The sequence below is a fragment of the Salmo salar genome, chromosome 28, assembly GCF_965601325.2.
Source record: "Salmo salar chromosome 28, fSalSal1, whole genome shotgun sequence".
NCBI classification, from domain to species: domain Eukaryota; kingdom Metazoa; phylum Chordata; class Actinopteri; order Salmoniformes; family Salmonidae; genus Salmo; species Salmo salar.
The window spans coordinates 39995992-40068080 of record NC_138318.1 but is presented as its reverse complement, the minus strand read 5'-3'; the positions used below and the strand labels follow the sequence as shown (position 1 = coordinate 40068080).

General features: G+C 42.5%; 2 protein-coding genes across 2 annotated transcripts in view; one reads left to right on the top strand and one right to left on the bottom strand.

Moving 5' to 3' along the window:
* The window catches only part of LOC106589952 (prosaposin), a 17636-nt gene extending 9227 nt beyond the window's left edge, over positions 1-8409 (bottom strand). Inside the window, exons 1-7 of the mRNA XM_014180412.3 lie at positions 8232-8409; positions 4061-4194; positions 3605-3679; positions 3042-3167; positions 1912-2136; positions 1276-1419; positions 802-858 (exon numbers count right to left, since the gene is read on the bottom strand). Coding sequence (XP_014035887.1) covers positions 802-858; positions 1276-1419; positions 1912-2136; positions 3042-3167; positions 3605-3679; positions 4061-4194; positions 8232-8265 — 795 coding nt within the window. The 5' untranslated portion in view covers positions 8266-8409. The remainder of the gene's footprint in view (positions 1-801; positions 859-1275; positions 1420-1911; positions 2137-3041; positions 3168-3604; positions 3680-4060; positions 4195-8231) is intronic.
* A 10048-nt stretch (positions 8410-18457) lies between these two features.
* On the top strand, positions 18458-58256 carry LOC106589953 (uncharacterized). The gene is given in 16 exon segments (XM_014180413.3): positions 18458-18612; positions 20988-21046; positions 21290-21444; positions 26312-26370; positions 26571-26727; positions 32541-32662; positions 34586-34724; positions 39196-39315; positions 39934-40023; positions 47888-47942; positions 47944-48281; positions 49061-49798; positions 50984-51370; positions 53884-54017; positions 55015-55095; positions 56735-58256. Coding segments are annotated over 16 exon segments (2904 nt in total). The 5' UTR covers positions 18458-18501; the 3' UTR covers positions 56894-58256.
* The last annotated feature ends 13833 nt before the right edge of the window (positions 58257-72089 follow it).

Sequence of the window (72089 nt, the reverse complement as noted above, 5' to 3'; positions counted from 1 at the left end):
CACATGATCCACCCCCCCCCCCCCCCCCGTTTCCCTTTCCTGTAACTACATCTCGGCCCGGTAGCGGGGAAAAGTTTGCTCTTGCTCCATTTCACCCACGTGATCTACAGTGTTTATTATGCGTCATGTGATATTCAGTGGTGGAGAAAACACCCAATTGTCATACATGAGTCATTTTCTACTATTAAAAGGTATCTTTAATTTAACTCACGTTAAAAGTCACCCAGTAAAAATACTACGAGTAAAAGTATTTGGTTTTAAATTTACTGAAGTATCAAAAGTCAACTTAATTGCTAAAATATACTTAAGTATTTATAATTTCAAATTCCTTATATTAAAACAATCCAGACGGCACAAATTAGTTTGTTAATTTACAGATAGCCAGGGGGGAGACACTCCAACACCGTTTACAAACTAAGCATTTGAGTTTAGCGAGTCCGCCAGATCAGAGGCGTTAGGGATGTTCCCTTGATAAGCGTGTGAATCAGACCATTTTACTGTCCTGCTAAGCATTCAAAATGAAACGAGTACTTTTGGGTGTCAGGGAAAATGTAAGGAGTAAAAACTACATTTACTTCTCTACATTCCTGAAGAAAATAAAGTCGTCAAATATGTAAATAGTAAAGTAAAATACAGATAACCCGCCCCCAAAAAACTACTTAAGCAGTACTTTAAAGTATTTTTTTTTACATAAGTACTTTACACCACTAGTAATAGTATGCATATCTCCGGGCTAAATGAGCAGAGCCCTAATTAAAAAAGTTTTTACTCTGGAACTTGGAAGATCTCCGAGTTACTCACCATGGACATCAGCTGCTGGACGATGAGAGGAGCGTACTGGCTGACGTACTGCTTGCACTGAAACGGGAGAGGACAGGAAGTGTTACAACAAACGTGCTCTGCTAGCATCATAGATTAAAAGCAATGATGGGTGCATAAAACCAGCTAGTCTTTAGGCCATAAGGCTCTCCAATCCTGTTCCTTCTGGAGAGTTGCCCCTTCTTTAGGGTTTTCGCTCCAACCCCAGTAGTAACGGACCTGGTTCAGTTTATCAAGCAGTTAATTAGTAGCGAGACTCGATTTGGAGTGAAAACCGACAGGACCGTCCAGGAACAGGGTTGGAGAGCCCTGATCTTGGGCAAGAAACCCCCCAACTTATTTCACTCTAGTGAAGAGTTCTATTTTGCTGTGCCCCTTGTTATAAAACCTAGTCCTCTAACCAGGTCAGAGACCACACTGGTCCTGGATCTGTAACTAGATAACCAGTCCTCTCACCAGGTCAGAGATGCCAGGCCCCAGCATGTCACACTGGTCCTGGATCTGCTCGATCAGAGAGTTGACGAAGGTAGAGTTGCTCTTCGCTTCCTCCTGAGTGTCTGTGATGAACTTCACACAGTCCTCACAAACGTCTCCAGCCTCCTACAAGGAGACAGAAGACATTCACTAGTGAATTAAGGAGTAACGGTTACGTCAACACATATCCCAATATGAATCAGTAGTAGTTTAAAGTTGGTACTGGGTCATGTTCAGTAGGGGAAATAATGTTTTAGCAAACAGGGCTGAACAGACAGAATTTGTCCAATGACAAACAGATTTCAGTTTCCCGTTGCGAAACGATTTGGTACTTTGTGACCTACTGAACACAACCCAGATGCATCCCATGTGGCTCAGTTGGTAGAGCATGGTGTTTGCAACGCCAGGGTTGTGGGTTCGATTCCCACGGGGGACCAGTACGGAGAAAAAAATAAAATGTATGAAATGTATGCATTCACTACTGTAAGTCGCTCTGGATAAGAGCATCTGCTAAATGACAAAAATGTAGATAGGTATATTAGGAGGTCAACGGCAGAATAATTTCTCCCCCGCCTCATGAAGCCCTTTTAGTCGTCACAAAGACGCATGACCATGTACCTGTGCTGCAGCAGGTCCCTGCTTGGTGTTATCTTGCGCCTGAGGGTAGAGGAGCCCAGGGACGTTGAGGAGGAAGGGGGCGACCCTCTGGGCTAGGTCTACCTGGGGGATCTCGTTGGATGTGAGCTGGGGGCTCTGGTTGGACTTGAGTTTAGCCAGCCTGGCCAGAGCTGCCTGCTGGGTACCACACAACCCCATGGCACCACACACCACCTGGGGATCCTCCTGGGAAACCACAATCACCATGTGCTTTAGGTCACGACAACCTGCATCTCACTACACAGCATAAAAATAAATCCTGGATCCTCAACACTGCTACAGACGGGATGACAGCTTATAATAAATGATATCAAAAACGTAGAAACCATGCATTTGATGCCATTAAATTGATTCATTTCCAGCCATTACCATGAGCACATCCTCTACAATTAAGGTTTAACCAACAATTTAACTCTGGGGTCAGTTTTCAACTTCATACCCAGATTAGGCCAACTCGTAGACTAAATACAATCTCCACTGAAAGTGTGTTTGTCCAGGAACTGATATGTATATAGTTGTCCATCTGGTGCTGTAGCCATGGCAGGTTGAACTGAGAAGATGAGGCCTTTTAGCCTGTCAGTCACAGGAAGCAGTAGAGGCCCACAAAGAATCATCTGTGTGACCAGAGATCCAGCTAGCATCCTAAATGCCTCTCATTCACTAGTCCCTAGCCCACACAGACACTCTACTGTGTGCCCCTTTCAGTTACAAACAAGAGTCTGATAAGGAGAGAGTAATACATTTACTTTTTCTACAGAGAGAACTGAATTCAAATCTAATGCCTAAGATGACACTATGAAAGTCTCAAAGCCATTAAGTGCATAGGAATGCATAGTGGGGTAAATGCTCAAGTGGTCCACACGGTTTGCTCTACGTCACCGTCAAATGTGAAACTTCATCCCACTCTAATATCACCCTTCAGTAACAGATTTCTGTCTACGGACCAGACTGTATTAAAGTAATTTCATAAGACTACTAAGTCCACTTTTACACATCAGTTCAGCTGTCTACCATCTAACACTAAGCATTCAAAATCACCACTTAATTTCTCATAGTAGTTCTAATGTTATTATACAGTGTTTGGTACGTACCAGTTCTCCAGTGATGATACCCATAAGGATAGGGTAGTAGCTGTCTACCAGCTCCTTACACTCTGCAGACAGATTCTTGTCAGGGACCAAGGTACAGGCCTTCTCCAGGTAACCCAGGATCTCACCCTGGAAACAGATCTCACAGCCTCAGGACATTTTGTTGTATACACCTGTGGTCGTCTGTCCGACATCTCTGGGAGAACGACTACGATACCTTACTCAGAGGACTGTTGTGAACAATGCTAGCTATGGTCGGGGGTATCTTACGAATTCAATTAGGGACTGGGAAACTGTCGCCATATATGTACCAATTGTGTACGCTGGTTGGAAGATGGGGTAAAATAAAACAGGCAAATCAGTTTAGAACTAATTCTTATTTACAATGACAGCCTAAGAACAGTGGGTTAACTACCTTGTTCAGGGGCAGAAAGACAGATTTTTAACTTGTCAGCTCAGGGATTTCGATCAAGCAACCTTTCGGTTACTGCCAGTAACTTTTTTTGCTTTGTTTTCAGCAACAAACTTGTGGAACAATCCCCACACATTCATCCTCCATGACTCACCTCAGTAGCATTGTCTTTCAGCAGCTGGTCCACCACAACCAACACCTCTTTACACAGGTCACATGGCACAGATTTCTGAAACAGAAGGAGAGAGATGATTAGAGTAACAAACCCATGGCCAGGATAAACAATCCCCACTGTTGATCCATTTACACAGTGTAAAGACAAGGGCTTAGAGCAGCATTTCCCCCAAAACTCTGTCCTGCCAACCCCCCCCCCCCCCCCGGGTGCACGTTTTGGTTTATGCCCTAGCACAACACAGCTGATACAAATAACCAAATCATCAAGCTTTGTATATTTGAATCAGCTGTGTTGTACTAGGGTAAAAACCAAGATGTACACCGGGGGGGGGGGGGGGGGGCAGGACAGAGTTTGGGGGGGGTAACGTTGGTTAAGACCTTCTCTGCTCCTTCAAATAGACATTGACTTGCTAGATACAGCAGGCTAGAATCTCACCATCTGGGGTTGGTTCCATACATTCTGTTGGCAGTGGACTACAGCTCCACAGATAGAGGCAGTCTTCACATTGTGGCACCAGTAAGGAGGACCACGGGCACACTGTTCAGTACCCAACAGAGGGGTGGCGACGGCTATGAGGGGAGAAAAAAAAAATCTCAAACGTTTATTTCAATGCATACCCATTTAACCAAACTGTTGGTCAGTTTACCAGAGTAGTATTACAAAAGTCAATGCCCCCATTCTTTAATAAGCAGTGTTACATTTTACACATTGCTAAATGACAGACGCTCTTATCCAGAGCTACTTACAGTAGGCAATGAGTGCATAGATTTCTGTACTGGTCCCCTGTGGGAATCGAACCCACAGCCCTGGTGTTGCAAGCACCATGCTCTACAAACTGAGCGAGTCATTTGTTTAGAAGTAAGCCTACAGTAAAACGGCAATTAACCTCGGCCTTCACTGCTATAGAAACAAACATCAAGACAGGATTTATTAAGACTAAGGAATAAGGTTTTGAAGTGTCCTATAGCTAGGAGACAAAGCTCAAATATATTTACAACTTTTTTTTGGGGGGGGGGGTGTCACCTTAAGAAAACGTCCATAAATGGTTTAAACCAGTACCGGGTGACCTTCAGACAAGTCCTGTGACACATGGGGGTTGTAGAACAAAAAGTCTCGTATTTGCATAGAGTGGTCATATTAGTTTGCACAAGGGCCTCCCGAGCGGTCCAAGGCACTGCATCGAAGTCACAACAGCCCCGGGTTCAATTCCAGGCTGTGGCACAGCCGGCCGTGACCGGGAGACCCATGATGCAGCGCACAATTGGCCCAGCGTCGTACAGGTTAGGGGAGGGCTTGGCCGGCATTTCCTTGTCAAATAAACCAATGTGATAGACGGTTAATCATGTGACAAAAGTTTCAGTAGACATGGCATAGATCACTTAGTGCTGCTGGAGCAATAGTCTACATACTGAGGCTGGACCCATATCGAGTGGGTCATTGTGATAAGAGCCTGAAGATAGATAGGACACAGCATGTGTTTAGTAAGCACAATACAGTCAGAAAAGGGGGGAGGCACCATCTGTACTTGTCCAATGAGAAACGCACATTTTCCGTTGCAAAATCATATCTACAGTACCCCCAACTGAACACGCCCTAGGAATCGAAGGCATTATGAAACCCAACTGAAACGCTCCGTCATGTTCACATGCTGATAACACCCACCACCCCCCCTCCATTTTCTCCTCAGCAGTCAAGTCACATGACTAGGGAGATAAAAAAACAAGCTATTGCTCAATATGATGTAATGGGCCTAGGCATCACAAGGACATGTTTCAGCATTGTCGGACTCTCCAACGAGCAAAGTCTTTAAGCTACAGTTTCAGTGAGTCAGCATAGATTTTAAAGTATAATTAAACAATAAGGCCCAAGGGGTGTGGTGTATATAAACCCCTATTCTCCCCCCCCCCCCCCACAGCAGGCCTAATGAATAGCCTATGATGAACATTGTTTACAGAGCAAGCATGACTCCTATTGACGTAGGAGTGTCAAATTCACTATGAGAATAGTGAATGGAAATGTTGTGCTTTTAGCTTTGCAAACCGGTTGCTCTAAAAAAAAAATGTCCCCAAGAGCAAACGTATTGCAGAAATGGCAAATATGAGTAAGCATGTGACAAACTATGATGTTTTGTCACATGCTTAGTAAACAGGTGTAGACCAACACTGAAATGCTTACTTATGGGCCCATCCCAACAATGCAGAGAGAAAACATAACTACTAATAAATACACAATGAGTAATAACTTGGCTATATGGGCTCCCCGAGTAGCGCAGTGGTCTAAGGCACTGCATCTCAGTGTTTGAGACATCACTACAGCCCCTGGTTCGAATCCAGGCTATATCACAACTGGACATAATTGGGAGTCCCATAGGGCGGCGCAAAACCGGCCCAGGGTCAGCCGGGTTTGGACGGTGTAGGCAGTGATTGTACTAAAGAATGTTCTTACCCAGTTAAATTGAGGTACATACACGGGGTACCAGGACCAAGTCAATGTGCAGGGGTACATGGTAATTGAGGTAGATGTGTACATATAGGTAGGGATAAAGTTACTAGGCAACAGGATAGATAATTAACAGTAGCAGCAGTGCATGTGATAAGTCATAAGAGTTCCTACAAAAAAAAAAAAAAAGTCAACGCAGATAGCCTCTGAGTAATCATATAACTGGCAGTGTCATAAGATAAGTGGATAGTCTACTAGACCGTCTTCATGTCAGTGTGTTCCAATTCCAAAATACAACACAAGTCAAGGAGGAAGAAGCTAGATATAAAAAAAAAAAATTAAAAGCCATTGTCACACACAGCAGCAATAAGCAACTCGATCTCCTGACCAAACGAGGACACTAAAGTGTAACTAGCTTGTGCATGTTTATTACAACAAAGCCCTTAACAATACTTGCCAATAAGGAAGTGAGTTTCACGTCTTTAGAATCCAGTTTGTATTTAGGGGACATGACAGACTACATGATTGATTTTTTGAATGTGTTAGGTAGTAGTAATCAGCAAAAAGACTGAATCAAAGCGCTGGGTGATTAGTGCTTTTGGTTAGATTTTTTTTTTTTTTTAAAGCTTTTTTTTTCCCACTTCCAATTTCTTTGAACTTTAAATGCATTATGTAATAATGACAAATTGGAGATTTCTCATGGAAATTATTAAACCAAAGATAGTGAACATTCAATTGCCAAAACATAGAAAAATATTCCATTGTCTATCCAGTCCACATTGGGTAGACATCAATAGAACAGTAAATTAAAGAGAGCATCCTGGCCGGTTGCATCAACGCCTGGTATGGCAACTGCTCGGCATTTGACCGTTACCCCGTTTCTACACTGCTGCTACTCGCTGTCTATTGTCTATGCATTGTCACTCTACAAATTACCTCAACTAACCTGTACCCCCGTACTTTGACTCAGTACCAGTATCCCCTTTATACAGCCTTGTTAGTTACTTTAATTGATTTAAGAAAATATTTACTTAACTCCCATTTCTTGAACTGCATTGTTGGTTAAGGGCTTGTAAGTAAGCAATTCACTGTAAGGTTGTATTCAGCACATGTGACAAATAAAATTTGATAGAAGTGCATTTGTTTAGATGGAAAAGGTGGGTTTATCAGGCAACTGTCCAAAACTGTCTCCGTAGAGTAGACCAAGTACTGTAAATGATTCAATGTTCTCTGCATTGTTGGGAACAACCCTTAAGTAATTATTGTACTGTTAGAATAAGATATAATAAATAAAAGACGGTGAATATGAGGGGAAGTTAGAGGTGAGTGTGAATGTGTAAAACAGAACCACTGTTTTTGCATAAAGAACATCTGCATAAGAAAAGTACAGACTCACTGTACACTTATGTTTTTAGTTTGTTTACATAAAATGGTGATATAAACGGCAGTGACGGCACAACTGTTATGTGCGCAAAAGGGTGTTAATTATTTTTAACAGGTCAGGCGTAAGAAAAACATTGGCAGAGCTAGCTACTCTGTTTAGATAGCTAATGCGTCACACCAATGTCTAAGCTAAAATTAGCTATCATGAGTTGCTTTGATATTATATATAGTGGCTTTTTATTTACTGTAACAGTGTTGGCTAAAAGGTTGGCTAAAAGGTCAACCGGACCACAGCTAACATTGCCAAAGTACCTTGTTGGCTAACTAACGTCACCTGGCCAAATACCTATCGTTAGCTTGTTAGCAATAGTAACTAGCTAACGAGCTAGCAGGACGTTACCTAACAGTACAGTGAAGTTAATTCCGTTCATAACGTAGAAAATAAATTAGACAACGTTATCTAGCACAAAGTCAGTCATCCTAACTACACATCTTGAATAATGTTCAGAAAGTGAAGCTTAACGTTGCAAAACTCTCATTGACGATAATGTATTTAACCGTTGGTTGCTACAGTAACGTTACTGCTAGCCGCTAATGTTAGCTAGCTAGCAAGCAATGGCTGCCGTGTTGACTTTGGTTTTAGAAAAACAGCGTCGCTGTGAACGAATGTAACTAACTAAGCTAACCTCGATACGTATAATTCTCAATACTACATATTTATCGTCGATACAAAAGACAACATTACACGAATCAAATCGTTCCAATGTAACGTGTATCATATTACCTGCGGAGACGAAAAACAAAGCGAGGTACAGCATGACTGTGCTGTTTATTGTCCTGTTGAAGCTCTTCTTGTTGTTGTTCTAGCCACTGTGTTCAGTTGAATGGCGGCTGTTTGTTTCTGAGCACTGCAATGCAGAGAGGATGCCTGCACTGGGTTTATATGGTGCCTCATAGTCAGGTGACTTCTGAGTCCGGACATGTCATGGTCTTGTCTGAGCTCAACAAATAAAAATGTACTGTCTTTTTTTTGGTTTTTGCCTTTAATAAAATAGTTAGTAGATCATTATGTAAGGTATTCATTATTGTAGTTATATGTAGATAAATATAGCCTATTCATTATTCACCCCCCCCCCCCCCCCCCCCCCACACACACACACACACACACACACACACACACACACACACACACACACATATGACCAAAAAAAAAGGTCGCAGTTGTAAAATGAGAACTTGTTCTCTCAACTGTCCTACCCGGTTAAATTAAGTTGAAATAAATAAAAAGTCTATAAGGTCTTTATTTCTCATCACATTGTCTGGATTGATACAAATTAGTAGGCTATGAAAATTAAGAGTGCAATTAAAGCACATGATAAGATCACTGAGTCCTGTGTCTGGCTGATCACTGTATTCAAATATTTAACTGATCTAATGAAAATTGATTTGATTTCTACTGAGTGTTGGTACTCAATTTAGTGAATTTATATGCAAAAAAAAATATCTAATTTAAACATACCGAGGAGTTTAGTTTAGTGTTAACCCAGTGTGTCCTGGGTTATCAGCCAGCCCTGGCTTCGTGACCAATATATTGTATCAGTGTATGAATACCATAGACCGTATAAATGTCAACTTCATTTACTGCCGTATTTCTATGACATGTTTAGAAGGCATATTTACAGGAGCATGAGCAGTGCTATAACTTTGCATGTGTGTGCATCCCCCATGTATTACATTGATTATTTTATTTAACCTTTTATTTTATTATTAACTAGGACTTATTTTTATGTATTACCAAGCATCATAGGCTACACACCATCACAATTAAAATTAGATGCAGCGCATTCGGAAAGTATTCAGACCTCTTGACTTTTTCCACATTTTGTTATGTTACAACCATATTCTATAATTGATTAAATAGATTCCCCCCCCCCCCCCCCCCCCCCATCAATCTACACACAATACTACATAATGACAAAGCAAAAACAGGTTTTTATTAAAAAAAAAAAAAAAAAATGAAATATCACATTTACATAAGTATTCAGACACTTCACTCAGTATTTTGTTGAAGCACCTTTGGCAGCCATTACAGTCTTGATCCTTTTTAGGTATGTTGCTACAAGCTTGGCACACCGGTATTTGGGGAGTTTCTCCCATTCTTCTTTGCAGATCCTCTCAAGCTTGATGAGGTTGGATGGGGAGTGTGACTGTATTCATACCCCTGAGTCTATACATGTTAGAATCACCTTTGGCAGTGATTACAGCTGTGAGTCTTTCTGGGTAAGTCTCTAACAGCGATTACAGCTGTGAGTCTTTCTTGGGTAAGTCTCTAAGAGCTTTCCACACCTGGATTGTACAATATTTGCACATTATTGTTTTTTTAAATTCTTCAAGCTCTGTCAAGTTGGTTGTTGATCATTGCTAGACAGCCTTAGATTTAAGCTGATTTAAGTCAAACCTGTAACTAGGCCACTCAAGAACATTGATACAGTAGTTTCATTTTTTAATTATGACGGTATGATAAGCACTAAGCAGATTTCAAAAAGTCTACTTTACAGTAGCAGGAGATGAGTCTACTTTACAGTAGAGGATGAGTCTACTTTACAGTAGCAGGAGATGAGTCTACTTTACAGTAGCAGGAGATTCGTCTACTTTACAGTAGCAGGAGATTAGTCTACTTTACAGTAGAGGATGAGTCTACTTTACAGTAGCAGGAGACTATCCTACTTTACAGTAGAAGGAGATGATCCTACTTTACAGTAGAAGGAGATGATCCTACTTTACAGTAGAAGGAGATGATCCTACTTTACAGTAGCAGGAGATGAGTCTACTTTACAGTAGAAGGAGATGATCCTACTTTACAGTAGAAGGAGATGAGTCTACTTTACAGTAGAGGATGAGTCTACTTTACAGTAGCAGGAGATGAGTCTACTCTACAGTAGCAGGAGATGACCCTACTTTACAGTAGCAGGAGATGAGTCTACTTAACAGTAGAGGATGAGTCTACTTTACAGTAGCAGGAGATGAGTCTACTTTACAGTAGCAGGAGATGAGCCTACTTTACAGTAGCAGGAGATGAGCCTACTTTACAGTAGCAGGAGATGAGTCTACTTTACTGTAGAGGATGAGTCTACTTTACAGTAGCAGGAGATGAGTCTACTTTACAGTAGCAGGAGATGAGTCTATTTTACAGTAGCAGGAGATGAGTCTACTTTACAGTAGCAGGAGATTAGTCTACTTTACAGTAGAAGATGAGTCTACTTTACAGTAGCAGGAGATGATCCTACTTTACAGTAGAAGGAGATGAGTAAAAAATGATATACCTAGCTGGGTATCGTTATGAAACTAACTACTAGCCTGCTAATATTGTTGCACTTGCTAAGTCTCGGGGTCTTAGTTAACTGGTCTGTAACTGTCACGTCCTGACCAGTAAAAGGGGTTATTTGTTATTGTAGTTTGGTCAGGATGTGGCAGGGGTGTGTTTGTTTTGTGTTGTCGGGGTTTTTGGGTAGTGTTCTATGTTTTGTATTTCAATGTTCTATTTTCTATTTTTTCTATTTCTATGTCTAGTTTATTGTTTTGACATTCAATTGGAGGCAGCTGTTCCTCGTTGCCTCTAATTGAAAGTCCTATTTAGTAGGGGTGTTTTTCTATGGGTTTTTGTGGGTAGTTGTTCCTTGTTTAGCTGTGTGCCTCACAGGACTGGTTTTTCATCGGTCTTTTTGTTCAGTGTTCATTTATTTTAATAAAGAAGATAATGAGCATTCACGTAGACGCTGCATTTTGGTCCAATTCATACGACGCCCGTGACAGTAACCTGATTTGATGTGTGCAGTCCCAGCAGATTATTCTTTGTTCAAAGTGGTGTCCCCCCCCCCCCCCCCATATCATAACAGTATGTTACTGTGTATAGTAAAAATAAGACTACACTACCTGTTCCATTTTTGTATAGCTTGATAACTCACAAAATGCCCTCACCATCATAACCAATTCAAGCATGACGTCTTTGTTCATTGCCAGTATGGGGGACAAAAACACTAACGAACACTCTGACCTTTGCCCTTTCGTGCACTTTTTTGTTTTCTTACTAGCCCTGACTTTGCTCATAGCTGCTTTATTTAGGAAAAGTTGTACTTTTAATACTATGACTGTGATATGTGGTTGCTCTGGATAAGTCATGGTTTCCCAAACTTGGTCCCAAGGTACATGTTTAGTTTTTGTTGTTATTGCCTTATCACTACACAGCTGATTCAATAATCAAAGCTTATTGGTTAGTTGAATCAGCTGTGTAGTGATAGGGCGAGAACCAAAAGGTGGGGCCCCACGGGGGGGCCCCAGGACCATGTTTAGGGAGCCCTGTTGTAAATGACTAAAACATTTAAATGAGGTGTGGAGGAAAAGGGAAAGTAGCATTACTTAATAAATGCATCACTGACTAGGTGAAAATGGAATCTAAGAACCGTGCCAAAATAACATCGAATTGATCAAAAATACAGTGTAGACATTGTTAATGTTGTAAATGGCTGTTGTAGCTGGAAACGGCAGATTTTTTTTTTATGGGATATCTACATAGGCGTTGTACGAGATCTTCAGTTTCTTGGCAATTTCTCGCATGGAATAGCCTTCATTTCTTCATAGTCGCCCATTATCAGCAACCATCACTCCTGTGCTCCAATGGCACGTTGTGTTAACTAATTGTTGAGACTGGTGTTTTGTGGGTACTATTTAATGAAGCTGCCAGTTGAGGACTTGTGAGGCGTCTGTTTCTCAAAGTAGACACTAAAGTACATGTCCTCTTGCTCAGTTGTGCACCAGGGCCTCCCATTCCTCTTTCTATTCTGGTTAGAGCCAGTTTGCGTTGTTCTGTGAAGGGAGTAGTACACAGCGTTGTAAGAGATCTTCAGTTTCTTGGCAATTTCTCACATGGAATAGCCTTCATTTCTCAGAACAAGAATAGACTGAGTTTCAGAAGAAAGTTATTTGTTTCTAGCCATTTTGAGCCTGTAATCAAATCCACAAATGCTGATGCTCCAGATACTCAACTAGTCTAAAGAAGGCCAGTTTGATTGCTTCTTTAATTAGCACAACAGTTTTCAGCTGTGCTAACATAATTGCAAAAGGGTTTTCTAATGATCAATTAGCCTTTTTAAATTGACAAACTTGGATTAGCTAACACAACATGCCATTGGAACACAGGAGTGATGGTTGCTGATAATGGGCCTCTGTACGGCTATGTAGATATTCCATTCAAAATAAGCCATTTCCAGCTACAATAGTCATTTACAACATTAACAATGTCTACACTGTATTTCTGATCAATTTCATGTTATTTTAATGGACAAAAATGTGCTTTTCTTTAAAAAACAAGGACATTTCTAAGTGACCGCAAGCTTCTGAACGGTAGTGTATGTTGTAATTTTTCTGAGGGGTTAAGCGTTCGGGTAGTGCCTCACTGTTTCAGTCCATTTTCTTATGTTTGGTGCCTAATGAACATGCCCATGATGACGTGAGTCTTCAGGATGTGAAAAGCCTCTGACTCTGGCAAGAGTGCAGAAACAGTCTTGTACCCAGGCTAAAGCCTGGCTATCAAATGCAATCCACTTCCCATTGTGTCACAGAAGCTGGGCAACTAGAAAGAGCTATGGACATCATATGACCTTTCTTCATTAATTTCTGCACTGTGTCCTGGAGGTTTGAAGCCCCCCCAAGGGGCCCGCGGCAGGGTCCATTGAAAGGCTCCGGATCCTTCTTCAAGGCTGTGGGCCTCACCACGTCAGTGTCCCGTTCCAGATGAACCAGCAAGCCCGTGATGATACCAGGAGCGATATCTTGTACGTAGTAGTTTCTCTCCAAGGTTCTTCAAGCCTCTAACTACAGCACCCCGTTCCATCAACATCTCCACTGTGTGTCACAGAGCTTCCGCGGTCTTCCTTTGTCTTTGCGTGGCTTTCAAGATAAGGGAAAGCTCATACCGAGGCATGTAAAGTACAGACAATAATACAGTTTAAACGTCCAGACATTAACGACATTCTCTGAGTGTCAAGATGCTATGTTGAGAAATGAGGGGGTTCAGAACATTATAGATAACGTAAAATACATACGCCGGACTTTACCAAAAATGGAGGGTGAGGTAGGGGGCTTAAACCGTTTTGCATAAGAATACTGTGACTAGGGCTTTCACAGACTAAAAAAAATATTGGTCAAACCAAGAGTTGTTTGTTCTTTCGACCAATCAACTGGTCTAAAATTTAAAACGTGTATTTTTCCATACATAAGCAATAATAAAATCAACTACATGTAGGTGCTGAGCTTGTCTGATGCTTTAAGCACACTGTGATTAAATCGTTAAGACACACAAATGACTTAAGAGGGAGCCAGAGATCAAGATGTTCAAACCAGAAGAGAAAAAACCTATTCTCCAACCACCTCTTGCCGCTGCCTGCTGGCCTTTGCAGATTCTGCCATTACGCTCCTGAAGTTGTGGTAACCAGGTGTCGGAAACCTTTTCAATTGAAGTACCAATTTATCTTACCATTTTGACCGATCTGCATGCCAGTTATGATTTTCATATGCACATTTTCGTGGAACAGTTTAAATTATTTTATAATAAATTCTTTGTATCTCAAAATCATTGTCATGTGGTTAATCAAAATGTATATCTAAATGAAAATTAGACAAATCTAAAAGTAACTTCTATTGCGATTGCCAATGATGTAAAAATAGCCTACATAAAGCCAACAAATAAAAACATTGCAGCATGCAGGTGGAAGATATCCTGATAACAATAAATCACATTGACTACACATGGCTTGTCTGCAAGGAACTTGAAAACATTGTATCAACTGTCAACTTGGTTTATCCTGAAGCTTGCACTGACAAACTAATATCCTGGGCCCTCAGAGTTTCCGGGGCCAGTGAGCTTCGGGCTGTTGGCTATTTATGGATAAGGGATAAGAAGTAATCAGGTAGGCCTATTTGTTGACGTTTCGACCGGTTCAGAGCATGATATTCCCCCCCCGCCCCTTTCACACCTGCATGGTTATGGAAAGATTTTTCTAATAGGCTACGTTGGAGGAACTATTGTCATTCTCAATGGATGTAAAAACAGACTTTGTTTACTTGCTGTTTGAGGTGAAGAAAAATGTTACTTTGAGAAGCTCCACAGCTCATTATTGGTGATGAGTTAAGACAATCAGAAATACAATCAGATCCCCAAATGGGCACATTTATAAGCCTACATTTGCATACAGGCCAGGTAGTGTAAGCCTACTTCTATGCATAATCAGGTGCACATCCTTACTCAACATTGACAGGAGCGCTCCAAACAAAACACAATTAATAAATTGACAACTAGTAAATAGACATGAAATTAACCAAAAACTTGTTTCTCACAAGTGTAGCATAGGTTGTGTGTGCTCTCTGCAAACAACGTGTCCACTCCGACAATGAAAACGGTAAATGACTGTAATAATTGTATATTGAATGTATTAACAGAAGTTACCGTAAGCAAACAAACATCGTAGATAAGAAATGATGGTAAATGTACTTGTCACGCTCACTGTCCTCAAACTCCCTGTCATAAATCAGCCAAGGCGCAGCGTGCCTGTAATTCCACATCCTTTATTGAAGTGAAACTGAACAAAACAATAAACAGGTCAACAGAAATGACCGTGGCGCACACAAAACACACACAGAAATAATAATTACCCACAAACACAGGTGGGGGAAAAGGCTGCCTAAGTATGATTCCCAATCAGAGACAACGATAGACAGCTGCCTCTGATTGGGAACCATACCCGGCCAAAACAAAGAAATACGAAAACTAGATTGCCCACTCCACATCACACCCTGACATAACCAAATAAAGACGGCTCTCTAAGGTCAGGGCGTGACAGTACTGCTGTCGATCAATGTTCCCCCTGGGGGGGGGGGGGGGGCACTCAGCAAATTTCAGGTCTACTGAACACAAACTTGAATGTTGTGAAAATTCTATGCAACTTCTTGAGCGCGTTTACTGTGAACACTGAGGCTGTACCTGCTTTAAGTCACAGTTATAACAGTGGCCAAGTAGGCTACTATAGGCTATTTTGATCATAACGTAGGCCTATCAGAGTGGACTACTATCAAAAACAATGGAGAAAATGCATCCCATAATATTTTTAACATGGAAATAGCTGTTCTATCATTCAGCCAACAGTAGCAGCCAATGTGTGGTGTTCAATGTAGGCCTACATTCCATGAGACTTTTGGAGAAAAAAAATACATGTAGGGATTGTGTTTATTTGATCACAATTCGCACAGTAGAGGGGAAACGTTGACAGTGTTAACTAAAGGGGAAAAATAGACAGTTGAGCGAAGGTCAATCTTGTGCTTCTCTGCACCGGCGGATGTTTCTTCTTCTTCTTCTTGGGAACTGCACGCCAGCGCAGCTTAGAGGGAATGTTTCTGGTGATACTGGTGTGCCAGCCAATGGATTAGTCAGCTGAGACAGGGGCATCAATCAAGATGTGCCATAACATTATACACTGCTCAAAAAAATAAAAGGAACACTTAAACAACACAATGTAACTCCAAGTCAATCACACTTCTGTGAAATCAAACTGTCCACTTAGGAAGCAACACTGATTGACAATACATTTCACATGCTGTTGTGCAAATGGAATAGACAACAGGTGGAAATTATAGGCAATTAGCAAGACACCCCCAATAAAGGAGTGGTTCAGCAGGTGGTGACCACAGACCACTTCTCAGTTCCTATGCTTCCTGGCTGATGTTTTGGTCACTTTTGAATGCTGGTGGTGCTTTCACTCTAGTGGTAGCATGAGACGGAGTCTACAACCCACACAAGTGGCTCAGGCAGTGCAGCTCATCCAGGATGGCACATCAATGCGAGCTGGTGCAAGAAGGTTTGCTATGTCTGTCAGCGTAGTGTCCAGAGCATGGAGGCGCTACCAGGAGACAGGCCAGTACATCAGGAGACGTGGAGGAGGCCGTAGGAGGGCAACAACCCAGCAGCAGGACCGCTACCTCCGCCTTTGTGCAAGGAGGAGCAGGAGGAGCACTGCCAGAGCCCTGCAAAATGACCTCCAGCAGGCCACAAATGTGCATGTGTCTGCTCAAATGGTCAGAAACAGACTCCATGAGGGTGGTATGAGGGCCTGACGTCCACAGGTGGGGGTTGTGCTTACAGCCCAACACCGTGCAGGACGTTTGGCATTTGCCAGAGAACACCAAGATTGGCAAATTCGCCACTGGCGCCCTGTGCTCTTCACATATGAAAGCAGGTTCACACTGAGCACGTGACAGACGTGACAGAGTCTGGAGACGCCGTGGAGAACGTTCTGCTGCCTGCAACATCCTCCAGCATGACCGGTTTGGCGGTGGGTCAGTCATGGTGTGGGGTGGCATTTCTTTGGGGGGCCGCACAGCCCTCCATGAGCTCGCCAGAGGTAGCCTGACTGCCATTAGGTACCGAGATGAGATCCTCAGACCCCTTGTGAGACCATATGCTGGTGCGGTTGGCCCTGGGTTCCTCCTAATGCAAGACAATGCTAGACCTCATGTGGCTGGAGTGTGTCAGCAGTTCCTGCAAGAGGAAGGCATTGATGCTATGGACTGGCCCGCCCGTTCCCCAGACCTGAATCCAATTGAGCACATCTGGGACATCATGTCTCGCTCCATCCACCAACGCCACGTTGCACCACAGACTGTCCAAGAGTTGGCGGATGCTTTAGTCCAGGTCTGGGAGGAGATCCCTCAGGAGACCATCCGCCACCTCATCAGGAGCATGCCCAGGCGTTGTAGGGAGGTCATACAGGCACGTGGAGCCCACACACTACTGAGCCTCATTTTGACTTGCAAATTTCAGGTCTACTGAATGGAAACTTGAATGTTGTGAAAATTCTATGCAACTTCTTGAGCGTGTTTACTGTGAACACTGAGGCTGTACCTGCTTTAAGTCACAGTTATAACAGTGGCCAAGTAGGCTACTATAGGCTATTTTGATCATAACGTAGGCCTATCAGAGTGGACTACCATCAAAAACAATGGAGAAAATGCATCCCATAATATTTTTAACATGGAAATAGCTGTTCTATCATTCAGCCAACAGTAGCAGCCAATGGGTGGTGTTCAATGTAGGCCTACATTCCATGAGACTTTTGAGGGAAAAAAATACATGCAGGGATTGACATTACCCTGTTCATCCTCTGATGTGTTGTTTGACGCAAGAAACCACTTTACAAAATAAATGTCATGATTATTCCCATACTATTATTACAGAGAATCAGACAAATTATGCTACCCTCTGCCTATTGGCTACTTAGCTTATTTAAGCATGTCTCAAAGTACAACACTGCCCTTTACAAAAGAAAATATTTGTACCTGCTGCTACATGCAGCTCTTGCTTTGACATCCAAACAAGCACATCTACTCAAGACCACTCATGCTGTAAACACAGTCCAGTTCGAAGTGAATGGCACAGATCCATATATGGCAATGGTTTATTTGCATACAGGCCTACTGCAGCTCTGATTGGTTAGGGCGCACCGGTCTGTGTAGAGTATGGGCCTGAGTATCTTCTGTCAATGCAATAGAATCCTTCCTGCTAGAGAAGACAGCCTGTAGTTAATGTTTGCTGCCGGGCAAAAGAGACCCTGTGGTGTTAAAAAGGTGGATTTTGTCGTGTTTATTTCCACAGTTATAAACTGTACGACACAAGTCTTAAGGAAATCGAAGAAACTGGACATTATTGTGGCTGCGGCAGAAAAGTTTTTGGGACTGGTGCCGGAAGACCCGCCCTCCCAGGTTCCCCTTGAGCTTGTTAACGGATCAGATCTGTTTTATTGATCATTTTTTTTAACAGAAAAATTGTTTGATTTAGTTTAGTTTATTTTTGTAGATGTTTTTGTATTTTGTAAAATTTTTGTGGGAATCCTGTTTCCATCCCGAACAGTAGGTGGCAGAACGCACATTAAATTGTGCTCTCGCCAACATACCATAGAAGAAGACGACAACTTCCGCGTTTCTCTTCCACACACAAGCGTGGTAAAAAAATGGCGGAGCAAAATTCCGTGCCGAGTGATCTTTACAAGCATGTATATTCATTTCTACTAGAGAACAAGTTTACCAAGGCTGCTCAACAGTTCATCAAACAAGCGAAAGTGGTAGGCCCTATATTCTGTATTACGTCTCTATTTAACAGTTGTTTTGTTTACCTCTTATTAAAGCTAGCTCGGTGAGCTAACGAGCTACGCAGGAGGCGCACGTCGCGGGGCTTTAACACGTGTGATTCCAACCCACCAACTTTGAATGACAATACACTTTTTTGTATGTTAGACAAGTGACGGGTGCATTTTATTTTTTTTAAATGTTTACTTTTTATCAATTTCCATCACCGAATTTATTGGACCGACTACATAGTTAGCTAACGTACGTTAACATATTAAAATAAAATATCTCTGGCGAGCCCGCAAGGCTAAGAAATGCGTTGATTCCTGCCCCCCCAACGAGCCTTTGTTTACAGACCGCAACGACCCGTCGGTATCCTTGTATCAACCAAATGTAAACTAGCAGTCTGTTATTAACAGTGGCTCGTTGTAGGACGAAGCAGAGAAATGTCGTGTGTAGTGATGTACAGGTTAACCTGCGTGGTGGCTGGGTTTAGGGTCTTCAAATATTGTGTGGATTAAAAGTGGGCGCCCTGATTAAAAATTAACGATACACACACACACAAATCCACAAATGTATATATCTTATGGAGTTTATATCTATACACTACATTTTGAATTTGTCTTGCCTTATTTTTCTAGGCTGTATGGCATTAGTGCTGTAAACTTAAATTTCCTACACGCCAATTACTAAACTTTTAGGAATTTGTAGAACAAGTACGGACAATGTCGGGGGCTTAATTCTATAACAGAAACGCTGCGACATGGAGAGTTGAAGAGGGACAGACAATTAATTTTTAGTAATGATTTAGTTAAGTGCTAAATGAGGATGATAGCCGTCAATGTTATGTGGTTTGACAGTCACAAAGACAGGGACTTTAAATAGGGCTATGGCAAGTTAAGGGAACTGTTGCCTACTGTTCAGATGGGTTAAATGGAAATCTGGACATTGACTGTAGGTCTTTTAACCTCACCTTTTAATATTAACTCCTGCAGAATTAAACATTTCTTGCAGTAAAATGATTCACCGAATGTTGGCAGCATTTAGACTCAGGAACAGGAGTGGAGTCATAAAAGCTGATAGTATTTCTACCACAGTTAGGGACCGTCTGTAAAGGTGCTATCTTTATCAGCGTCATAAAAGCTGATAGTATTTCTACCACAGTAAGGGACCGTCTGTAAAGGTGCTATCTTTATCAGCGTCATAAAAGCTGATAGTATTTAAATGTCATAAAATATTGCATTCAAGCTGAACTGAAATCTTATCAGAAACATGTCGGGTCGTTTTCACAGCTTTCTATGTCCTTACAACCGTTCAAACTGATGTCGTTTGGAACATTTTGCACAGAAAAGCATTTTCTCCCCGGTCCCTGAATGTCTTTGTGCCTTGAAAGAAGCAGAGATGACAGAGAACTTTACCAACGTCAACTAGATTGAAGCATTCATTTCGTTCTATAGATTTTTTATTTTTTTTACATTATTGAGAGAAAAAAAAGAGGTTGATTTAGTCTTCTAGGGTAACATATGTTTCAAGTTGACTGACCAATAGCCTACCAAAATGTCTGAAATCATAAGTAGAAAAATATCTAAATTAGCTCCCTCAAAAATCCTGCACCAGGTCAAAATATCGTTCCACCCTCTGACTGTAGCCTACAGTGGATTTTCTATATCGAATCAAATTTTATTGGTCACATAACACATGGTTACCAGGTGTTAATGGCCACATACACCTGGTTAGCAGATGTTAATGCGAGTGTAGCGAAATGCTTGTGCTTTCTGGTTCCAACAGTGCAGTAATATCTAACAAGTAATCTAACAATTCCCAACGACTACCTAATATACACAAATCTAAAAGGGTGAATGAGAATATGTACATATAAATATATGGATGAGCGATGGCTGAGCGGCATAGGCAAGGTGCAATAGATGGTATAAAATACACTATATACATACGAGTAATGTAAGATATGTAAACATGATTAAAGTGGCATTGTTAGCGTGTAATAGGATCGAATGTGGGCTTGAGATTTTCACCATTACATGTAGTGAGGTTATTAGTAACTGTGGGTGAATAAAGGGCACAGCTAGTTTGTAGCTAACCAGATTAACGTGTCGGCCCTGGCATTGCTTGTTTTATGGATAGATTTGGATTGCAGTTGGAACATTGATAACGTTAAATAATCGAGAACTTGACTAGTTGCATTATGCCGTTCAATATGTCTTCCATGCATGAGAAACTTGTTTTGTAGCTAAAAAAATCCATTGTTCAGCATTTCTTCCCGTATCATGAAAACATGTTGGCTAGAAACCTGCAAAGATAATAAACTGGCAGATTTTTTTGTTAATGATTTTTTTTTCCTTTTTTACAACAGCCACCCCAGAATGAAAAACAAGATGCCGGTCTGCTTGACATATTCAACTTCTGGGTGAAGTAAGTAGTTAGTACACTCAATCTGATTTCATCCCTTCAATGTATTGTCCACCGCTTGGCTGGCGGGAATGACAGCCTGTATATTACAATCCTCCATTTTCCCAGAGTTCCTGGGGGCTAAACCATGAACCTCAAATACCGTTGTCTTTGTGTAATTTAGTGTCAATGGATCAGAATGTTACTTTGCGATTCTTTGTGGCTAGTTTTGAATTCCACTCACTGCTCTGTTTGTGCCTTTTTCAGGTCTCCTGAAGCTAAGAAACGGAAGGCGCTGCCCAACGGTCCTGGAACAAGTGACAGGCCGTCTGCTAAGAAGGCAAAGACTGCAGAGAGCTCCAGTGAGGAGTCGAGCAGTGATGAGGAGGAAGCTGCAGCACCTGCCAAGGCCACACCCACAGGTACTCTCTCACCCTTTCAGTGTATCCCATTTAACAGATACTTTTATCCAAAGCAACATGGGGTAGTGCGTGTATAAAGTACATACGGTCTTTGGTATTATTGTGTGTAGCTACGTTTGCTAGTTAGCAAGCATGCCCATAGAGAGAACATTGCATTGTGGGTTTTGTAGTCTTGAGCTGCAACAGATTTCCACAACGATTTTCCATGTTACTAACCAACCTTATTATAACAGCAAAACTAAACATTTGTTCACAAAATAAATATTGTTCTCTTGATATTAGTGTTATTTAACACTGTAGATTTAAAGGAATGAGTGGTTTTGTTTGTTTCTGTTAAGGTCCCAAGGACCGTATGTTAAAAGTGTAAGTTTTCATGTACATTGAAATGCTTTTCTCAAACTCAAAACCCAACAATGTAAAGGTAGACTGGCTCTGACAGCCAAATACTCCCATCTTAACGTGAATCGATTCTCAATTGCAAGCAAACTACGGCCCACCCGTTCAATCCGTCCCTCGGGAGGTTTGTGTAAAAATACATTATATATACAGTACCAGTCAAAAGTTTGGACACACCTACTCATTCCAGGGTTTTTCATAATTTTTTACAATTATTTTCAAAATTGTACATTAAAAGTGAAAACACAATATGAAATACAAATGCAAATAGTCCGGGTAGCCATTTGGTTACCTGTTCAGGAGTCTTATGGCTTGGGGGTAAAAACTGTTGAGAAGCCTTTTTGTCCTAGACTTGGCGCTCCGGTACCGCTTGCCATGCGGTAGTAGAGAGAACAGTCTATGACTGGGGTCTTTGACAAATTTCAGGGCCTTCCTCTGACACCGCCTGGTGTAGAGGTCATGGATGGCAGGCAGCTTTGCCCCAGTGATGTACTGGGCCGTACGCACTACCCTCTGTAGTGCCTTGCGGTCGGAGTCCGAGCAATTGCCGTACCAGGCAGGGATGCAACCAGTCAGGATGCTGTTGATGTTGCAGCTGTAGAACCTTTTGAGGATCTCAGGACCCATGCCAAATCTCTTTAGTTTCCTGAGGGGGAATAGGCTTTGTCGTGCCCTCTTCACGGCTGTCTTGGTGTGTTTGGACCATGATAGTTTGTTGGTGATGTGGACACCAAGAAACTTGAAGCTCTCAACCTGCTCCACTACAGCCCTGTCAATGAGAATGGGGGCGTGCTCGGCCCTCCTTTTCCTGTAGTCCACAATCATCTCCTTAGTCTTGGTTACGTTGAGGGATAGGTTGTTATTCTGGCACCACCCGGCCAGGTCTCTGACCTCCTCCCTATAGGCTGTCTCGTCGTTGTCGGTGATCAGGCCTACCACTGTTGTCGTCTGCAAACTTAATGATGGTGTTGGAGTCGTGCCTGGCCTTGCAGTCGTGGGTGAACAGGGAGTAGAGGGGGCTGAGCACGCACCCCTGAGGGGCTCCAGTGTTGAGGATCAGCGTGGCAGATGTGTTGCTACCTACCCTCACCACCTGGGGGCGGCCCGTCAGGAAGTCCAGGATCCAGTTGCAGAGGGAGGTGTTTAGTCCCAGGTTCCTTAGCTTAGTGATGATCCTTGAGGGCATTACGGTATTGAACGCTGAGCTGTAGTCAATGAATAGCATTCTCACCTAGGTGTTCCTTTTGTCCAGGTGGGAAAGGGCAGTGTGGAGTGCAATAGAGATTACATCATCTGTGGATCTGTTTGGGCAGTATGCAAATTGGAGTGGGTCTAGGGTTTCTTGGATAATGGTGTTCATGGTAACTCGCACATAAGCATGGAGGCTGCTGGTGTACACCGCTGCAGTTGGTGTTGCCTACATCGACTGATGTAGCCTTTCGAGCCAATTACAGAATGTGACGACAGAACATAAGCAAATCGTACAATCTGGCCAGGTTATCAAGTTTGTAATTAGTTAACATCGCACAGTTTGACGTGATAATCGTAACACTATTGCACACAGTCCATGCAACTTATGGGACTTGTTAACCTCTCTAGGGTATGTGGGACGAAATCGTCCTACTACTCAACAGCCAGTGGAATCCCGTGGCGCGATATTCAAATACCTTAGAAATGCTATTACTTCAATTTCTCAAACGTATGACTATTTTACACCATTTTAAAGACAAGACTCTCGTTAATCTAACCACACTGTCCGATTTCAAAAAGGCTTTACAACGAAAGCAAAACATTAGATTATGTCAGCAGAGTACCCAGCCAGAAATAATCAGACACCCATTTTTCAAGCTAGCATATAATGTCACAAAAACCCAGAAGACAGCTAAATGCAGCACTAACCTTTGATCTTCATCAGATGACAACCCTAGGACATTATGTTATACAATACATGCATGTTTTGTTCAATCAAGTTCATATTTATATCAAAAACCAGCTTTTTACATTAGCATGTGACGTTCAGAACTAGCATACCCACCGCAAATTTCCGGTAAATTTACTAAATTACTCACGATAAACGTTCACAAAAAACATAACAATTATTTTAAGAATTATAGATACAGAACTCCTTTATGCAATCGCTATGTCCGATTTTTAAAATAGCTTTTCGGCAAAAGCACATTTTGCAATATTCTGAGTAGATAGCTCGCCATCACGGGCTAGCTATTTTGGCACTCACCAAACTCCGATTTACTATAAGAAAAATTGGATTACCTTTGCTGTTCTTCGTCAGAATGCACTCCCAGGACTTCAACTTCATCCACAAATGTTGGTTTGGTTCCAAATAATCCATAGTTATGTTCAAATATCCTCTGTTTTGTTCTTGTGTTCAAGACACTATCCGAACGGTGACGCGCGGATGCGTATCGTGACAAAAAATGTCTAAATATTCCATTACCGTACTTCGAAGCATGTCAAATGCTGTTTAAAATCAATTTTTATGCAATTTTTCTCCTAAGAAAGCGATAATATTCTGACCGGGAAACCCTGTTTTCGTTCAAAGACTCAAAATCTAAAATGGACTCTTCACGTGCATGCGCGCCCCCGTCTCATTGTTCTCAGATCGACCACTTACCAAATGCGCTACTGTTTTTCAGCCATGGGCTGCAAAGTCATCATTCAACGTTCTGGCGCCTTCTGAGAGCCTATGGGAGCCGTAGGAAGTGTCACGTTACAGCAGAGATCCTTTGTTTTCAATAAAGAGAGTGTAGAAGGCCAAGAAATGGTCAGAGAGGGCACTTCCTGTACAGAATCTTCTCAGGTTTTTGCCTGCCATAAGAGTTCTGTTATACTCACAGACACCATTCAAACAGTTTTAGAAACTTTAGGGTGTTTTCTATCCAAATCAAACAACTATATGCATATTCTAGTTTCTGGGCAGTAGTAATAACCAGATTAAATCGGGTACGTTTTTTTATCCGGCCGTGCAAATACTGCCCCCTACCCTAGAGAGGTTAAATAAGCACATTTGTACTCAACTTATTTAGGCTTGCCATAACAAAGGGGTTGAATACTTACTGAGTCAAGAGATTTAATCTTTTCGTATTTAAAAAAATAAATAATTTGTAAACATTTCTAGAAACATAATTATATTTTTACGTTATGGGGTGTTGTGGGTAGGCCAGTGACACAAAATCTAAATTGAATCCATTTTAAATTCCAACTGTAACAAGAAAATGTTTTAGAAAAAGTCAAGGGGTATGAATACACAGGTGTTTCTCTCTAAATCATGTCCAAACAATTGAATTACCCACAGGTGGACTCCCAAGTTGTAGTTACATCTCAAGGATGTTAAAAAGAACTTGACTACACTTGAGCTCAATGTGGAGTGTTATAGCAAAAGGGGTGTGGTTATGGAAATTAGATATTTCTGTATATATTTGCAAACATTTAAAAAAAAAAAACATGTTTTTCACTTTGTCATTCAGGGTTATTGTGTATAAATGAGTGAGGAGGAAATCAATTTACTACATTTTGAGTTCAGGCTGTAACACAATGTGGAATAAGTGAATATTTTCAAATAACGGCCCTTTTTTTTTGACATTTTTTTTTATTCGCCCACAAATTGATTGTCACTTAGAACATCACCATCTAGCACAGGGAAGGGTAAACCTTTTGGCTGGAGGGCCACATCGGGATTTCAAAAATCAACAGGGGGCCACACAGATCTATTTGGGACCGATTTTTATGTGTGCCCCCCCCCCCCCCCCCCCGAATCGGTATTTTGAAATCCCGACGTGGCCCTCGAGCCAAATGTTTACCCTTCCCTGCGCTAGATGGTGATGTACTAAGAGTTCAGCCAATTGGCAGGAGCGGCGAAAACAGCCTCTGTTTTTAAAGACTCCTGTTCTGACGTGCTCTGAAACCAGACGTCTCGATTACTGGAAAAATGCTGCAGAGAGAAAATACTCGAGTCAGCATATTTTGGTTTGAGTTGGCCTTATATATCGTCAATCAGGCTTCCTATCAATAGGTTTGCAATTCCTGCTTTTCTTACGTCCCCCCTCTATTCATGCATCAGTAATATTGATTCCTAAACCAATAGACTAAATCCTGTCTTTCATTAAAGGGATACTTCAGGATTTTGGCAATGAGGTCCTTTATCTACTTCCCCAGAGTCGGATGAACTTGTGGATACCATTTTTATGTCTCGGTGGCCAGTATAAAGGAAGTTAGCGGTATTAGCGTTAGCGCGATGACTGGAAGTCGATGGGTATCTGCTATGGCTATCTGGAAGTAGATAAAGGGCCTCAATCCCCAAATCCTGAAGTAACTGTTTTACATTGACCTTTAAACCAATATCCTACATTTCTTGATTTTCTATGTTGTCATGAATGCAGCGTGGCAGTGATGGGCGGAGTTGCCCTTTTTGTTGTTGTTCTGTTCCATAATGAGGTTTTTGTATCGTTACCAGCTAAAGCGGCGGAGTCCAGCAGCAGTGATGATTCCAGTGACGAGGAGGCTGCAGCAAAGGTACAGGAACGCTATGTCGTCTTACAACAATGTCACTTTTGACGTTTCTATTGTCACGTTAAAATTGCTAACCGTAGCCCTATGCTGTTTACAGAGCTATAGGAGGGCGAATGAAGAATATATTTGTGTGCACTGATGATGAAGGCAGCTTGTTGTTGAAAACATTTAGTTTGAAATCTGCTCCTCTTCTCTGCTAACAGAAGCCTGCAGCAGCCAAAGCCCCAGTGAAGAGCCCTGTAGTGGCAGCAGCCAAAGCCCCAGTGAAGAGCCCTGTAGTGGCAGCAGCCAGGAAAAAGGACTCCAGCTCTAGCAGTGAGTCATCTGAAGATGAGGCTCCAGCTAAAGCCCCTGTAACTAGTGAGTACATTTCACCTAGCTGGCGAGTACATTTCACCTAGCTGGCGAGTACATTTCACCTAGCTGGCGAGTACATTTCACCTAGCTGGCGAGTACATTTCACCTAGCTGGCGAGTACATTTCACCTAGCTGGCGAGTACATTTCACCTAGCTGGCGAGTACATTTCACCTAGCTGGCGAGTACATTTCACCTAGCTGGCGAGTACATTTCACCTAGCTGGCGAGTACATTTAACCATGTTTACCCTTCCCTGCGCTAGATGGTGATGTACTAAGAGTTCAGCCAATTGGCAGGAGCGGCGAAAACAGCCTCTGTTTTTAAAGACTCCTGTTCTGACGTGCTCTGAAACCAGACGTCTCGATTACTGGAAAAATGCTGCAGAGAGAAAATACTTGAGTCAGCATATTTTGGTTTGAGTTGGCCTTATATCGTCAATCAGGCTTCCTATCAATTGGTTTTGAATTCCTGCTTTTCTTACGTCCCCCCTCTATTCATGCATCAGTAATATTGATTCCTAAACCAGTAGCCTAAATTCTGTCTTTCATTAAAGGGATACATTTCACCTAGCTGGCGAGTACATTTCACCTAGCTGGCGAGTACATTTCACCTAGCTGGCGAGTACATTTCACCTAGCTGGCGAGTACATTTCACCTAGCTGGCGAGTACATTTCACCTAGCTGGCGAGTACATTTCACCATGAGTCCCTTATTTTTTACCTTTATTTAACTAGGCATGTCGGTTAAGAACAAATTCTTATTTACAATGACGGCCAACCCCGGGCCAAACCCTAACCCGTATGACCCTGGGCCAATTGTGTGCCAACCTATGGGACTTTGACTCACGGCCGGTTGTGATACAGCCTGGATTCGAACCAGGGTTTGTAGTGACTCCTCTAGCACTGAGATGCAGTGCCTTACATCACTGCACCACACGGGAGACTGACCAAGACCATATCTTTACAACAGGGTTTCTTAAACTTTTTCGGCCAGGGACCCAAATTAGAAATTCAGTGTTTTCCTGGGACCCAAGCTCATGAAAACATAACCCCCTTTAGTGGGACATTAGTGAGATATTTTTTTTTTGGGTGCCCGCCCCCTCTTGACGGAGGAGAGACTTTTTTTTTAGTTTTTAAAGATAATTTCCTGAAAAGATAAACAACGTGCTCGACTCCACCTAACAAACTTAAATTGGATCCTCGTGTCTATAATCCAAAGAACAGAAATAGGACAGTACTCTGGTAAATAAACTGAAATTGACATATTTTTTTGTGTCACGAATGTTTTGGGTATGAGCCCTTCTTCAGCTAGGCTATGGCAGTCAACAACAATACCACACAGGTGGGCTTCATGATACATTCCCAGTCAGTATTGGCCCAATCAAGAGATCCCAGCAGTTTCATTTCCTACAATTCTACCCATTTTGCCACAGAGCGGAGAGAAAATGCTGTAATAATTTACAGCTGACTTTCTGCAATTTTAGATATTTTGCCATGACTTGTGCCATGTTAATATGATATGCGTGAGAGTGACTAACAAAGTCAATGGGGGGGGCCCCAAGGAGATCAGAGCCCCTGGGCACATGCCAAAGCGTGCCCTGTCAGTATTCAGCCCTGTTAACTACAAGTTTAGATGGCTGGCTAGACTAATTTACCGACATAAAAACGGTGAATTAACATGGTTAATTGGAGTGACTATCAGTGACTGATGTAACAAGAGAATCTGCGGAAGCAAAACCAAATTTCAAAATTGCAGCTTGTGTATTCTACTATTGTAACGCAACAGTAAATTGAGGCCCTACGTGGATTTCTACTTTTCAATTGACATTACAACTTGGATGGAAAATTACTGAGGATAATAGTGGATAATATTGCTACTCCTATTTGCCATGTTTCCAATTTAAGCCTACTCGAAGGTGTGTGGCATCAGGCTTGGTGGGAAGCAAAGGTCATTCCGCTACCCAAGAATAGTAAAGCTCCCTTTACTGGCTCCAATAGCCGACCAATCAGCCTGTTACCAACCCTGAGTAAACTTTTGGGAAAAAAATTGTTTGACCAGCTACAATGCTATTTTACTGTTAACAAAATGACGACAGACTTTCAGCATGCTTATAGGGAAGGACGTTCAACAAGCACAGCACTTACACAAACGGCTGCTTATTGGCTGAGAGAAATTGTGCGGGAGCTGTTTTTTGTTAGACTTTTGACATTATCAATCATAGTCTGATGCTGGAAAAATGTATGTGTGATGGTTTTACACCCCCTGCGATATTGTGGATAAAGAGTTACCTGTCTAACAGAACACAGAGGGTGTTTCTTTAATGGAAGCCTCTCCAGCATAATCCAGGTAGAATCAGGAATTCCCCAGGGCAGCTGTCTAGGTCCCTTACTATTTACAATCTTTACTAATGACATGCCACTGGCCTTGAGTAAAGCTGGCCTTGAGTCGCTATGTACAGTTGAAGTCGGAAGTTTACATACACTTAGGTTGAAGTCATTAACACTTGTTTTTCAACCACTCCACACATTTCTTGTTAACAAACTATAGTTTTGGCAAGTCGGTTAGGACATCTACTTTTGTGCATGACACAAGTAATTATTCCAACAATTGTTTACAGACAGATTATTTCACCTATAATTCACTGTCACAATTCCAGTGGGTCATCAGTTTCCATACACTAAGTTGACTGTGCCTTTAAACAGTGTGGAAAATTCCAGAAAATGATTTCATTGCTTTAGAAGCTTCTGATAGGCTAATTGACATCATTTGAGTCAATTGGAGGTGTACCTGTGGATGTATTTCAAGGCCTACCTTCAAACTCAATGCCTCTTTGCTTGACATCATGGGAAAATCAAATTAAAGCAGCCAAGACCTCAGAAAAGAATTGTAGACCTCCACAAATCTGGTTCATCCATGGGAGCAATTTCCAAACGCCTGAAGGTACCACGTTCATCTGTACAAACAATAGTACACAAGTATAAAAACCATGGGACCACGCAGCCGTCATACCGCTCAGGAAGGAGACGCATTCTGTCTCCTAGAGATGAACGTACTTGGGTGCAAAATGTTGAAATCAATCCCAGAACAACAGCAAAGGACCTTGTGAAGATGCTGGAGGAAACAGGTACAAAAGCATCTATATCCACAGTAGAACAAGTCCTATATCGACATAACCTGAAAGGCCGCTCAGCAAGGAAGAAGCCACTGCTCCAAAACCGCCAATAAAAAGCCAGACTATGGTTTGCAACTACACATGGGGACAAAGATCGTACTATTTGGAGAAATGTCCTCTGCTCTTATGAAACAGAAATAGAACTTTGGTCATAATGACCATCATTATGTTTGGAGGAAAAAGGGGGAGGCTTGCAAGCCAAAGAACACCATCCCAACCGTGAAGCAAGGGGGGGGCGGCATCATGTTGTGGGGGTGCGTTGCTGCAGGAGGGACTGGTGCACTTCACAAAATAGGTGGCATCATGAGGTAGGAAAATTATGTGGATATATTGAAGCAACATCTCAAGACATCAGTCAGGAAGTTAAAGCTTGGTCGCAAATGGGTCTTCCAAATGGACAATGACCACAAGCATACTTCCAAAGTTGTGGCAAAATAGCTTAAGGACATCAAAGTCAAGGTATTGGAGTGGCCATCACAAAGCCCTGACCTCAATCCCATAGAAAATTTGTGGGCAGAACTGAAAAAGCGTGTGCGAGCAAGGAGGCTTACAAACCTGACTTAGTTACACCAGCTCTGTCAAGAGGAATGTCAAGAGGAATGGGCCAAAATTCATCCAACTTATTGTGGGACGCTTGTGGAAGGCTATGATACCAAATACTAATTGAGTGTATGTAAACTTCTGACCCACTGAGAATGTGATGAAAGAAATAAAAGCTGAAATAAATCACTCTCTACTATTATTCTGACATTTCACTTTCTTAAAATAAAGTGGTGATCTTAACTGATCTAAGACAGGGAATTGTTACTAGGATTAAATGTCAGGAATTGTGAAACTGAGCTTAAATGTATTTGGCTAAGGTGTATGTAAACTTCTGACTTCAACTGTATGTTTACTCGGCCATGTCGTGGCCCACTTTAGGTCTTGGGCCGGCACGATACCAGTATCGTTAGTATCATGGCAAGGAAATAAAACAGGAAGTGGATTTGACTTCCATTGGCTCTAATGTTGGAAACAAACATCATTCTGTTGTCATCCAGAGTAACATTTATTTTCTAAGCTGTAGCACACAATATTTTACTAACAGCAGGTTTTTAACCTCTCTAGGGTAGGTGGGATGAAATCGTCCCACCTACTCAACAGCCAGTGGAATCCCGTGGCGCGTTATTCAAATACCTTAGAAATGCTATTACTTCAATTTCTCAAACATATGACTATTTTACACCATTTTAAAGACAAGACTCTCGTTAATCTAACCACACTGTCCGATTTCAAAAAGGCTTTACAACGAAAGCAAAACATTAGATTATGTCAGCAGAGTACCCAGCCAGAAATAATCAGACACCCATTTTTCAAGCTAGCATATAATGTCACACAAACCCAGAAGACAGCTAAATGCAGCACTAACCTTTGATCTTCATCAGATGACAACCCTAGGACATTATGTTATACAATACATGCATGTTTTGTTCAATCAAGTTCATATTTATATCAAAAAACTGCTTTTTACATTAGCATGTGACGTTCAGAACTAGCATACCCACCGCAAACTTCCGGTGAATTTACTAAATTACTCACGATAAACGTTCACAAAAAACATTATTTTAAGAATTATAGATACAGAACTCCTTTATGCAATCGCTATGTCCGATTTTAAAATAGCTTTTCGGCAAAAGCACATTTTGCAATATTCTGAGTAGATAACCCAGCCATCAAATATCCTCTGTTTTGTTCGTGCGTTCAAGACACTATCCGAAGGGTGACGCGCCCGACGCGTTTCGTGACAAAAAAATTCTAAATATTCCATTACCGTACTTCGAAGCATGTCAACCGCTGTTTAAAATCAATTTTTATGCGATTTTTCTCGTAAAAAAGCAATAATATTCTGACCGGGAAACCCTGTTTTCGTTCAAAGACGAAAAAATAAAAACATGGTGTCGCCTTGTGCACGCGCCTCCAGTCTCATTGTTCTCTGATCAACCACTATCCAAATGCGCTACTGTTTTTCAGCCAGGGCCTGCAAAGACATCATTCACCGTTTTGCCACCTTCTGAGAGCCTATGGGAGCCGTAGGAAGTGTCACGTTACAGCAGAGATCCTCAGTTTTCAATAAAGAGAGTGTCGAAGCCCAAGAAATGGTCAGAGAGGGCACTTCCTGTAAGGAATCTTCTCAGGTTTTGGCCTGCCATAAGAGTTCTGTTATACTCACAGACACCATTCAAACAGTTTTAGAAACTTTAGGGTGTTTTCTATCCAAAGCCAATAATTATATGCATATTCAAATTTCTGGGCAGTAGTAATAACCAGATTAAATCGGGTACGTTTTTTTTATCCGGCCGTGCAAATACTGCCCCCTAACCTAGAGAGGTTAAAGGACTGAAGAATTTGGTCTGCTTTGTTTTTTATTTTTGCAATGGCAAAAAAATTCTATACTTGTATTGTCACAACCTTACTTGGTTCCATGACCCATACTTTAAGAAATGCTGCTTGACCCACCATTAGCATGTCTTTGCGTCCCATACTTTAAGAAAGCTGCTTGACGACAGTGCACACATGATCACATATTTTTCTAAACATCTTTTCAATCAGTGTGCTTCTTGGATGTTTACTTGTTTTGTGTACTGACTGTTCTTCTTGCTCTGTAGAAGGAAAGGCTGCAGTCGCGACCCCTAAGGCAGGGACGACTACCAAAGCAGCAGCAGCTCAGAAGAAGGCTGAGTCCAGCAGCAGTGAGGACAGCTCCAGTGAAGACGAAACGCCCACAAAGGTACTGAAACTGATCTACAACACAACACCGCCTCTCACCTTTAGGTGTATTCATTAGTTGCACACCGTTGCTAAACATTTTGCACCGGAAACAGGAGTCTCTATTGGAGAAATTGAGGTAGCTCCCTGTTTCATTTTTCTTCTGTTTGCATCCTAGTGAATACACCCCAGGACAGCTATCTGTTTGGTTGAATACACCCCAGGACAGTTGTCTGTTTGGTTGCGTATGCATCCTAGTGAATACACCCCAGGACAGCTGTCTGTTTGGTTGAATACACCCCAGGACAGCTGTCTGTTTGGTTGAATACACCCCAGGACAGCTGTCTGTTTGGTTGAATACACCCCAGGACAGCTGTCTGTTTGGTTGTGTAGTGAATACATCCTAGTGAATACACACCAGGACAGCTGTCTGTTTGGTTGCGTAGTGAATACATCCTAGGACAGCTGTCTGTTTGGTTGTGTAGTGAATACATCCTAGTGAATACACCCCAGGACAGCTGTCTGTTTGGTTGTGTAGTGAATACATCCTAGTGAATACACCCCAAGACAGCTGTCTGTTTGGTTGAATACACCCCAGGACAGCTGTCTGTTTGGTTGAATACACCCCAGGACAGCTGTCTGTTTGGTTGAATACACCCCAGGACAGCTGTCTGTTTGGTTGAATACACCCCAGGACAGCTGTCTGTTTGGTTGAATACACCCCAGGACAGCTGTCTGTTTGGTTGAATACACCCCAGGACAGCTGTCTGTTTGGTTGAATACACCCCAGGACAGCTGTCTGTTTGGTTGAATACACCCCAGGACAACTGTCTGTTTGGTTGAATACACCCCAGGACAACTGTCTGTTTGGTTGAATACACCCCAGGACAACTGTCTGTTTGGTTGAATACACCCCAGGACAACTGTCTGTTTGGTTGAATACACCCCAGGACAACTGTCTGTTTGGTTGAATACACCCCAGGACAACTGTCTGTTTGGTTGAATACACCCCAGGACAGCTGTCTGTTTGGTTGCGTAGTGAATACATCCTAGGACAGCTGTCTGTTTGGTTGTGTAGTGAATACATCCTAGTGAATACACCCCAAGACAGCTGTCTGTTTGGTTGAATACACCCCAGGACAGCTGTCTGTTTGGTTGAATACACCCCAGGACAGCTGTCTGTTTGGTTGAATACACCCCAGGACAGCTGTCTGTTTGGTTGAATACACCCCAGGACAGCTGTCTGTTTGGTTGTGTAGTGAATACATCCTAGTGAATACACCCCAAGACAGCTGTCTGTTTGGTTGAATACACCCCAGGACAACTGTCTGTTTGGTTGTGTAGTGAATACATCCTAGTGAATACACCCCAAGACAGCTATCTGTTTGGTTGAATACACCCCAGGACAGCTGTCTGTTTGGTTGTGTATGCATCCTAGTGAATACACCCCAGGACAGCTATCTGTTTGGTTGAATACACCCCAGGACAGGTGTTCAAGTTACCATGGGAGCTGTGTTGCCCGTTTCCATCCCTAGGTGTGGCACAGTACCTCCTTGATCTGTCAAACCAGCCTTGTGTGCCACGGTCATACGATGCAGGAATGGAAGAAGGGACACACACTCTATATTGTGGAGTAAATGTCTATATTTTGGGGGGAAATGAAAGAAGGAAAAACATTTTTTTTTATAGCTGGCTTCAACAGTGAAACGCGTTCATAAAATATCTACGTTGTAGATTTTTCATGAAGATGTGTAATTACAAAAACTACCACGGCACTCTTCATATTTGGTTTGAGCTAAAATGCCTTTATTATTTTGGCATGTCCACAAGGGCAATTACAACCACACATTTATGCCTTTAGGCTGCAATGCTTTCTTCAGTGTCTACAAAGTCGCCAGATAAGGGTAAGCTTTGCTTCCAGTACTGACTCAGTCTCTCCTAACAGACCCCTCCAGCTAAGACCCCTGGTCCTGTCAAGACCCCTGGTCCAGCTAAGACCCCTCCAGCTAAGACAGTCGAGTCGAGCAGCGATGACTCTTCTTCAGATGAAGAGGAGACTCCCCCCAGCAAGAAGGCCAAAACAGGTGCGTATTCATGTATAGTAGTATCAAACTGTTTATTATATTTATCTATCAGTACGTCTACATGCCTGATCACAGGTTATTAGGAGAGCGATTAGCCTGAGGCCTATGACCAATAAGTAGGCTTGGGTGGTATACCGAGGTATTTTGACATACCGACAGTGATTTTTCCATTTTTTTTTTCTTTTCACAAAAATTTAATTGAGACATTCACATGTTATGTTTGTTTACAAAGAGAACATGGTGCAAACAGAACTGACGTCCACTGTTGAACAGCACGAGCAAGGTGATTTAAGTTACACTTGAAATTCGCAAACAAATCTTAACTCGGTGCCAAATAAGTTTTCTCGAGCTCAGGGATCCAGTTATGCTTGCTTTCTAACTATAGGTGGCTTGCGAGATCATGTTTATTTTGGTTACAGCAGAGACAATCGATCCCGTCCGGGATCGAGTGTGAGAAGCCTCTTGACCTATAACCCTAAAATCTTATTTTCTTGCACGATTCCTTGTTTTTCTCCACAAATTCAGTTTTCTCCTTTTTTGTTTTTCCATGTTTACTTGATCTGTTTTTTCAGGTTTTGTCTCACTTTTTTTAAATATAGAAAAACATCCAAATTAGATATTCTAAGTCCACAACAATACTTAAACCGCATCAGGAGACCACTTTTGAGGTCTGGGAAAAATTGAAGACGTTTAGATTTTTTGGGTGTAGTTACCCTTTAATGCAAGTGTGCACAAACGAGACCGTTTGGTTAGCGACGATTCTATAGCACTCAGCAGAGTTTGCGAAACAAACGCAAACTACAATCATAAATATAATTCTGCCAGATCGGCATATGCTACTTCGTAGTTAACATTTTAGTTGAGAAGGTTTTTGGGAAAGCCATTCTCTCTACCAGAGGACAGTTAACATCGCTAACGGCTACAGAAAGTGAAGATCGATGTACGCGCCCACATGTCTTTATGATTGAAAAAAGCAAATGTTTTTTTTTTTTTCTAATAAGTTCAATACATTTTAGTTGATTTTCTACAAAGTTACATTTCTTTCTTAATGTCTGTATTCTGTGATTTCATCTGCGTTATCTTCATCGCAGATTTCATAGGGCTCCATATATAATTATGAGCTGGGGTTGTTTTTTCTTGCATTTAGTTTGTTTGCTTACTTGCACCCGTTAGCATTTAGCTAGGGTCCGCTATGGACGTTTATTAGTACTTTTTTAACCTGTTAGGGACAGACGTTCCGCTAGCAGAACGCCTCACCAATATCCAATGGTAGAGCGTGGCGCGAAATACAAATACCTCAAATGCAAAAACTTCAATTGCAAAAACTTCAATTTCTCAAACATATGACTATTTTACACCATTTTAAAGACAAGACTCTCCTTTATCTAACCACATTGTCCGATTTCAAAAAGGCTTTACAGCGAAAGCAAAATATTTAGATTATGTCAGGAGAGTACCCAGCCAGAAATAATCACAACGCCATTTTCAAAGCAAGCATATATGTCACAAAAACCAAAACACAGCTAAATGCAGCACTAACCTTTGATGATCTTCATCAGATGACACACCTAGGACATTATGTTATACAATACATGCATGTTTTGTTCAATCAAGTTCATATTTATTTCAAAAACCAGCTTTTTACATTAGCATGTGATGTTCAGAACTAGCATACCCACCGCAAACTTCCGGTGAATTTACTAAATTACTCATGATAAACGTTCACAAAATACATAACAATTATTTTAAGAATTATAGATACAGAACTCCTTTATGCAATTGCGGTGTCAGATTTTAAAATAGCTTTTCGGCAAAAGCACATTTTGCAATATTCTGAGTAGATAACTCGGCCATTTCAAAATATTCCATTACCGTACTTCGAAGCATGTCAAATGCTGTTTAAAATCTATTTTTATGCTATTTTTCTCGTAAAATAGCGATAATATTCCAACCGGGCGACGTTGTATTCATTCAAACACTGAAAGAAAAACATGGAGTCGTCTCGTGCATGCGCGCTCCAGTGTCATTGTTCTCAGCAGGACCACTCACAAAAACCTTTGCTGTTTTTCGCCCAGAGACTGGAGAACTCTCATTCCACTTTCTGGCGCCTTCTGAGAGCCAATGAAAGCCTTAGAAAATGTCACGTTACAGCAGCGATGCTGTATTTTTGATAGATGCCCTAGGAGAACAAATTGTCAGACAGGGCACTTCCTGTATAGAATCTTCTCAGGTTTTGGCCTGCCATATGAGTTCTGTTATACTCACAGACACCATTCAAACAGTTTTAGAAACTTCAGAGTGTTTTCTATCCAAATCTACAATTTATATGCATATTCTCGTTTCTGGGCAGGAGTAGTAACCAGATTAAATCGGGTACGTTTTTTATCCGGCCGTGAAAATACTGCCCCCTATCCCAAACAGGTTAAAGCGTTTGTTAGCACAGTTTAGAAAGAAATAGCGCCCTCTTGTGTGCAATTCCGGTAGTACCGTATACTCCGGCAAGGTATGGAGATCTGTATACCGCCCTGCCCTAATGACCAGTGATGTAGTGGAAGGTCAATTCCAACTCAATTTACCCACCTTGTTCTACTGGGAAGTCGTTTACCCACCTTGTTCTACTGGGAAGTCGTTTACCCACCTTGTTCTCCTGGGAAGTCGTTTACCCACCTATAACACTACATAAGTGTTTTTTGCATTAGAGTTGAACCACATACAGGGCATTCGGAAAGTATTCAGACCCATTGACTTTTCCCACATTTTACGTTACAGCCTTAATCTAAAATGGATTAAATAAATAACAATTCTCATCAATCTAAACACAAATACCCCATAATGGCAAAGCAAAAACTGTTTTTTAGAAATTTTTGCAAATGTATTAATAATAAATAGAAATACCTTTTTTACATAAGTATTCAGACCCTTTGCTTTGAGACTCGAAATTGATCTCAGGTGCATCCTGTTTCCATTGATCATCCTTGATGTTTCTACAACTTGATTGGAGTCCACCTGTGGTCAATTCAATTGATTGGACATGATTTGGAAAGACACACACCTGTCTATATAAGGTCCCACAGATGACAGTGCACGTCAGAGCAAAATCCAAGCCATGAGGTTGAAGGAATTGTCTGTAGAGCTCCGAGACAGGATTGTGTCGTGGCACAGATCTGGGGAAGGGTACCAAAACATTTCTGCAGCATTGAAGGTCCCCAATAACACAGTGGCCTCCATCACTCTTAAATGGAAGAAGTTTGGAACCACCAAGACTCTTCCTAGAGCTGGCCGCCCGGCCAAACTGAGCAATCAGGGGAGAAGGGCCTTGTTCAGGGAGGTGACCAAGAACCCAATGGTCACTCTGACAGAGCTCTATAATTCCTCTGCGGAGATGGGAGAACCTTCCAGAAGGACAACCATCTCTGCAGCACTCCACCAATCAGGCCTTTGTGGTAGAGTGGCCAGATGGAAGCCACTCCTCAGTAAAAGGTACATGACACATGACAGTCCGCTTGGAGTTTGCCGAAAGGCACCTAAAGGACTCTCAGACCATGAGAGACAAGATTCTCTGGTCTGATGAAACCAAGATTGAACTCTTTGGCCTGAATGCCAAGCGTCACTTCTGGAAGAAACCTGGCACTATCCCTACGGTGAAGCACGGTGGTGGCAGCATCATGCTGTGGGTATGTTTTTCAGTGTCAAGGACTGGGAGACTAATCAGGATCGAGGGGAAAGATGAACGGAGCAAAGTACAGAGAGAACCTTGATGAAAACCTGCTCCAGAGCGCTCAGGACCTCAGACTGAGGCAAAGGTTCACCTTCCAACAGGACAACGACCCTAAGCACACAGCCAAGACAACGCAGTAGTGGCTTCGGGACAAGTCTCTGAATGTCCTTGAGTGGCCCAGGCAGAGCCTGGATTTGAACCCGATCGAACATCTCTGGAGAGACCTGAAAATAGCTGTGCAGCGACGCTCCCCATCCAACCTGACAGAACTTGAGAGGATCTGCAGAGAAGAATGGGAGAAACTCCCCAAATACAGGTGTGCCAAGCTTGTAGCGTCATACCCAAGAAGACTCGAGGTTGTAATCGCTGCCAAAGGTGCTTCAACAAAGTACTGAGTTTAGGGTCTGAATACTTATGCAAATGTGCCATTTCATTTTTTTATGTTCATACATTTCCAAAAATTTCTTAACCTGTTTTTGCTTTGTCATTATGGGGTATTGTGTGTAGATTGATGGGGGGGGGAAAAAAACAATTTAATCCATTTTTAGAACAAGCCTGTAACGTGGAATGTCATGTGGTCTGCAGACTTTCTGAAGGCACTGTATTTACCCACATAGAACACTAAGTATTTCCTGCATTAGAGTTGAACCACATATTTACCTACAGCACACAAGCTATTTGTTTTTTGCTCTCTGTTCATGCTAATGCCTCGTGTGTGTGTGTGTGTGTGTGTGTGTGTGTGTGTGTGTGTAGGTACATACAGTGCAGTCCCACCCCCTGGAGCTGCAGTAAAGAAGGCCTTGGTTCCTACAGTGGCCAGCAAGGCCAAAAAGGACCGTTCCTCAGACAGCAGGGAGGAGGAGAAAGTGTCAGGTAACAACTACTAAACCCTAGGACGTGTCCGAATACCCATACTTGCTTTTTTGGGTATACGAAAATAGAACGTTTTTATAGTTTGAAAATTATTTTTGGGACTTTTCATCGAGTAGATATCCTGGCATACTGTTGAGGGAAGAGAATCGTCTTTTCACAGCTGATAATCAGAATAAGGGGAAGCTCTCTTCTGTAGATGACACCTCAGTGTAGATGGATAGCTGATATTTGTTGCTTACTGCTTACGTTTTTACTCAACAGTACGTTCTATGCAGTACTATTAGTACACAGTAGGTAGTAGTTGTAGTGAGTTGCGACGGTTTTAGTAGCGGTAGGCAAGACAGATTTCGGACAGTTCCCTAGTCTCCTTTTCCAAGTGTTGATCCTGTCTGAACATTGAGTGCTCTTTGTCTTTACTAATGAAACTTAATATTTGACGGTTTTACATGTGATACATGACTGTCTACCTACTTTACTTTTAGTTGAATGCACTGATTGCTAGTCTCTCTGGATTAGTGTCTTCTAAATGACTAATGTCCACTTTTATCATCAATAGCTAAAGCATCCCGTGTTTACAATGAGGGATCTCTGACACTACATTATTCTCCTCCGCTAAAGCAGTTCCTGGGAAGTCTACCCCAGCAAAGACTGTGACCCCTAAACCTGCTGCTGCTGCTAAGAAGGCCGAGTCGAGCTCTGAGAGCTCAGGTAGGTTCTGGCTGTAGATTCTAAAGGTTCTGGACCTCGTTTTAAAAAGGCTATACATTCTAAAGGTTCTAGACCTAGGTTCTAAAAGCTGTAGATTGTAATTGTTCTAGAGCAGGGTTTCCCACCTTCAGTCCTCCAGGGCTGGTTGCATAAAACATCTTGTGTATTCCTTAAAGGGTTTACCTTAAGGAAAAATGTCCCTTTACCTCAGGGAATTGTTTAACCTCTCTAGGCTAGGCGGGACGAATTCGTCCCACCTACGTAACAGCCACTGCTATCCTGTGGCGCGATTTTCAAAACCTTAAAAATCCTATTACTTCAATTTCTCAAACATATGACTATTTTACAGCCATTTAAAGACAAGACTCTCGTTAATCTAACCACACTGTCCGATTTCAAAAAGGCTTTACAACGAAAGCAAAACATTAGATTATGTCAGCAGAGTACCAAGCCAGAAATAATCAGACACCCATTTTTCAAGCCAGCATATAATGTCACCAAAACCCAGAAGACAGCTAAATGCAGCACTCACCTTTGATGATCTTCATCAGATGACAACCCTAGGACATTATGTTATACAATACATGCATGTTTTGTTCAATCAAGTTCATATTTATATCAAAAACCAGCTTTTTACATTAGCATGTGACGTTCAGAACTAGCATACCCCCCGCAAACTTCCGGGGAATTCGCTAACATTTTACTAAATTACTCACGATAAACGTTCACAAAAAGCATAACAATTATTTTAAGAATTATAGATACAGACCTCCTCTATGCACTCGATATGTCCGATTTTAAAATAGCTTTTTGGTGAAAGCACATTTTGCAATATTCTAAGTACATAGCCCAGGCATCACGGGCTCGCTATTTAGACACCCGGCAAGTTTAGCACTCACCATAATCATATTTACTATTATAAAAGTTTCATTACCTTTTGTTGTCTTCGTCAGAATACACACCCAGGACTGCTACTTCAATAACAAATGTTGGTTTGGTCCAAAATAATCCATCGTTATATCCGAATAGCGGCGTTTTGTTCGTGCGTTCCAGACACTATCCGAAATAGTAAAGAAGTGTCACGCGCATGGCTCAATTCGTGACAATAAAATTATAAGTATTCCATTACCGTACTTCGAAGCATGTCAACCGCTGTTTAAAATCAATTTTTACGACATTTTTCTCGTAGAAAAGCGATAATATTCCGACAGGGAATCTCCTTTTCGGCAAACAGAGGAAAAAATCCCAAAGGCGGGGGCGGTCGGGGTCACGCGCATAAGCCAGTGTCCCTTGATCGGCCACTTGAGAAAGGCGATAATGTGTTTCAGCCTGGGGCTGGAATGACGACATTCTGTTTTTTCCCGGGCTCTGAGCGCCTATGGACGACGTGGGAAGTGTCACGTTAGAGCAGAGATCCTTAGTAAATGATAGAGATGGAAAAGAAGTTCAAGAAATGGTCAGACAGGCCACTTCCTGTAAAGGAATCTCTCAGGTTTTGACCTGCCATTTGAGTTCTGTTATACTCACAGACACCATTCAAACAGTTTTAGAAAATTTAGGGTGTTTTCTATCCATATGTAATAAGTATATGCATATTCTAGTTACTGGGTAGGAGTGGTAACCAGATTAAATCGGGTATGTTTTTTATCCAGCCGTGTCAATGCTGCCCCCTAGCCCTAACAGGCTAAGGATGTTGCATAGAGCTACTCAGAAATTTCCTAAGGATCATTTAAGGGTTTTAAATGCCGTACATGAAGGCATGTACGGCAGAAAGAGTCAAGTTACCACGGAGTAGGGCTGTCCCTGAAAAAAATAAAATCTTTGTCTAAATTTTTCCAAATGTATATTTTTCCATATATTGACACATCCTATTTATTCTATTCAAATCAACTATATTCACTGAGCTTGTCTGATGCTTTAAGCACACGGATTGGTTAATTAAGACACACAAATGACTAGAGGGAGTCCGAGCAGCAATTGATTTGATTCTGCCTGGCCAGACTCAGACTTCCTGCACCTTACAAGAATACATCCGTTTTCCGGAGAGCGACTGACCATGACGAGCGCCCGTTGTCTCTCCTCACTGCTGCAGCGACCACCACAGAACATCAAAGTGTTTGTCGCGCTGCCGCCGTGTTGCTGAACCTGCAACATAATCACAGACATTTCTGACTGAAAAGGTCTGTTTCCAAAATCCATTTGTTTAGGAAAAACATTCCCCCTCGGCCCGTATTCCCCCTCGGCCCGTATTCCCCCTCGGCCCGTATTCCCCCTCGGCCCGTATTCCCCCTCGGCCCGTATTCCCCCTCGGCCCGTATTCCCCCTCGGCCCGTATTCCCCCTCGGCCCTTATTCGACCAAAGACCTATTCGAACGGAACTAGTATTACTAGAGAACGTTGGTTATGTAATTTACTCCACAATGTCCGTTATTCCACTGGACGATTCAGACGGGATTACTTTTTTCCCCTAACTGCCCCCTGTAGTTCTTCATTCCCCCCCCATAAATTTACAGTTTTAAAGGAATCCTGGAGGTTTTTATTCTTGGCGTGAAGATGTAATATTTCAACATGTTCAAGTTATGGAGCCACACTGATCACTCCAGCTTAGTTCCCAAGTTTCTAAACCATATTTCCTTTAGTGTCGCCATAATATTTGAATTGAGGAAGTGTGATCATAATCATTAAGATATTTTAGCGATCCACAGTACATCCTAAATGCCCTCCAGTCTTCAGATGGGAGCTCAACAGTACATCCTAAATGCCCTCCAGATGGGAGCTCAACAGTACGTCCTAAATGCCCCCAGCCTCCAGATGGGAGCTCAACAGTACGTCCTAAATGCCCTCCAGCCTCCAGATGGGAGCTCAACAGTACGTCCTAAATGCCCTCCAGCCTCCAGATGGGAGCTCAACAGTACGTCCTAAATGCCCTCCAGCCTCCAGATGGGAGCTCAACAGTACGTCCTAAATGCCCTCCAGCCTCCAGATGGGAGCTCAACAGTACATCCTAAATGCCCCCCAGTCTCCAGATGGGAGCTCAACAGTACATCCTAAATGCCCCCAGCCTCCAGATGGGAGCTCAACAGTACATCCTAAATGCCCCCAGCCTCCAGATGGGAGCTCAACAGTACATCCTAAATGCCCCCAGCCTCCAGATGGGAGCTCAACAGTACGTCCTAAATGCCTCCAGATGGGAGCTCAACAGTACGTCCTAAATGCCCCCCAGTCTCCAGATGGGAGCTCAACAGTACATCCTAAATGCCCCCCAGTCTTCAGATGGGAGCTCAACAGTACGTCCTAAATGCCCCCCAGTCTCCAGATGGGAGCTCAACAGTACGTCCTAAATGCCCCCCAGTCTCCAGATGGGAGCTCAACAGTACGTCCTAAATGCCCCCCAGTCTCCAGATGGGAGCTCAACAGTACATCCTAAATGCCCCCCAGTCTTCAGATGGGAGCTCAACAGTACATCCTAAATGCCCTCCAGTCTTCAGATGGGAGCTCAACAGTACATCCTAAATGCCCTCCAGCCTCCAGATGGGAGCTCAACAGTACATCCTAAATGCCCCCAGCCTCCAGATGGGAGCTCAACAGTACATCCTAAATGCCCTCCAGCCTCCAGATGGGAGCTCAACAGTACGTCCTAAATGCCCCCCAGTCTCCAGATGGGAGCTCAACAGTACATCCTAAATGCCCCCAGCCTCCAGATGGGAGCTCAACAGTACATCCTAAATGCCCTCCAGCCTCCAGATGGGAGCTCAACAGTACGTCCTAAATGCCCCCCAGTCTCCAGATGGGAGCTCAACAGTACATCCTAAATGCCCCCCAGTCTCCAGATGGGAGCTCAACAGTACATCCTAAATGCCCTCCAGCCTCCAGATGGGAGCTCAACAGTACGTCCTAAATGCCCCCAGCCTCCAGATGGGAGGTAAACAGTGCAACTGCGCTTGAGATGCATTTTAAGGCTATGGATGAGGAAGTTAACTTAATATTTCCAAACCTTTTAGGTCAGTTGTATGCTGCTGCTTTTCAATCTATGAACAGCAGGAGTCGTATTAAATAAACATTCCATTCATATGCACTAAAACCATATAAACAAAAGCATTGACTGTGTAAGTTGATGGTTTACATGTAGGCCAAGGTGCCCCAACTGCAATATTATTTGGCACTCCAAATTCATTATGAATAATATATTTTTAAAATGTTTATTTAATTTTTTTTTTTAAATCATTGACCCGAGATGTAAACTCCCAAATTCAATGTCCCAAGAAATGAAGTTACCCTACTTTTCAAAAAAAAAATAAGGCAAAAGTTCTATTTTAATTTCATTCATGAGGAAAGCGAGAATGCAGGAAGACAGTGAACCTGTAAAGCAGGCAGCAGACCATTCTGTGGTGCTCTAACGTAAAGCTACAACCACATCGCCTGGTGCTGAAAATATCGCTAACTAAGTGTTGCACGGCAACAGATGGAGAAAACCTATACTATATGGGGTAATTCATTTAAAACGATAATGGTCATATTCATTTGACTTTACAAACAACTTGAATTGAAGTCTTTTTTTTTTATTTCTCCCAGAGCCTAGGCCTATATAACATAACTGAACTGGCTGAGGTAGGCTATGAAGATTCCCAACATCTTTCACAATAGAAATATATGGCCTAATAGAAATTATTATTTTTTATTTTTTATTAGGTCTACTTACAATTTCAACTGGCAAAAAAATGTAGTATCCTACATATACCAATAATTTAAAGAAAGAGGGGGAAAAAAAGACAATGTGTATTGGGATAGCCCGCTCCTAAAACAACCAGAACAAAGAGGAAATACTGTCAGCTCGAGACCTAAATATCCCTGGATAAGCGCTCACAATAATGTTTAGTATTTACTAACAACTACAGTCGTATAGGCCACTAAGTGACTTACTCAATGGGGAAAGTTTCATTTCACCCTCAGACATAAGCTTGTGAGAAAGGTGTGATTTTTGATGCGCAGGCAGTCTGACTTACGTGAAAGCCAGTTGCAGTCGTGAGTCTATATTGCCTTCATAGAGGAAAGTTAGGACTTGCAAGTCGATCCAAAACATTGTTAGGACATAAAATTCTGTTTTCTTTATTGTGCTGTATTCCTCTGAGCATGTCACCCAAAACTCACACAGGGATTCAGCACTCCTGAGCGCATTCCTGATTTGTCTCAATGTCTGGAATTCAATCAGCTCAGTTTGAATTGCGGCCTCATCCAGCGACGGTATCGTTTTCTTAGCCAGATAGGAGTATTCTACACCTGGGCGGAATGTGAGAGGATCACATACAAACGCAATGAAATCCTTGGGCATGGTGTAATCTTCAAATCTGGTGGAGAAGTTGAAATCATCCATCGCCTCTGTGACAATGCTGCGGCCTGGTCCCTCTGCCTGTCGTTTCTTCATTGTGCTGAAGGGGGCAGTAGCCTTCCAGAGGACAAGTCCAAATCGAACAACTCAAGCTTCTTAGTAAAGGCCTCAAGGTTTTTTTTTCCACCATGTCCACGACTGGAGATTTAACCCGTTTTTAAGTGACAATATCAACCCAAAAAGCTGTGCGTGTGTGTATAGCTTGCGGTTAACGCCCCAATGTTTCTGCGTCAGCCTTCAGTCTGGGGCTGGAAGGCCATTTTGAAAGTTCCATGGTTAGATTTATAATGACGTCTTGAGATGGAATTATTTGTAAACGGCGACATTTTCCTTGCAAATAAGACAGTGGCTTGGGAAAAGATGGTACATCTCTCTTCTTCGCTGACTCTTAGATTTTCTTTGGTAATTTTTTTTGAGAGCGACAATTTTCTGTTTCTAAACGTTCTGAACGAATGTTGACGTTGAAAAAGTGTAGCCTACGAAGACCAGTTTCCCCCCCCCCCCCCACCAATCAACGCACAGAGAAAAAGACAAAATTTGAAGAGACATGTTGATTTTTATGCGCGTAATCAGATAGAAATGCTGTTATTGTCACTGAATTTATGTACTAATCGTATGTGTTAAACAATTTGTAGTGCAGACCTATTAATTGTGCTAATATTATATGCTAATTATGTTCTGGCCCACCAACTATTAGGTCAGGGAAAATTTGGGCCGAGGCCAAACCTAGTTGGTAATGTAGGTCCTTCATATACATCTCATGTTCAATTTATCTTTGTTCAGTTTATCGACTCAGTGCGGTTTTTCGCAAGAAAACCAAACACCTGTCAAAGTCAGACATTTCTCTCAAAACACAGGGATGTCGATTCGCACGGGGACTAGTATTATCTGAGGGGGGGGAAAAAAACATTTAGGTTATTCTGACTGGAATTGTTACTGTCGTGCCATGTAAAAAAAAAAAAATGACTGCCATGACTAAAATTACCGATGTGGTATTTTGTGCTCGTGAGCATAATTACATTACCCGACAAAACAAATCCAGTCCGAATAGGGCACAGTAGGGCCTGACCTATAGCATATCACAATCACATTATAAAAATAAAAAAAATAACACGTGACAGCAAAATAGATGCAGAGGACGTGACAAATTAACTTGAAACGAGGGAATATTTACAGGTTGCTCAGGAGGTAAAGGGAATGTTTGTGTGGGAAATAAAGTAAGGAGCATGCATATTATGTTCCTAACAGGTGCTGTATAGATTACAATATAATTTTCTGACCGTATGAAACAATGTAAACGACACAGAAATAAATTGTAAGCGTACCAGAAAGTGTCTAACGTTAAAAAACATTTATTTTTTAAAGTCTTTATTACAGCAAAGACTAAAAACAAGTCTCATTCATTCGTGCCGACCTGATTCACTGACTGAACATCTCTCATCAGAGACAACTTAATTCTACATTTGAAGACCAGGAGAAACAAATTGATTCAGAAGATAATAAAACATGTTTACTATAGTTACCAACTTGTCTGTATTACTTTCTAGCACGTCAAGCTAACGGACAGAGTAGCTAGCTAGGTCTGTAGCCATTGTTTAGCTAGCTTGCTAGCTAGCTGGTGGATGTTTTCCTTTTGAAACCAGGCCAGAGGAATGCAACATTCACCTCCACAAATGCTGATTACATCCATACTGAATGAAGCACTTAAGGTACCTCATTGGCACCCTTAACTTTTTCACTTAATTGTAAGGGGGAAATTCGCCTTAAAATGTTTTGTTCAACTGACTTAAAGATGAGGGGAAAATAGACTTAAGATGTTTCATGCAACTGGCCCAGTACCCCCCCCGAGAGCCGCCCTCCAGTACCCCCCCCCCCACCCCCCCCGGAGAGCCGGCCTCCAGTACCCCTCCCCCCGGAGAGCCGCCCTCCAGTACCCCCCCCCCCCCCCCGGAGAGCCGCCCTCCAGTAGACCCCCCCGAGAGCCGCCCTCCAGTACCCCCCGGAGAGCACGCATTTGTTGTAGTCCCGGACAAACGCACCTGATGCAACTCATTGAGGGCTTGATGATTATTAGTTGAGTCAGGTGTGCAAGTCCAGGTCTACTGTTGGGGTTACAGGGGTTGGGAAACTGTTCTAGAGCAACGGTAAACACAGCCACTTCTAAATCGTCAGCCAGTTTTCCCACATCTGGTTCTGAATAACTAGACACAATCGTCAAGTTTGTTATACCTGGGGTCGTATTCATTACACCGTAAAAAAATATATATATTTTAAAAATTTTGGCCAAACGTTTCTTAAATGGAAGCAAAAGGAAAGAAACGGGAGGAACCTAGTTGAATTTGTCCAATATAAATTTTCGTTCTAGTTGCAAAACTGTTCTGTTTGGACTATTACATCCCTGAGTTTGCGTAACATTGGGGTTTTATTTTAAAGTTGAAGTGAACATCAGTCTCATTTCATCTCTTGTTCCTCTCTTAGACTCTAGCTCTGAAGATGAAGACGAAGCAAAAAAGGCAGCGGCTAGCCCCGGCTAAGGCTACCCCGGCTAAGGCTGCCCCGGCTAAGGCTACCCCGGCTAAGGCTACCCCGGCTAAGGCTGCCCCGGCTAAGGCTGCCCCGGCTAAGGCTGCCCCGGCTAAGGCTGCCCCGGCTAAGGCTGCCCCGGCTAAGGCTGCCCCGGCTAAGGCTGCCCCGGCTAAGGCTGCCCCGGCTAAGGCTGCCCCGGCTAAGGCTACCCCGGCAGAAGATTCTTCCTCGGACTCAAGCTCAGAAGATGAGAAAGAAGCTAAGAAGCCTGTTGCCAAGGCCACTCCTGCCAAGGCCACTCCTGCCAAGACTGCCCCTGCTAAGAAAGCCGACTCGTCAAGCTCAGGTAAAATAGACTAAATAGGACAGAGTCATTATTAGAACTGATTACTAGAGAAGACCGAGTCCCAGATTTGTTTGTACCATCTTGCTAACTCCTGTGTCATTGTCACGCCAATGAGTTGGCAAGACAACACAGAAAGATCTGGAACTCAGCCTGCGGAAGAACATGCTTGCCTTGTTTCAATATCAACAGGGTTTATGTTACAAAAAAACGTTAAAACAATGCAGTATGTTGCTAATCATTCTCACCTTTTGGACCTCTCTCTGTGGTCCTGCGCAGGGCTTTTCTCTGTGGTCCTGCGCAGGGCTTTTCTCTGTGGTCCTGCGCAGGGCTTTTCTCTGTGGTCCTGCGCAGGGCTTTTCTCTGTGGTCCTGCGCAGGGCTTTTCTCTGTGGTCCTGCGCAGGGCTTTTCTCTGTGGTCCTGCGCAGGGCTAGTAGTTGGCTAGATAGACGTCACAAAAACGAGAACTGTCAGGTCTGACATCCATGTTGCTTCTATTCTCACCCTGCACCTGTTGTTTTTAGATGGTACTGTGAAATTTTTTCATTCAAATAGTGGATGCAATCCAAACTAAGCTGGAAGTTGTCACTTATCTTCTATGTAAAATATTTATTTCTTTAACCACGGTTTTGTTGGCTGTTCTTCGTTGTTCTTTTGTCATCCACATTTAGAGAAACATAGTGAATGGAAGCTTTATATTACTAACTTGTCTGGGATTGTAATATCAGACATACCCACCGACTAACTGAATCTGACATGTTCCCCTCTGTCGGTCCTGTAGACTCTGACAGCAGCTCTGAGGACGAGGCCCCACCCAAACCTGCTGCAGCTACCAAGAAGCCTGCAGCAGCCCCCAAGGTCCCTGCAGCAGCCCCCAAGGCCCCACCCAAGGCTGCTGCAGCTACCAAGAAGCCTGCAACTGCCCCCAAGTCCCCAGCCAAGGCTGCTGCAGAAAGCAGCTCGGACTCCGACTCTTCATCTGAAGATGAGGCTCCAGCTAAGAAGGCTAACGCGGCCCCTGTTACTAAACCAGCCACCCCAGCCTCCAAACCAGCCACCCCAGTTGTTAAACCAGCTGCTGCAGAAAGCAGCTCGGACTCCGACTCTTCATCTGAAGATGAGGCTCCAGCTAAGAAGGCTTCCCTGGCCCCTGTTACTAAACCAGCCTCCAAACCAGCCACCCCCGTGGTGAACAAACTAGCCCCAACCAAGGCCGTAGCCGAGAGCAGCTCCGATTCCGACAGCTCGGACTCAGAGGACGAGGTCGCTGCAGCCAAAAAGATCACCAAACCTACAGCCGCAGCCAAGACTCCTGCTTCAGCCAAGACTCCTGCTTCAGCCAAGACTCCTGCTTCAGCCAAGACTCCTGCTTCAGCCAAGACTCCTGCTTCAGCCAAGACTCCTGCTTCAGCCAAGACTCCTGCTTCAGCCAAGACTCCTGCTTCAGCCAAGACTCCTGCCTCAGCCAAAGCAGCAGAGTCCAGCAGCAGTGACGACAGCTCTAGTGATGAGGAAGAGGGTAAAGGAGTCAGCATACTTCCCATTCGAAACAGTTTGTTCGTATATTATGACATTTTGTGAAGTTTTGGTCTTCGGCAAGTTTTTTTTCTTCTTCTTCCCGACATCAAGGCAAGCTGAAAGTGGGTAGCCAAAGTCTACGCTAGAGTCCTTCACGGGTCCAAAAAGTTGGACCCGTTCCAACGTGGACCTGGGGCTTTCCCCACCCGTACCTGATATGCATGAATACATTTTTTATTATTATATAGAGACCTGTTCCCGAACAGACCCGAGGATAGCTAGATCCGTTCTGTATAGACGTGGTCGGACCCAGTCCGATCCGAGGTGAGGGAAGCAGAAAAGTACATTTTGAAGCTACTTTATTAATCGGAGCTGATAAACCATGAGGGAGAGGAGGTAGAGAGAGGTGACGATCTAGCAGGGGTCGTGCTGTGTAGCATAACTTTTGCCACACAGAGGCTTTTAAGGCTCTATGACTAGCCTATTGCTGATTTGATTACCTTATGATTGGCCAACTACAACAAGCTACACGTGCTACTCGTGAAAAGAGCAGCAGTATAAAGTATATAATTTCTCTCTACTGCAGCAGTCGCATTCGAGTCTTTCTGGACAAGTTAGTTGAAATTACATATTGACATTACCCGTGATAATCATATCAGATCCGACTTAGACTTGTGATATTATTTTTATTTCTGGATCCGGAACTGCTCGAGTCCCGGATTGGGTTTTGGGTACAGGTGGCTCCGTGAAGATCTCTAGTCTACGCCCCTTCGTCGTTGATTGGTCAACAGTAGGGAATTCTTCATTTAACTGTTTGTCATTCATCGAAAGACTACTCCTTTTTCAAAAACGTCAAAATTAATGATAGATTTCTTGAGTTCTTATTACTTCTGACTACTTTGAGGAAGTGTATTCTGGCTACGGCGTATCAATATGGACAAGCGAATGTCTTTTAAGCGATTATGCCAACTAGACGCTGGCAAACGGAAGCTCGCTGATGCTTTCAGAAGGCAGACTTTCTCATGGTGCCTCTTCACTGTGACCTAGTCCTACGTGTATTTTGATATATGTACTGTGTAGGCCTATTTATTGTGTATCATATCTAGTTTATATTTTGATGTTGATTGTTAGTAAGCATTTCATTGCATTTGTATACATATCATCAATTGAACCTTGAACCTTGCAGCAGCAACCCCAGCCTCGACTAAGAAGGCAGCAACCCCAGCCTCGACTAAGAAGGCAGCAACCCCAGCCTCGACTAAGAAGGCAGCAACCCCAGCCTCGACTAAGAAGGCAGCAACCCCAGCCTCGACTAAGAAGGCAGCAACCCCAGCCTCGACTAAGAAGGCAGCAGAATCCTCCTCGGACTCCTCAGACAGTTCTGACTCGGATACTGAAACCAAGACGACGCCTGCTCTGACCAATGGGAAGCCAGCTACACCTAAAGCCTCCACCCCTGCTGCCAAGGCAACAACACCGGCTAAGGCTGCCCAGTCTTCATCGTCCCAGGACAGTAGCTCTGAGGAAGAGTCGGGGAAAGCACCGGCAGCAGTCACCACTCCCAACACTAACGGTGAGCTTTGAATTCCTCTAGAAGGTACAGTCTGGAACCTGGGAATCTGGTCAATGGTCATTTCAATTCATGATATTTACCCATTGATTCTTAAAGAATATAACTTATCAATTAGTGATGGGGGGGGGATCGATAGTTACATAATTGGGATATTATTTTTGATGTATCGTTTTGACATCGCAATATTGTTGTTGCCCTAGTTAGCTGTACCTGCAGCAAAACTCATGTTTATTTCCCCTTCATAGCTTGTTCATCTTTTTAAATGGCGAGACAATTTGATTCAACACTTATTTCTATGACTAAACTTTGTTTTCTAATTCTCTTGTCCCTCTGCAGAAGATGTATAGTGACACAATAAACACAAACAAACACAATAAAATCACAGTATCAAATCCCAGTACATATAGAATTGTGAGAATCCCAATACATATACAGTTGAAGTCGGTGGTTTACATGCACTTATGTTGGAGTCATTAATTAAAACTCGATTTTCAACCACTCCACAATTTTCTTGTTAACAAACTATAGTTTTGGCAAGTCGGTTAGGACGTGTACTTTGTGCCTGACACAAGTAGTTTTTCCAACAACTGTTTACAGACAGATTATTTCACTTATATTTCACTGTGTCACAATTCCAGTGGGTCAGAAGTTTACATACATTAAGTTGACTGTGCCTTTAAACAGCTTGGAAAATTCCAGAAAAGGATGTCATGGCTTTAGAAGCTTCTGATAGGCTAATTGACATCATTTGAGTCAATTGGAGGATGGATGTATTTCAAGGCCTACCTTCAAACTCAGTGCCTCTTTGCTTGACATCATGGGAAAATTAAAATAAATCAGCCAAGACCTCAGAAATAAATTTCCAAATGCCTGAAGGTACGATTTTCATCTGTACAAACAATAGTACGCAAGTATAAACACCATGGGACCACGCAGCCGTCATACCGCTCAGGAAGGAGACGTGTTCTGTCTCCTAGAGATGAACGTACTTTGGTGTGAAAAGTGCAAATCAATCCCAGAACAACAGCAAAGAACCTTGTGAAGATGCTGGAGGAAACAGGTACAAAAGTATCTATATCCACAGTAAAACGAGTCCTATATCGACAAAACCTGAAAGGCCGCTCAGCAAGGAAGAAGCCACTGCTCCAAAACTGCCATAAAAAAGCCAGACTACGGTTTGCAACTGCACATGGGGACAAATATCCTCTGGTCTGACAATGTCCTCTGGTCTGATGAAACAAAAATAGAACTGTTTGGCCATAATGACCATCATTATGTTAGGAGGAAAAAGGGGGAGGCTTGTAAGCCGAAGAACACCATCCCAACTGTGAAGCACGGGGGTGGCAGCATCATGTTGTGGGGGTGCTTTGCTGCAGGAGGGACTGGTGCACTTACCAAAATAGATGGCATCATGAGGAATTAAAATTGTGGATATATTGAAGCAACATCTCAAGACATCAGTCAGGAAGTCCCGTGTGGCTCAGTTGGTAGAGCATGGTGTTTGCAACGCCAGGGTTGTGGGTTTGATTCCCACGGGGGACCAGTACGGGGGGGGGAAAAAAATAATAATAATTGTATGAAATGTATGCATTCACTACTGTAAGTCGCTCTGGATAAGAGCGTCTGCTAAATGACTAAAATGGAAAATGGAAGTTAAAGCTTGGTCGCAAATGGGTCTTCCAAATGGACAATGACCCTGAATTTGTGGGCAGAACTGAAAAAAATATGTGCGAGCAAGGAGGCCTACAAACCTGACTCAGTTACACCAGCTCTGTCAGGAGGAATGGGCCAAAATTCACCCAACTTATTGTGGGAAGCTTGTGGAAGGCTACCTGAAACGTTTGACCCAATTTAAACAATTTAAAGGCAATGCTACCAAATACTAATTGAGTGCATGTAAACTTCTGACCCACTGGGAATGTGATGAAAGAAATAAAAGCTGAAATAAATCATTCTCTCTACTATTATTCTGACATTTCACATTCTTAAAATAAAGTGGTGATCCTAACTGACCTAAAACAGAATTTTTACTAGGATTAAATATCAGGAATTGTGAAAAACTGAGTTTAAATGTATTTGGTTAAGGTGTATGTAAACTTCCGACTTCAACTGTAGAATCGTGAGAATCCCAATACATATTGTATCAGCACCTAAGTATATTGATATCGTAATGTGAAGTCCCTGGCAATTCCCAGCCCTACTATCAATGTCTTGTGAGTTTTTAGTATAGTTGTCTAATGTGTTGAGTGTCAGTTACAAGGTCAAGGGAAATATATTTTGTAGTCATTTACCAAGAGGGGTAAAATTTACCAATTTGTGTCGCAGTAGCGCTCACTAGTGTCTTGTCTGGGTTGTTGATACCTGCTTGGGCTTTCTAGTTATCAGTAAATATTTCAGAATTCCTTCTCATGTCGTCCTCACTGAGGTATGAATTATTTTAGAAACCAAGGTAGATTATTTACAAGCACAGTTTTTCAATGTCCCCTGCTGTCCCCTGTTCTCTCCCTCCACAGGCACAGTAAACGACAAGAGGAAGAGGGCTGGAGAAGACTCGTCTTCTGAGAGTGAGGAGGAGGAGGAAGTGACGACGCCTAAAAACAAGAAAGTAGTAGCAGCACCACAGACTTTCCCCAAAGTCTCTAAGAAGGTGAGACCCCGTCAGACTGACTGGGTTCAGAGCTTGGATTGTTTGGCTGCTGGGTTTTTGGTTCAATGTATTTGTTATGATGGCGTAGTCTCAGTATTCAGAAATGTGCTCTAACACTGAGTCTGGATCTGTAGTGCTATATATATGTGTGTGTGTGTATGTGTGTATGTGTGTATATATGTGTATATACACACATATATACACACACATATATGTGTATGTGTGTATGTGTGTATATATGTGTATATACACACATATATATACACACATATATACACACACATATATACATATACACACACATATATACATATACACACACATATATACATATACACACACATATGTATGTATGTATGTATGTATATATACGTATGTATGTGTGTGTGTGTGTGTGTATATATATATATATATATATATATATATATATATATATATATATATATATATATATATATCATATATACACACACACATACATATATATATATACACATATATACATACATACGTGTGTGTATGTGCTATCTCCAACAACATCTATTCATGCCAGACTACCATTGCAGCGCTACAGATCCAGAATCAATGGAATATATACATCATATATATATATATATACACACACACACACACACACACACATATACATATATATATATATATATATATATACACACACACACACACACACACACACACACATATACATATATATATATACACACACACATATACATGTATGTATGTATGTATGTATGTATGTGCTATCTCCAACAACATCTATTCATGCCAGACTACCATTGCAGCGCTACAGATCCAGAATCAATGGAATATATACATACATGTGTTTGTGAATAAAGGCTTTGGGCTGTATACAGAACAGAGGTGCATTGTGGTACTAACGGCTGTGGAGCGTTGTCAGATGCGGACTGAACTAAACCCCTCATTCTCTCTGTGACCGTCTATGTCTCACCGTCTATGTGTCCCTCCTCTAAAGATCAATGTACCTTTCCGTAGAATAGTAGAGGAGGAAATTGAGGTGGACAACCGTCTGGCAGACAACTCCTTCGATGCCAAGGTGAGTTTATCTACACTCCTCTGTCGCTCTGCCATGTTTACATGAAATGAAGGGCCAGCACTCGCTTGATTCAGTTGCAATTTAAGGTTATTTTCTTTTACAAAACGTTGTAATAGAACACACATTGCTACTCTGTGTGCTAAAGCCCCTCATCTGAACACCCATTACAGCTCTCCCAAGTGGTGGAACCTAGAAAGTTAACCATCTGTTTCTGTTTACGTTCTGTACGGTCAGGTATGTGGATCAGAACCACACCTGTACCGGAGGAATCTCAATATAATACAAGATGAGAAGCGGTTAGTTAAAATTTTTTTTTTTAAAGTGTTTGCTTTTTCTCCCCAATTTCGTGATATCCAATTGGTAGTTACAGTCTTGTCCCATCGCTGTAACTCCCGTACGGACTCTGGAGAGGCGAAGGTCGAGAGCCGTGCGTCCTCCGAAACACGACCCAACCGAGCCGCACTGCTTCTTGACACAATGCCTCACTTAACCCGGGAAGCCATCCGCACAAATGTGTCAGAGGAAACACCGTACACCTGGCGACAGTGTCAGCGTGCACTGCGCCCGGCCCGCCACAGGAGTCGCTAGAGCGCTGCCCCATGCGTCTCCCGGTTGTGGCCGGGTGAGAGAGCCTGGACTAGAACCCAGGACCTCTAGTGACACAGTGTCTTAGACCACTGCACCAGTCGGGACACCCTAGTGGTTAGTTTTATTTAGCCGTCGCCACCTTGGTTGTTTGAACAATGGTCCTTGGGCTAGATGGAGCTGCTCTGAAGTTGTTTATTAATACAGAGAATCACTGAATGGTTGAAACGTAAATGTCCTGGTTTCAGGGTTGTTCTAGAAAGTATATGTGTGTTGCTTGATCTTATGCGAGGATGACCCATCAGAGAGACAGTTCTGGGAGTCAGTCAGTCAACCTGTCAGTCAAAGCATGCTTATGAATATTTGGCTCCCCGCCCACTCAGCCTTCCTGTTAGAGAATTAGCATTTCCCCCCGCCCACTCAGCCTTCCCACTCAGCCTTACTGTTAGAGAATTAGCATTTTCCCCTCCCACTCAGCCTTCCCACTCAGCCTTACTGTTAGAGAATTAGCATTTTCCCCTCCCACTCAGCCTTCCCACTCAGCCTTACTGTTAGAGAATTAGCATTTCCCCCCGCCCACTCAGCCTTCCCACTCAGCCTTACTGTTAGAGAATTAGCATTTTCCCCTCCCACTCAGCCTTCCCACTCAGCCTTACTGTTAGAGAATTAGCATTTTCCCCGTCCACTCAGCCCGTCCACTCAGCCCGTCCACTCAGCCCGTCCACTCAGCCCGTCCACTCAGCCCGTCCACTCAGCCCGTCCACTCAGCCTTACTGATAGTTAGAGAATTAGCATTTCCCCCGTCCACTCAGCCCGTCCACTCAGCCCGTCCACTCAGCCCGTCCACTCAGCCCGTCCACTCAGCCTTACTGATAGTTAGAGAATTAGTATTTTAAATGATATAATTTTACATAGGATACTTAGAGGGACTGTCATCTTTAGTAAAAGAGCTGCAATATAAATGTGTCTGTATTGTGTTGATCCAGGGATGTGATCATGTCATTATGATGCTAGATGTGTTTTGACTGTCTGTCTCTCTCTCCGCTCACCTCAGCGCGGAGCAAATGGAGACTGGGGCCAGAGGGCCAATGACGTGCTTCGCTTCACCAAGGGAAAGTCCTTCCGTCACGAAAAGACCAAGAAGAAGAGGGGTAGCTACCGTGGAGGAGCCATCTCCCAGTCCGTCAACTCCATCAGGTTCGACAGCGACTGAGAACCTAGTCATCGTTCGTCATCGTCATCATCACCCCTCTTCATCCTGTCGCTTGACCCCCCCCCCCCCAACCTGATTGAGCCGAAACATCATTAACTGAACTACCTACAGCTGTGTTGAAAAAGACGGCCACACTGACAGCTGTCTTCCTAATGATTTTAGTTCATAAGTCTGTGTTTAAACCTTTTTAAAGGCTTTTTTATGGGGTAGAAGACACAAGTGGTGCTGAAATGGCACCTTATTTGCTATGTTGTGCAGTACTGTTGATATGATCTAAAGCAGTGCACTATATAGGTTATAGTGTGCTGTTTAGGATGCTGTCACACAGGTAAGGCTGCAGGGGAGTGGTCTGACTGTCTCTGTGCCTAAAACGTGGTACAGATTACTAAAGGGTTAATTTCCTTACGCTGCATTTACAGCATCCATCCACCAGGTGGCGCTAGTAAGCCACCAATTCTGTTAAATATCAATTGAAAAGTGTAAACTGTTCTCAAATTTCTTGCTTTCTTTTTCTCTCAGTCATTAATCTGTTATATTGTTAGCCCGGTGTCTTCCCCACTTATGTTTTTTTTCTTCAGTATCAACATTTTCAAATTCTCTGTTCTTGTTGTTTTATCGCTGTTTGCATTGTCAGACACATTGCGGGAGAAAAAGGGTTACTTGATTTTGTGCAGACCCTGGGGGTTGAATGATAAGAATCTCATTTGTTGCCGTCCCTTTACCAGATCTCACAACACCTGGATAAGTATTCAACCACTGCAATGTAAAAAAAACTGTCTGGAACGTGTTCGTCTTTTTTTCTTCTACAGTCTCATGTAGGCCAATCACGGTTTAGATATGAAGGTTTTATGTACGTATTTTGACCGTTTTAAGGCTGGGAGTATCGAGGATCATCCAACTGTCATTACGAGCTCTATAGTCTTGAAGTAACTCCCTGGGTCATGTTCAGGTATTCCATAACAAAACGTTTGGAAACAGGAAAACACACACTTATTGTACAAGTTCAGGTAGTACCTACCCTTTTTCACTCAGTTATAAAACATTTTTTCTTTTTATCCCCTCCCCCCCCCTCTACTGAACAGGATCTGGGTGCGTCTGAAATGGCACCCTAAAGTAGTGCACTATACAGGGAATAGGGTGCCATTTCAGACGTCATCCTGGTGTTTTATTCCTGCTGACTGTTGGTCTGTTGGTTCGTCATTGGCTGCTGAGGTACTTCTCTTTACCCAGCAGCTTGATTGACAGCCAGAACAGCTAACCTCAAGTTTTTAATTTTGTGAATTTCAATTTCCTGTTTCTACTCGAATGTAACCCCTTTCTTATTGAGTCTTGTTTATTACTGGAATAAAATACTTTGTCCCAATTGCCTTCCTCCCTGCACATTTAAAAGCAGTTTTGCAGTCATTTCCTTTGACTTGTCAAGTTGACGAGATCGAGCAACTCTTTGGAGCTCAATAATATGAAATAAAAGAAGCTTGTTAAAAATACAACCAACATGTAAATAACCCTGAGTTGCTTCAGTTCTCTGCTTCAGTTCTCTGCTTCAGTTCTCTGCTTCAGTTCTCTGCTCCAGTTCTCTGCTCCAGTTCTCTGCTCCAGTTCTCTGCTCCAGTTCTCTGCTCCAGTTCTCTGCTCCAGTTCTCTGCTCTCTGCTTCAGTTCTCTGCTCTCTGCTTCAGTTCTCTGCTCTCTGCTTCAGTTCTCTGCTCCAGTTCTCTGCTCTCTGCTTCAGTTCTCTGCTTCAGTTCTCTGCTTCAGCTCTCTGCTTCAGCTCTGCTTCAGTTCTCTGCTCCAGCTCTCTGCTTCAGTTCTCTGCTCCAGCTCTCTGCTTCAGTTCTCTGCTTCAGTTCTCTGCTTCAGTTCTCTGCTTCAGTTCTCTGCTTAAGTTCTCTGCTTCAGTTCTCTGCTCTCTGCTTCAGTTCTCTGCTTCAGTTCTCTGCTCCAGTTCTCTGCTTCAGTTCTCTGCTCGTCTCGCTCTCGCCAGTTCTCTGCTCCAGTTCTCTGCTCTCTGCTTCAGTTCTCTGCTCCAGTTCTCTGCTCTCTGCTCCAGTTCTCTGCTTCAGTTCTCTGCTTCAGTTTGCTCCCCAATTCATGCACCTTGGTTGGAAAGTGAGGTAGTGGCAGTGAATCCTTTGCACACTTAACTTTTGACCAGGACCCAGAAACGCAACCCATATATTTTTTTTATTTTTTACCATTAATCAAATTTGATTGGTCGCATACACATTTTAGTAGATGTTAGTTATAGCCTGTGCAGTAGAATGCATGTTCCTAGCTCCTAACTGCAGTAGAATGCGTGTTCCTAGTTCCTAACTGCAGTAGAATGCGTGTTCCTAGCTGCAGTAGAATGTGTGTTCCTAGTTCCTAACTGCAGTAGAATGCGTGTTCCTAGCTGCAGTAGAATGCGTGTTCCTAGCTGCAGTAGAATGTGTGTTCCTAGTTCCTAACTGCAGTAGAATGCGTGTTCCTAGCTGCAGTAGAATGTGTGTTCCTAGTTCCTAGCTGCAGTAGAATGCGTGTTCCTAGTTCCTAGCTGCAGTAGAATGCGTGTTCCTAGTTCCTAACTGAAGTAGAATGCGTGTTCCTAGTTCCTAACTGCAGTAGAATGCGTGTTCCTAGCTGCAGTAGAATGTGTTCCTAGTTCCTAGCTGCAGTAGAATGTGTGTTCCTAGTTCCTAACTGCAGTAGAATGCGTGTTCCTAGCTGCAGTAGAATGTGTGTTCCTAGTTCCTAACTGCAGTAGAATGCGTGTTCCTAGCTGCAGTAGAATGTGTGTTCCTAGTTCCTAACTGCAGTAGAATGTGTTCCTAGCTGCAGTAGAATGCGTGTTCCTAGCTCCTAGCTGCAGTAGAATGCGTGTTCCTAGCTGCAGTAGAATGCGTGTTCCTAACTGCAGTAGAATGCGTGTTCCTAGCTCCTAGCTGCAGTAGAATGCGTGTTCCTAGCTGCAGTAGAATGCGTGTTCCTAGCTGCAGTAGAATGCGTGTTCCTAACTGCAGTAGAATGCGTGTTCCTAGCTCCTAGCTGCAGTAGAATGCGTGTTCCTAGCTGCAGTAGAATGCGTGTTCCTAGCTGCAGTAGAATGCGTGTTCCTAGCTGCAGTAGAATGTCAAATGATCAAACAAAATAGAATCGCAAAATAGAATCAGTCCAAACGTACAGTCCAAGTAGATTCTAGCGCTTTTTTTGTTGAGAAATGGCACATTCAGTGTTACTGTGTTGGTATTGGGTCATATACAGAGCATTCAGAAAGTATTCAGACTCTGACTTTTTCCCCAAGAAATTTACGTTACAGCCTTATTCTAAAATGGATTAAGTTGTTTTTGTTCCTCGTCAATCTACACACAATATCCCATAATGACATCACAATACCCCATAATGACATCACAATACCCCATAATGACTTCACAATACCCCATAATGACATCACAATACCCCATAATGACATCACAATACCCCATAATGACAAAGCATAAACCAGGTTTTTAGACATGTTTGCACAGACCCTTTACTCAGTACTTTGTTGAAGCGCCTTTGACAGTGATTTACAGCTTTGAGTCTCCTCAGGTATGACGCTACAAGCTTGGCACACCTGTATTTGAGGAATTTCTCCCATTCTTCTCTGCAGATCCTCTCAAGCTCTGTCAGGTTGGATGGGGAGTGTTGCTGCACAGCTATTTTCAGGTCTCCAGAGATGGCCACTCCTGCATTGTCTTGGCTGTGTGCTTAGAGTTGTTGTCCTGTTTGGTACCCTTCCCCAGATCTGTGCCTCGACATAATCCTGTCTCTGAGATTCCTTTGACCTCATGGCTTGGTTTTTATTCTGACATACACTGTTAACTGTGGGACCTTTGTATAGACAGGTGTGTGCGTTTCCAAATCATGTCCAATCAATTGAATTTACCACAGGTGGACTCCAATCAAGTTGTAGAAACAGCTCAAGGATGATCAATGGAAACAGGATGCACCGGAGATCAATGTTGAGTCTCATAGCAAAGCGTCTGAATATTTATGTAAATAAGATATTTCATTTTTTCTAAATTTTTTTATACGTTTGCTAAAATTTCTTAACCTGTTTTTGCTTTGTAATTATGGGGTATTGTGTGTAGATTGAGGGGGACATTTTATTTAATCAATTTTGGAATAAGGTTGTAACGTAACAAAATGTGAAAAAAGTCAAGGGGTCTGAATACTTTCAGAATGTGCCGTATGTAATAAGCAGTATGACAAGACTGTAAGTGTCCTCTGTTCAATATCTCTACATGGGACAGCAAAGTATTTGTGAGTATGAGCACGTGTGTGTTTTTTGTATGAGTGTGTGGGAGTATATGCTGTTAAAAATGAAGCAATAATAATATGTAGGAATTTTGATTTGACATTTTAGTCATTTTAACAGACACTTATCCTGAGTGACTTACAGTACCAAGTGTATATCATTTTTTTAGTTCTGGTTCGCTGTGGGAATCGAACCGACAACTGTTCTTGTTTTATCTTTTACAATAAAAGGTGACTGACACCCCTCATAGCCTGGTTCCTCTCTAGGTTTCTTCCTAGGTTCTGGCCTTTCTAGGGAGTTTTTCCTAGCCACCGTGCTTCTACACCTGCATTGCTTGCTGTTTGGGGTTTTAGGCTGGGTTTCTGTACAGCACTTTGTGACATCAGGTGATGTAAGAAGGGCTTAATATAAATACATTTGACGATGACATGTTCTGGAGACTTTTCTTATTTTATTTTCAGACAACGAGGCTGTTCAGACATGTTTGTTGCATCATATTTAGATGTTCTGTTTCTGCTACTTTTATTAATCCCATATTTGGTCGTATGCGTCGAGGTTAATAGGATTTGGGAACTTTTTCCCCTAAATTCTACCTCAAAAGAGAGTGGGGGAAGCTTTTTGCATAGGTGGATTTTCAGTTCTGGCAAATGCCAGACGGGCTGGACAATTTCTTTTGTTGTTGGGTGAGCTAGTTGGAATTGACACTTTTCACATATATATATATATATATATATCTATGCAAAAGGTGAGAAGTAAAAAAAAAAAAAAAACATTTTTGTGCAATTTCTCTTTTATACTAATCTATAATGAGCTTTTCACTGGGCAGCGGCCAGCCCGGCTTTCTGATAGGCTGCGCTATCATATTCAAAGTCAAGCCATATTCATCAGCAAAGCGCCATGCTCTGACTATGCCATCATGGATCAATACCCCCCCCCCCCCAGAAAGGGCACATTCTACACTGAACCAAAATATAAACGCAACATGTAAAATGTTGGTCACATGTTTCATGAGCTGAAATAAAAGATCCCAGAAATGTTCTATACGCAAGTTCATTGCTCTCAAATTGAGTCCACAAATTTGTTTACATCCCTGTTAGTGAGCATTTCTCCTTTGCCAAGATAATCCATCCACCTGACAGGTGTGGCATATCAAGAAGCTGATTAAACAGCATGATCATTACACAGGTGCACCTTGTGCTGGGGACAAAAGACCATTCTAAAATGGGCAGTTTTGTCACACAACACAATGTCACAGAAGTCTCAAGTTGAGGGAGCGTGTAATTGGCATGGAATGTCCAGCAGCAGCCACCTCCAACGCTGTTTTTGAGAATTTGGTATATGTCCAACAGACCTCACAACCGCAGCCCACGGGTACCCACGCCAGCTAAGGCCCTCCACATCCGGCTTCTTCACCTGCGAGATCATCTGAGACCAGCCACCCGGACAGCTGATGAAAGCGTGTGGGTTTGCACAACCAAAGAATATCTGCACAAACTGTCAGAAACCGTCTGAGGGAAGCTCATTTGCGTGCTCGTCGTCCTCACCAGGGTCTTGACTTGACTTGCACAGTTAAACGTCGTAACCGACTTCAGTGGGCAAATGCTCACCTTCGATGGCTACCGGCACGTTGGAGAAGTGTGCTCTTCATGGATGAATCCTGGTTTCAACTGTACCGGGCAGATGGCAGACAGAGCGTGTATGGCGTTGTGTGAACTAGCAGTTTGCTGATGTCAACGTTATGAACAGAGTGTCCCATGGTGGAGGTGGGGTTATGGTATTGGGCAGGCATAAACTACGGACAACGAACACAATTGGATTTTATCAGTGGGAATTTGTTTGAATTTGAATTTGGAATTTGAACATGTTTCAGTGATAATGAACAGCCCCATGTCGCAATGATCTGTACACAATTCCTGGAAGCTGAAAATGTCCCAGTTCTTCCATGGCCCTCATACTCTCCAGATGTGTCACCCATTGAGCATGTTTGGGATGATCTTGATCAATGTGAACAACAGCATGTTCCAGTTCCAATATCCTGCAACTTCTCACAGCCATTGGAGAGGAGTGGGACAACATTCCACAGGCCACAGTCAACAGCCTGATCAACTCTATGTGAAGGAGATGTGTCGCGCTGCATGAGGCAAATGGTGGTCACACCAGATACTGACTGGTTTTCTGATCCACGTCCCCTACCTTTTTATTTAAGGTATCAGTGACCAACAGATGCATATCTGTATTCCCAGTCATGTGAAATCCATAGATTAGGGCCTAATTTATTTATTTAAATTGACTGATTTCTGTATATTAACTGTAACTCAGTAAAATCTTTTAAATTGTTGTATGTTGCGTTTATAGTTTTTGTGTTTATAGTGAACTAAAGTTTTGGTTAATTGGTCAGTTGCATTATTATACTGACTGGTTTTCTGATCCATGCCTCTACATTTTTTTTTTTTTTTTTTTAGGTATCTGTGACCAACCGATGCATATCTGTATTCCAGATGCCTATCTGTATGTGAAATCCATAGATTAGGGCCATATGAATTTATTTCAATTGACAGATTTTCTTATATGAACTGTAACTCAGTAAAATCTTAGAAATTGTTGCATGTTTCATTTATATTTTTGTTCAGTGTACATTGTTACCTCACTCAAAACATCAACAAAAAAAAAACATTTTTGGGGGGGGGGGGGGGCGGCTAAAACGTTTGTTATCCTGTAATGAAAGTGTCTGCCATGCCGTTGTAATGAGCAAGCCACCCTCTTCTCCCCACATGCCCCTGAGAGAAAGTAGTTCTGATTGTATAACATTTCCGCAATGCAATTGCGGGAGAAATGCAACTTTGAAAGCTTTGTCCCTGTCGATGGGAGAGGAGGGTCTCAGCTTTCAGTTGGTATGCTTTTTATTTCTCCAATATTCAGCTCAATAGCAACTATTTTACTACGAAGATATTTGATATGGCTTTGAGATATCGCGCAGCGCGCCGGCCATAGATTTCATGGGTAGTAGTCTTCAGCTGCAGTGTTTTTTTAGGACATTGCATAACTGTTGGATGAATACATGGGTAGTATAGCTAGTTAATGTGTTTTGAGTTTCCACTTCCTCAGGTGTTGAACCCCAAATTAATTGACCTATGATATTAGTTAGTGCATATAAAGATGTAATTAATTAATATCTATTGAACAAAACAAAACCAAAAAAAATCTGGAAATTCTAGAGTCCTATTTTGACAGTAAAATGCACCAACTATAGTTTTAATTGTCAACCCAAAATTCATGACAATCACTACATTAGGTTGAAAAATATCTTGAGTCCTGCTTGGATGTGTAAGAAATGAAATAACTTTTTTATGTGAATCCAGTCTATTATAGATCTTAACAAAATACTTTATCAGATGATCACCGACCAAGTCACCGACCAAGTCACCAACTACAAGGCTTAAGCAGACAGACAGACAGACAGCCCGAGAAGCATAGTTAAGGCCCAACGAACATAGTTTTTATTGGGAAAAAGTACAACCTCCTTTGTCTACGTGGCAGATTATTTCAGATAGTGTGGGAAACAGGGGAGGAACGTAGTGTAAAAGGCGATTTGGTTTTGTCTGTGCAGATTAAGATAGCACGAGGGTTCAACCGTATAACTGCGTTATGTCACAGTTCACACTATAATGTGCTCCTCCTTCCTGCAAGGTTCATACAGCTGACGTCCTGCAGATAGTAAACCCACAGGATGTCCTCACATGCTGCGGTCACACCTAAACAGATCTTAGCTATACGCCCAGTCTTATGACTAAGTCACGCAAAGACTAGTTTGTATCAGATTAGAAAAAAAAACACTAGCATATAACAAGAGTCTATTCTTTAAGCAGTTAAACATGGGATAGCATGACTAATTATGTCATTTTCCACCACCGTGAGGCAGACTCAATGTTGCAGGACTGTTTTGAGAATTCTGATTGGAATATGTTTAAAGATTCATCCACCCATAACTCATCCATCAACATCGAGGAATATACATTGTCAGTCACAGGCTTCATTAGGAAATGTATTGATGTTGTACCCGCAATAACTATCCGGACATACCCCAACCAAAAACCCTGGATGAACGGAGATATCCTTACAATGCTGAGAGTCCGTACTGCAGCATTCAATGTCAGCAGAATGAACCCTGATGGCTCAGTGGTGCGCGATGCGATCAAGGCAAGCATTTACGAGCTCCACAAATCTATTAGGGACGCAAAAAGGCAATACAGACTCAAACTTGAATTGGTGTTTGACAACTCAGACTGGCGACGCATGTGGCAAGGACTACAGACTATCACAGACTACAAAGGCAAATCCAGCTATGTGGTGCCCACCCATGATGGCTTTGCACGACACCGACTGTCAAGTTTTCTGACGACAACCCGATTGTAGGCCTGATAACCATCTAACGACGAGTCAGCCTATAGTTACATACACGTACAAAACGATCATCTTTCCATCATGGCTTTTCTTTTGTTTTACATGAAAGGGGGAGGTTAACTTGCCCCCCCCCCCCCCCCCTCCACAGACAATCGATCTGACAATCAACTTAAGGTTCAGTCATGGGATTTTATTTTGCTTTAACCCCCTTTGCCACAGCCCTGAATGATGTTAAACTAATTAAAACTCACTTAGATTATATCACAAGCACCAGCGAACAGCATTATAACTACTGTGTTTTTGCAACAGATGAGAGATATGCAAATGTTTTTTTTTTAAAGTATATTTTTGTCCTGTCTTTTTTGTAACTTTACCTTAAGAGTCTATGTAAGGTGGGGTGTCAATATTAAGCCCTAGGAGTCTATATGTAAGGTGGGGTGTCTATATTAAGCCCTAGGAGTCTATATGTAAGGTGGGGTGTCTATATTAAGCCCTAGGAGTCTATATGTAAGGTGGGGTGTCTATATTAAGCCCTAGGAGTCTATATGTAAGGTGCGGTGTCAATATTAAGCCCTAGGAGTCTATATGTAAGGTGGGGTGTCAATATTAAGTCCTAGGAGTCTATATGTAAGGTGGGGTGTCAATTTTAAGCCCTAGGAGTCTATATGTAAGGTGGGGTGTCAATATTAAGTCCTAGGAGTCTATATGTAAGGTGGGGTGTCAATATTAAGCCCTAGGAGTCTATATATAAGGTGGGGTGTCAATATTAAGCCCTAGGAGTCTATATGTAAGGTGGGGTGTCAATATTAAGCCCTAGGAGTCTATGTGTAAGATGGGGTGTCAATATTAAGCCCTAGGAGTCTATATGTAAGATGGGGTGTCAATATTAAGCCAACAATCTAACCATTCACGTTCACCCTTTAGCCAAAAGAAGCAAGTAAGGATAACTTGGCATTGGTTTATTAAAGACAGACTCAGCGGTGTGATGTAGATGCAGAAAATAAACAGCATAGTGGGTCAATTTCCACAACAACTAAGAACGTTGAACCGCCAGGCTCGACATCTCCACTGTTTTGGTCCCGTGGCCGCTACCACATTGTAACAGCGTGAAGCAAACCTGTGACCATGAGCACAGTAATTGTGTGTGTGTGTGTGTGTGACTGTGTGAAAGTGAATTATCGCATCACGCTCATCGCAATATCTGCGGTGCTGCTCGTGGCAACGTCAATTCGCTGAGTCTACCTTCAGCTAATTCAAACTAGTTGTTGAAATCGAGCAATGATAAGATGGGCTAAAATTATAGACTGTAAAAATAAAAAAAAAAGTCAAATATGGATGAAGCCATCAACCCCCGTTGTTTCCTATGTGAAGTCCCAGTGGCGCATTTGAAGATCAGGAAGTGCCGTTTTAGCGTGTCGTGACATTGCAGGCTAGCTCAGTGCTGCCCTCTCATGGAGTAGCTCAAGTTGAAGGCCGACCGGGGTCCTGCAGGCTGCCATTAGCAACTACATTATCCTCATAAAGTAGTCGGTGTTTGATTAATGTAATCCGATTCATACAGTTCAGAAAGGTTCCACACCCCTTGACTTTTTCCATATCCCAAAGTGGGATTAAAATGGATTTTAATTGTCAATTTTTTTCTCAACGATCTACACAAAATACTAATGTCAAAGTGGAAGAAAAATTCTAACATTTGTAAAACAAATTACACTCGTATCTTGATTAGATAAGTATTCAACCCCCTTGAGTCAATTCATGTTAGAATCACCTTTGGCAGCGATTATAGCTGTGAGTCCTTCTGAGTAAGTCTCTAAGAGCTTTCCACACCTGGATTGTACAATATTTGCCCATTATTATTTTCAAAAATTCTTCAAGCTCTGTCAAATTGGTTGTTGGTCATTGGTAAACAACCATTTTCAGGGTGTGCCATAGATTTTCAAGCAGATTGTAACTTGGCCACTCACTGTCTTATTAGTAAGCAACTCCAGTGTAGATGTGGCCTTGTGTTTCAGGTTATTGTCCTGCTGAAAGGTTAATTTGTCTGCCAGTGTCTGGTGGAAAGCAGAATGAACCAGGTTTTCCTGTGTTTAGCTCCATTCCGTTTCTTTTTTATCCTGAAAAACACCCAGTCCTTAATGATTACAAGCATACCGATAACATGATGCAGCCATTACTATGCTTGAAAATATGGAGAGTGGTACTCAGTAATGTGTTGCATTCAGGACAAAAAGCTAATTTCTTTGCCACATTTTTTGCAGTATTACTTTAGTGTCTTGCTGCAAACAGGATGCATGTTTTGGAATATTTTTTATTCTGTACAGGCTTCCTTCTTTTCACTCTGTCATTTAGGTTAGTATTGTGGAGTAACTACAATGTTGTTAATCCATCCTCAGTTTTCTCCTATCACAGCCATTAAACTCTGTAACTCTTTTAAAGTCACCATTAGCCTCATGGTGAAATCCCTATGCGGTTTCCTTCCTCTCCAGCAACTGAGTTAGGAAAGACGCCTGTAACTTTGTAGTGACTGGGTGTATTGATACACCATCCAAAGTGTAACTAATAACTTCACCATGCTCAAAGGGATATTCAAAGTCCGCTTTTTTCCTATTTTTGACCGTCTACCAATAGGTGCCCTTCTTTGCGAGGCATTGGAAAACCTACCTGGTCTTTGTTTAAATATATATTTTTTTTTAATGATTCAACCTTACTTTAACTAGGCAAGTCAGTTAATTAAGAACAAATTATTATTTACAATGACGGCCTACCAAAAGGCCTCCTGCGGGGCCGGGGGCCTGGGATTAAAAATAAAAATAAATTCAATTAAAATATACGACAAAACACACATCACGACGAGAGACAACAAAACACTACATAAAGAGAGACCTAAGACAACAACACAGCATGGTAGCAACACAACATGGTAGCAGCACAAAACAGGGTACAAACATTATTGAGCACAGACAACTGCACGAAGGTAGAGACAACAATACATCACGTTAAGCAGCCACAACTGTCAGTAAGAATCACATTTTGTTGTCACATACACATGGTTAGCAGGTGTTCATGCAAGTGTAGCGAAATGCTTGTGCTTCTAGTTCCGACCATGCAGTAATATCTAACAAGTAATATAACCTAACAATTTCACAACAACTACCTTATACACACAAGTGTAAAGGAATGAATACGAATATGGACATAACAATATATGAATGAGTGATGGCCGAACGGCATAGGCAAGATGCAGTAGATGGTATAGAGTACAGTATATACATATGAGATGAGCAATGCAGGGTATGAAAACATTATATGAAGTGACATTGTTTAAGGTGGCTAGTGATACATTACATCAAGATGGCAAAATGCAGTAGATGGTATAGCGTACAGTATATACATAAGAGATGAGTAATGTAGCTTAAGTAAACATTATATAATATAAAGTGGCTAGTGATAAATTGATTACATCAATTTTACCATTATTAAAGTGGGTGGAGTTGAGTCAGTATGTTGGCAGCGTCCTCTCTATGATAGTGATGGCTGTTTAACAGTCTGATGGCCTTGAGATAGAAGCTGTTTTTCAGTCTCTCGGTCCCCAGCTTTGATGCACCTGTACTGACCTCGCCTTCTGGATGATAGCGGGCTGAACAGGCAGTGGCTCGGGTGGTTGTTGTCCTTGATGATCTTTTTGGCCTTCCTGTGACATCGGGTGGTGTAGGTGTCCTGAAGGGCAGGTAGTTTGCCCCGGTGATGTGTTGTGCAGACCTCACCACCCTCTGGAGAGCCTTACAGTTATGGGTGGAGCAGCTGCCATAACAGGCGGTGATACAGCCCGACAGGATGCTCTCGATTGTGCATCTGTAAAAGTTTGTGAGTGTTTTTGGTGACAAGCCGAATTTCTTCAGCCTCCTGAGGTTGAAGAGGCGCTGCTGCGCCTTCTTCACCACACTGTCTGTGTGGGTGGACCATTTCAGTTTGTCCGTGATGTGTACGCCGAGGAACTTAACTCTCCACTGTCCCGTCAATGTGGATAGGGGCGTGCTCCCTCTGCTGTTTCCTGAAGTCCACGATCATCTCCTTTGTTTTGTTGACATTGAGTGTGATGGTATTTTCCTGACACCACACTCCGAGGGCCCTCACCTCCTCCCTATAGGCCGTCTCGTCGTTGTTGGTAATCAAGCCTACCACTGTAGTGTCGTCTGCAAACTTGATGATTGAGTTGGAGGTGTGCATGGCCACGCAGTCATGGGTGAACAGGGAGTACAGGAGAGGGCTGAGAACGCACCCTTGTGAGGCCCCTGTGTTGAGGATCAGCGGGGTGGAGATGTTGTTACCTACCTTCACCACCTGGGGGCGGCCCGTCAGGAAGTCCAGGACCCAGTTGCACAGGGCGGGGTCGAGACCCAGGGTCTCGAGCTTAATGACGAGTTTGGAGGGTACTATGGTGTTAAATGCTGAGCTGTAGTCGATGAACAGCATTCTTACATAGGTATTCCTCTTGTCCAGATGGGTTAGGGCAGTGTGCAGTGGGATGGCGATTGCGTCGTCTGTGGACCTATTGTGGCAGTAAGCAAATTGGAGTGGGTCTAGGGTGTCAGGTAGGGTGGAGGTGATATGGTCCTTGACTAGTCTCTCAAAGCACTTCATGATGACGGAAGTGAGTGCTACAGGGCGGTAGTCATTTAGCTCAGTTACCTTAGCTTTCTTGGGAACAGGAACAATGGTGGCCCTCTTGAAGCATGTGGGGACAGCAGACTGGGATAAGGATTGATTGAATATGTCTGTAAACACACCAGCCAGCTGGTCTGCGCATGCTCTGAGGACACGGCTAGGGATGCCGTCTGGGCCTGCAGCCTTGCGAGGGTTGACACGTTTAAATGTTTTAGTCACGTTGGCTACAGTGAAGGAGAGCACGCAGGTTTTGGTAGCGGGCCGTGCCAGAGGAGTAGCAGTTTTGTGTTTTTCACAAAATGTTAAAATGGCGGACCATCTGGATCCATGAGGCAAATGTGTTACTTGTGAGGAAGGACCAATGTACCGAATTTCATAACTTTAGGTCATAACTGGGGTGATGCATCTTTGCCGTAGAGATCCAGAATTTACACTGATTCGCCAGATGGTGGCGCTATAACAAGCAATTTGAAAATGCTAAACTTTGAAAGGTCACAGCCCTGACCTAAAGTCATGAAATTCGGTACGTTGGTCCTTCCTTACAAGTAACAAATTTATGGATCCAGATGGTCCGCCATTTTAAAATTTTGTGAAAAACACAAACTGCTACTCCTCTGGCACAGAATGACCGATCGGCACAAAACTTTGTGGATATCTACGGACAAAGATTTCTCAACGCAATATTTTCCAAAACTAGTACCTAAAACGCTTACCTTGTACCTATTTTAAAAAATAATAATATTTCACCTTTATTTAACCAGGTAGGCTAGCTGAGAACAAGTCCTTTATTTAACCAGGTAGGCTAGCTGAGAACAAGTCCTTTATTTAACCAGGTAGGCTAGCTGAGAACAAGTCCTTTATTTAACCAGGTAGGCTAGCTGAGAACAAGTCCTTTATTTAACCAGGTAGGCTAGCTGAGAACAAGTCCTTTATTTAACCAGGTAGGCTAGCTGAGAACAAGTCCTTAATTAACCAGGTAGGCTAGCTGAGAACAAGTTCTCATTTACAATTGCGACCTGGCCAAGATAAAGCAAAGCAGTGCGACACAAACAACAACACAGAGTTTACACATGGAATAAAACAAACATACAGTCAATAACACAATAGAAAAAAAAGAAAGTATATATACAGTGTGTGCAAATGGCGTGAGGAGGTAAGGCAATAAATAGCCCATAGTAGCAAAGTAATTACAATTTAGCAGATTAACACTGGAGTGATAGATGAGCTGATGATGATGTGTAAGTAGTGATACTGGGGTCCAGAAGAGCAGTAAAGTTTGTCCTGTGTAGCTGCATGCCTTTGTTTGCTGTAATTCATACTTAAAAATAAAAAAACGTTAATCGAATACAAAACACTGACTGTTTGCTTGTCTCTGTTTCTCCAAGATGGCAACCAAACGACCTAGTCCTAGTACATCATCGGAGATTAATTAGTGCGGAAATGTCATTTTAGTTTCGAGTTTCCTAATTTAAAAAAAACGTCAGTTAATTCACAGGGGGAGAAAACACTCAAGCTGTCAAAAGGTGGTGCACCAGAGGTTTCATGGTGAGAAACTGTATGTGTGGGAGATGATTGGTTGGTGAGAAACTGTATGTGTGGGAGATGATTGGTTGGTGAGAAACTGTATGTGTGGGAGATGATTGGTTGGTGAGAAACTGTATGTGTGAGAGATGATTGGTTGGTGAGAAACTGTATGTGTGGGAGATGATTGGTTGGTGAGAAACTGTATGTGTGGGAGATGATTGGTTGGTGAGAAACTGTATGTGTGGGAGATGATTGGTTGGTGAGAAACTGTATGTGTGGGAGATGATTGGTTGGTGAAAAACTGTATGTGTGGGAGATGATTGGTTGGTGA